This window comes from Bubalus bubalis, chromosome 7 (assembly GCF_019923935.1).
Source record: "Bubalus bubalis isolate 160015118507 breed Murrah chromosome 7, NDDB_SH_1, whole genome shotgun sequence".
In the NCBI taxonomy this organism is placed as follows: domain Eukaryota; kingdom Metazoa; phylum Chordata; class Mammalia; order Artiodactyla; family Bovidae; genus Bubalus; species Bubalus bubalis.
The window spans coordinates 100610840-100682928 of record NC_059163.1 but is presented as its reverse complement, the minus strand read 5'-3'; the positions used below and the strand labels follow the sequence as shown (position 1 = coordinate 100682928).

The following is a 72089-nucleotide window of genomic DNA, read 5'->3' as shown; positions in this document are numbered from 1 at the left end:
GTGGACTATTTCATTCAACAACAGCAGACTACATTTTCTTCTCACTATCACATGGGACATTCACTGAGATAAACTACCTTCTGGGCCATAAAACACATCTTAATAAGTTTAAAAGAGTAAAAATCTTGCAAAGTATTGTCTCTGACCGCAGTGGAATTAAAGATAGCTAGAAAATCTACAAATACATGAGATTAAACCATACACTTCTAAATAACACATGGGTCAAAGAACTCTTAAGAGGAATTAAAAAATATTTTGAACTTAATGAAAGTGAAAACACAACTTAAAATTTGTGGAATGTAATGAAAGCAGTGCTTATGGGAAAATGTATGACATTGAATGCAGGTACTGGAAAAGAAAAAAGATCTAAAATTAATCATTTAACCTTCTATTTTAGGAAAGTAAAAAGATCACTTTAAATCCAAAGTAAGCAGAAGAAAAGAAATAGTAAAATTTAGAGTAGAGGGGAGTTCCCTGGCAGTCCAGTGGTTACAACTCAGTACTTTTCACTGCCATGATTCCAGGTTCAATCCCTGGTTGAAGAACTAAGATCCTGCAAGCTGCATGGCACAGTCAAAACATTAAATTTATAAAAAGAATGAAAGGGAGGCACACAAATTACCAATTTCAGAAACGAAAAAGGGACATCATGATAAATCTCCATGGACATGCAAAAGATAATAAATAATACTATGAATAACTCTATGCCCACAAATTTTATAACCTAGATTAAATGCGCAATTCCTTGAAAGGCAATCTGTCCAAAACTCGCACAAGAAGAAATAGAACATTTGGATAGGCCTATATCTTAAATCAAATCAATAATTAATAACCTTCCCAAACAGCACCAGGATCAGAGGGGTTCACTGGTGAATTCTACCAACTATTTAAAAAAGAAAGTATACCAATTGTCTATAGTCTTTTCCAGAGAGGGACACACACAAAGGAAGATAGATACTTACTAATTCATTCTGTGAAGCCGACATTACCTTAATACCCAAACCAAACATAGTCATTACAAGAAAAGAAAACTAGAGACCAATATCTCTCATGAACCTACATGTAAAAATCCTTAGCAAAATATTATCATATTGAATCCAGTAATTAATAAAAAACTTAAATGGCACAACCAACTGGGATTTATGTCAGGTACGCAGCTTTGTTCAACATTTGAAAATCAACTAATGTAATTCATTTCATTAACAGTTCAGTTCAGTCACTCAGTCGTGTCCGACTCTGCGACCCTATGAACTGCAGCACGCCAGCCCTCCCTGTCCATCACCAACTCCCGGAGTTTACCCAAACTCATGTCCATTGAGTCGGTAATGCCATCCAACCATCTCATCCTCTGTCATCCCCTTCTCCTCCCGCCCTCAATCTTTCCCAGCATCAGGGTCTTTTCAAATGAGTCAGCTCTTTGCATCAGGTGGCCAAAGTATTGGAGTTTCAGCTTCAACATCAGACCTTCCAGTGAACACCCAGGACTGATTTCCTTTAGGATGGACTGGCTGGATCTCCTTGCAGTCCAAGGGACTCTCAGGAGTCTTCTCCAACACCACAGTTCAAAAGCATCAATTCTTTGGCACTCAGCTTTCTTCACAGTCCAACTCGCACATTCATACATGCCTACTGGAAAAACTGTAGCCTTGACTAGATGGACCTTTGTTGACAAAGTAATGTCTCCACTTTTTAATAGGCTGTCTGCTGCTAAGTCACTTCAGTCATGTCCGACTCTGTGCGACCCCATAGATGGCAGCCCACCAGGCTTCCCCATCCCTGGGATTCTCCAGGCAAGAACACTGGAGTAGGTTGCCATTTCCTTCTCCAATGCATGAAAATGAAAAGTGAAAGTGAAGTTGCTCAGTCGTGTCCGACTCTTAGCGACCCCATGGACTGCAGCCTACCAGGCTCCTCCGTCCATGGATTTTCCAGGCAAGAGTACTGGAGTGGGGTGCCATTGCCTTCTCCGTAATAGGCTGTCTAGGGTGGTCATAACTTTCCTTCCAAGGAGTAAGCATCTTTTAATTTCATGGCTGCAAGTCACCATCTGCAGTAATTTTGGAGCCCCCAAAAATAGTCAGCCACTGTTTCCCCATCTGTTTGCCATGAAGTGATGGGACTGGATGCCATGATCTTAGTTTCCTGAATGTTGAGTTTTAAGCCAACTTTTTCACTCTCCTCTTTCACTTTCATCAAGAGGCTCTTTAGTTCTTCACTTTCCGCCATAAGGGTGGTGTTATCTGCATATCTGAGGTTATTGATATTTCTCCCAGCAATCTCGATTCCAGCTTGTGCTTCTTCCAGTCCAGCGTTTCTCATGATGCACTCTGCATATAAGTTAAATGAGCAGGGTGACAATATACAGCCTTGATGTACTCCTTTTCCTATTTGGAAACAGTCTGTTGTTCCATGTCCAGCTCTAACTGTTGCTTCCTGACCTGCATACAGGTTTCTCAAGAGGCAGGTCAGGTGGTCTGGTATTCCCATCTCTTGAAGAATTTTCCACAGTTTATTGTGATCCACAGTCATTAACAGGCTAAAGAAGAAAACTCCTGTGATCATAGTAATAGATGCAGAAAAGCATTTGACAAAATCCAACACCTATTCATGATGACAACTCTAGGAGTAGAGGGGAACATTCTCAACTTGATAAAGAATATCTACAACAAATCTACAGCTAACAACATACTTAATGATGAGAAAGTAGAAGCTTTCCTAATAAAATCAGGCACCAGGCAAGGATATCCTTTCTGACCACTCCTTCTCAATATTACACTGGAAATCCTAGTTAATGCAGTAAGCCAAGACAATAAAAGATACAGTGATTGGCAAGGAAGAAATAAAGTGGTCTTTGTTCACAGATGATATGACTGTATAGAAAATCTGTTGTTCTTTTTCAGTCACTAGGTTGTATCGGACTCTTCGTGACCTAATTTGTAAGAATTCTCAAAAAACTTGTGGAACTAACTAATGACTATAGCAAAGTTGAAGGATATAGGTGGTACACAAGAGTCCATTGCTTTCGTATATACCAGACTTTCCTATATACCAGCAATGAACAAGTGGAATTGGAGATTAAAAACAACACAATTTACATTAGTATGGGGAAAATGAAATACTTGGGTTTAAGTTTAGTAGGGTATGTATAAGATCTGTAAAGAAAAACTGCAAAAATCTGAAGGAGCAAGAATGAAATAATGGAGAGATATTTATTCCATGATCACAGATAGGAAGACTTGGTACTGTCAAGAAGCCATTTCTCCCTCTCTTGATTTATAGATTCAACACAATTCCAATAAAAATCTCAGCAAGTTATTATTTTTTTAATTAATTTTAATTGGAGGCTAATTACTTTACAGTATTGTGGTGGGTTTTGCCATACATTGACATGAATCAGCCATGGGTATATATGTGTCCCCCTGTCCCAAACCCCCCTCACACTTCCCTCCCCATCCCATCCCTCTGAGTTGTCCCAGTGCAACAGCTTTGAGTGCCCTGTTTCATGTATCGAACTTGGACTGGTCATCTCTTTCACATATGATAATATACATGTTTCAGTGCTATTCTCTCAAATCACTCTACCCTCGCCTTCTCCATCAGAGTCCAAAAGTTTGTTCTTTACATCTGTGTCTCTTTTCCTGTCTTGCATATAGGGTCATTGTTACCATCTTTCTAAATTCCATATATGTGCGTTAATATACTGTTTTGGTGTTTTTCTTTCTGACTTCACTCTGTACAATAGGCTCCAGTTTCATCCATCTCATTAGAACTGACTCAAATGCATTCTTTTTTATAGCTGAATAATATTTCATTGTATATATGTACAACTTTCTTATCCATTTGTCTGCTGATAGACATCTAGGTTGGTTCCATGTTGTAGCTACTGTAAACAGTGCTGCAACGAACATTTAGGTACACCTATCTCTCTCAGTCTGGTTTCCTCAGTGTGTATGCCCAGCAGTGGGATTGCTGGGTCTTATGGCAGTTCTATTTCCAGTTTTTTAAGGAATCTCCACACTGTTTTCCATAGTGGCTGTACTAGTTTGCATTCCCACCAACAGCGTAAGAGGGTTCCCTTTGCTCCACACCCTCTGCAGCTTTTCTTGTTTGTATACTTTTTGATGGCAGCCATTCTGAACCAGCGTACCTCATTGTGGTTTTGATTTGCATTTCTCTGATAATAAGTGATGCTGAGCATTTTTTCATGTGTTTGTATGTCTTCTTTGGAGAACTGTCTGTTTAATTCTTTGGCCCATTTTTTGATTGGGTCATTTACTTTTCTGGTATTGAGCTGCATGAGCTGCTTGTATATTTTGGAGATTAATTCTTTGTCAGTTGTTTCATTTGCTATTATTTTCTCCCATTCTAAAGGCTGTCTTTTCACCTTGCTTATAGTTTCCATCATTTTTCAAAGTCTTTTAAGTTTAATTAGGTCCCATTTGTTTATTTTTGCTTTTATTTCCATTACTCTAGGAGGTGGGTCATAGGGATCTTGCTGTGAGTTATGTCAGAGGTGTTTTGCCTATGTTTTCCTCCAGGAATTGTATAGTTTCTGGTCTTACATTTAGAAATTTAATTCATTTTGAGTTGTGTGTGTGTGTGTGGTGTTAGAAAGTGTCAGCAGTTATTTTTGTGCTCTTGACAAACTGACTCTAAAGTTTATATGAAGAGGCAAAAGACCCAGAATAGTCAACTCAGTATTGAAGGAAAAGAGGAAAGTTGGAGGACTGACACTACCCAACCTCAAGATCTACTATAAAGCGGTAATAATCAAGACAGTGTGGTTATTGGCAAAAGAATAGACAAATAGATCAGTGGAACAGAATAGAGAGCCCAGACACAGACCCACATAAATACAGTCAATGATCTTTGACAACATATCTAAGAAAATGCAATGGAGAAAATGTAGTCTTTTTGGTAAAATGTAGTCTTTTGGTAAAAAAAAATGGTAACTGGAACAACTGGCCATTCACATGCCAAAAAATAAAAAAAAATGAAACTAGAAGCAAACTTCACAAAAATTAAAACCTGTAATGGATCATAGACCTGAATGTAAAATGCAAAACTATAAAAACCCTAGAAGATAACATAGGAGAAAATCTAGATGACCTTGGTTATTGTGATTACTTTTAAAATACAAAGGCATGATCTATAAAAAGAACAATTAATAAGCTGGACATCATTAATATAAAAAAATTCTGCTCTCTGAAGTACACTGTCAAGAGAATAGGACAAGCTACAGACAGATAATATTGGCAAGGCGTATCTGATAAAGGACCATTTCCCAAAATATACAAAGAACTCTTAATAAGAAAACTAAAAACTCAACTGAAAAATGGGCAAAGATCTGAACAAATTGGTCATTAAAGTCACACCATGTTGCAACTAAGCATATAAAAAGGTATTCAACATCATATGTCATTTGGGAATTGTAAATTAAAACAATAAGATACTGCTGCTGCTGCTGCTGCTGCTGCGTCACTTCAGTCGTGTCCGACTCTGTGCGACCCCACAGATGGCAGCCCACCAGGCTCCCCCGTCCCTGGGATTCTCCAGGCAAGAACACTGGAGTGGGTTGCCATTTCCTTCTCCAATGCATGAAAGTGAAAAGTGAAAGTGAAGTCGCTCAGTTGTAAGATACTACTACTCACTTATTAGAATGGCCAAAATCCAAAATCACCAAATGCAACAGGAATTCTCATTCATTGTTGGTAGGACTGTGTAGTGGTACAGCCACTTTGGAAGACAGTTTGTTGATTTCCTGTAAAACTAAATATTTTCTTACTATACTATCCAGCAATCCTGTTCCTTGATATTTACCCAAAGGTTGAAAACTAATGCCCACAAAGATTTATAACAGCTTTACTCATAGTTGCCAAAACTTGGAAGCAACCAAGATGTTCTTCAGCAGGTGAATGGATAAATTGTGGCTCATCTAGACAATGTAGTATTCAGTTCAGTTCAGTTGCTCAGTCGTGTCCAACTCTTTGCAACCCCATGGACTGCAGCATGCCAGGCATCCCTGTCCATCACCAACTCCCAGAGTTTACTCAAACTCATGTCCATTGACTTGGTGATGCCATCCAACCATCCCATCCTCTGTTGTCCCCTTCCCTTCCTGCCTTCAATCATTCCCAGCATCAGGGTCTTTTCCAATGAGTCAGTTCTTCACATCAGGTGGCCAAAGTATTGGAGTTTCAGCTTCAGCATCAGCGCTTCCAATGAATATTCAGGAATGATTTCCTTTAGGATGGACTGGTTGGATCTCCTTGCAGTCCAAAGGACTCTTGAGTCTTCTCCAACACCACAGTTAAAAAGCATCAATTCTTTGGCACTCACCTTTCTTCATAGTCCAACTCTCACATCCATACATGACTACTAGAAAAACCATAGCCTTGACTAGATGGACCTTTGTCAGCAAAGTAATGTCTCTGCTTTTTAATATGCTGTCTAGGTTGGTCATAACTTTTCTTCCAAGGAACAAGTGTCTTTTAATTTCATGGCTGCAGTCATCATCTGCAGTGATTTTGGAGCCCCCCAAAATAAATTTTCCACTGTTTCCCCATCTATTTGCCATGAAGTGATGGGACCAGATGCCATGATCTTCGTTTTCTGAATGTTGAGCTTTAAGCCAACTTTTTCACTCTCCTCTTTCACTTTCATCAAGAGGCTCTTTAGTTCTTCTTCACTTTCTGCCATAAGGGTGGTGTCATCTGCATATCTGAGGTTATTGATATTTCTTCTGGCAATCTTGATTCCAGCTTGTGCTTCTTCCAGCCCAGCGTTTCTCATGATGCACTCTGCATATAAGTTAAGTGAGCAGGGTGTCAATGTACAGCCTTGACGTACTCCTTTTCCTATTTTGTTGGGAGCTGCGTTAGGCATCACTGACAAAATGGAGGCACAACCCCCAGCCCCCTCTCCTCATTCCGCAGGCACAGACCCGGGATTAAGGAGTTAGGCCTTGTAATTCTTACTTGTCTTTTCCTCTCCTCGGCTGAGTTGACTGAAAAGGAATATTAAGGTGCTTATTGTTCTTGAGAGGAGCAGGAGAAGGCACAAAGCCTTCTGCAGGTGTGCTCAGAAAATAATTCATAAAGTTAATCATTGACATTTGTTCAAGGACTTTTATAAAAGAGTGTTCCAGGATGAGCACATAGGCCGTAGCTTGAGGCCATGGGAGGGATTGCTATCTGAAGCCTATTTGTGAGGAGAATGTTTATGGCAAAGGAGTTTACTGAATTTAGGGCTTAGAAATAATTAAAACAGTTAGAAGTTAAAAATTTAAGGAATGTTGTAAAGTTAGCATATTTTACTACAGCTTATAGAAGTTAGAAATTTTTAGAGATACTAGGAGTTCATCAAGGCTGTATATTGTCACCCTGTTTATTTAACTTATATGCAGAGTACATCATGAGAAACACTGGACTGGAAGAAACACAAACTGGAATCAAGATTGCTGGGAGAAATATCAATAACCTCAGATATGCAGATGACACCACCCTTATGGCAGAAAGTGAAGAAGACCTAAAGAGCCTCTTGATGAAAGTGAAAGAGGAGAGTGAAAAAGTTGGCTTAAAGCTCAACATTCAGAAAATGAAGATCATGGCATCCGGTCCCACCACTTCATGGGAAATAGATGGGGAAACAGTGGAAACAGTGTCAGACTTTATTTTTCTGGGCTCCAAAATAACTGCAGATGGTGACTGCAGCCATGAAAGTAAAAGACGCTTACTCCTTGGAAGGACAGTTATGACCAACCTAGATAGCATATTCAAAAGCAGAGACATTACTTTGCCAACAAAGGTTCGTCTAGTCAAGGCTATGGTTTTTCCTGTGGTCATGTATGGATGTGAGAGTTGGACTGTGAAGAAGGCTGAGTGCTGAAGAATTGTTGCTTTTGAACTGTGGTGTTGGAGAAGACTCTTAGGAGTCCCTTGGACTGCAAGGAGATCCAACCAGTCCATTCTGAAGGAGATCAGCCCTGGGATTTCTTTGAAAGGAATGATGCTAAAGCTGAAACTCCAGTACTTTGGCCACCTCATGCGAAGAGTTGACTCATTGGAAAAGACTCTGATGCTGAGAGGGATTGGGGGCAGCAGGAGAAGGGGATGACAGAGGATGAGATGGCTGGATGGCATCACCGACTTGATGGACAAGAATCTGAGTGAACTCCGGCAGTTGGTGATGGACAGGGAGGCCTGGCGTGCCGCGATTTATGGGGTTGCAAAGAGTCGGACACGACTGAGTGACTGAACTGAACTGAACTGAACTGAAGCAGGCCTATAAAAAGAATTTTATTGATGAAAATGCAGAAAGGGATAAAAATGCTTTTTAATAACAGTAAAATAAAGAGGCTATTGTTTTCCTTCTTCTATTTTTATTTTACTTTTTGGCCATAGTGTGTGGCCTGCAGGATCTTAATTCCCTGACCGGGGATAGAACTTGTGTCGCCCTGCAGCGGATGCATGGAGTCTTAACTACTGGACCACCAAGAAAGTCTCTCCTTTTTAATTATTAAATGCCTAATATACTTACAAATTCTTTCTAAAAAGACCTTGAAACTTCAGAGAATAAAAATGGTCTATCTTGGGTTTAAGTGATAGAATAAGTGCATTCTGGTTTAATAGCATTCCAGAGAGGAAATATTTAGGGCTTTTACACAGTTCAATATTTGTCAACAATGGAGATGACTGATGAAAGAATATACAAATATAACCTGCATTTAATGGTATATTATTCAGAATAGGTGTTTCTCAGACTGCGTATGGAATATTGAGTTTAAGAATACTTAGCAATATGTAATCAGGAATAAAGAGGATGTGGTAAGGGAGAAAGAGGTGTGTTAGGTGGCTGCAGCAAGCAGAGGGACTGAATTTTGTGATGCTCTAGAGAACAGAACTAGGGAGGCAAACTTTAGTTTTAGCCATAAAGAAAAATTTGACCTCTTTGCAAAGCACCTAAAGAATATTAAAAATGGCCTTGCTCTCAAAAAGCTGTGGTCCAGTGATAATTTTGAAGAATCAGATTAAGTAAGGTACATGAAAGTACTTTTAAAAATGTCAGCTGTGATATATGTGAAAGTTGCTGTTGTCTCCCTGAATTCTTTTTCTCAAAGGAAGTGTGTGAAAGTGTTAGTTGCTCAGTTGTGTCTGACTCTGTGACCCCATGGACTGTAGCCTGCCAGGCTCCTCTGTCCATAGAATTCTCCAGGCAATATACTAGAGTGGGTTGCCATTTCCTACTCCAGGGAATCTTCCCAACCCAGGGATTGAACCCCGGTTTCCCACATTGCAGGCAGATTCTTTACCATCTAAGCCACCAGGGAAGCCCATTTTCTCAAAGCAAATAGATGGGAAAATATTAAAGAAACAAACACCAGAGGGCATTGTGGTAGCATTTAGAAAACAATGACAGTCCAAGACATCTGAAGACAGTTAATATATCTTAAGAAATCATTTTTTTTCCTTCTAAGAAGAAGTGATGGTATTGCTTTTATTCAGGTATTATTCACCCTGTTAACTGGCATTCTTAAAGATTTCTAATTATTGCAGGTCACAATATCCTTAAAAAAACACACCTGTGTATCTTACTATGTTAGAGAATACAAACCTTTACCTGGTGGATTTTTCATTTCATATTTTTCTTTTGGAGGGGTCAAGTTCCATTTCAGTTTTGTTTCAGTGGCTTTGTGCCCTAGAAATACTATAACTTGTATTGCCCCTGGTATTTCAAAAAGTAACATTTTAGGGAATTTTCTGGTGGTTGGTCCAATGATTAGGACTTGGAGCTCCCACTGCTGGTTAGATCCCACAAGCCAAGAGGCACAGCCAAAAAAAAAAAAAAAAACAACAAAAAACCAGTAACATTTTGGAGAGGGATGAATTGAGAGTTTGGGGCTAGCAGATGCAAACTACTATATGTAGAATGGATAAACAACAAGGTCCTATTGTATAGCACAGGGAAATATATTCAATATCCTATAATAAACCATAATGAAAAAGAAAAAAAATTTTTAAAGTAACATTTAAAAAGTAACAGATGACTATTAGAGCCCTCAAGAAAACCATACAGTTGTCAGTAGTTTGCAGATTATTTTTTATGTCTCTAAAGTGCAGGTTTTAAATGGAAGTTTTCTGCATATTAGCAAATGAATTGTTGTTACATGATTTTTATTGTTTCTGGAATATTCTGTAAAAACTCAGCATTATTTCTTACTTTAAGAGAGAGCTATTTGGGTAACTTAGACATTAGATGTACATTTGGGAGAATTATACTATTTAAATTCACTAGGAATTTCCGTTGGGGACCTGGATGAGAAAAAAGTCCTTTGCTGCTAAAGGAATGATAATGGTTAAGCCTTAAACCCCATACGTACCACCCTGAGTTTTCACTGATTTCATAAATATTCCCAGCATCTTTGTTAAGAATAATGAGACTTTTTTTGTTTTTCAAATCAAAAGAAGCAGATGTGGAAAAATAGAAGACTGGTAGAGGCAGGGATGGTGAGCATGAGTGTTTGGAGAGAGAGAGGGAAACTACTGCTTTACAGCTTAGTTAATTGTTATTAACCTAGTTATTAATTTTACTAATTAACTTTATTAGTTAATAGTTTTAATTAATTAATATTACTAATTAAAAATAATATTCCTAATGGCTATTCTAAGTTATTAGAGTTAGATTTGCGTTTCTCTATAGAGGAAAAAAAGAGGGGTATAAAAATGTTTTAGAAAAATTTCATTCAAAAGGTCTAATACAAACTATTCGGAGACTTGTTGAAGGAGGAAACAGACAGAACAGGTCCATCTTGAAAGCAGGACTCCATCTTGGGCTGGGCTGTAGACTTTGAGCTATATGCCCAGTATCTATGGAAACGACATACCAACTGGAAAACCAGACCACCCACCCCCGCCCCGCCCCGCACCCATAGAAGAGCCCCAGGGCTCGTACCTAGACTCTCCATCGCCTGAAAGAATACCCTAATTATCTGTGTAACCAAATAGAATCATAAATTCTATTATGCTTATTGGGGTATGACCACAGGCCTATTGATCATTGTTCACTGTTAACTACCTCGGCTTACAGCTACAGCTAAGTCACTTCAGTCGTGTCCGACTCTGTGCGACCCCATAGACAGCAGCCCACCAGGCTCCCCCATCCCTGGGATTCTCCAGGCAAGAACACTGGAGTGGGTTGCCATTTCCTTCTCCAATGCATGAAAGTGAAAAGTGAAAGTGAAGTCGCTCAGTCGTGTCCGACTCTTAGCGACCCCATGGACTGCAGCCTACCAGGCTCTTCCGCCCATGGGATTTTCCAGGCAAGAGTACTGGAGTGGGGTGCCATAAGGTATCTGAATCATGGGTTAACTTTGATTGTATCTTTCTTTTCATTTGTTCAGACTAGTTTCAGGGAATTTGGGGAGGCAGGTTTGGGCACGCACACTTAGGGTATGTAAGATTTTCACAAAGACTGGTCGGGGTCCTTGGCTAAGAGGAGACTCTGCCTTGGGCCTGCCGGTGTAATAAACTGCACTCCACTATCTGCATTGTCCATCTGAGTGAGTTTGTTTCCTGGAAAGCATGGCTACAACATTGTGAGGATAAATTTTGGTTTCAGGCAAAATGTAGCCATTGAGCATTTCTAATAGAAGGGTGGATTCAAGGATTGTTCTACCTTTAAGGAGTTTACCAACATAGACTTGAAAATAACAATGGAAGAAGCTGCATGTGGTAAGATTTCACTGAAGACATTAAGAGCCAAAGGAGATCAGGGAATAAATACAGCTTTGTGGCTGCCAAGATCTGAGAGGAGGTGGGCCTCAAGCTACACCTAGGAAGGACTGAGGAGGCCAAGGAGAGGAGGGTGGGGCATGAGGAGAAAGAACAGAACTAGCGTAGGGAATAGCATGAGAGAGGCCAGCCACACATGGGGTGCGTCCTATCCCCCACATTGCCAACAAAGGGAGCCTTTACCGATGATTAACTGGCTGCTATTTCTAATGAGAGAGAATTTAAATAAACAGAAATATAAGTTTCTACTTTGAGATATTCCTACCTTCCTAGCCAAAGCTTCAGAGAAGTTTATCTTCTTTCAGAGTTCAGTGTGTGGTAAACGTTAAAACAAACAAACATACAAAAAAACCCCCAAACTGGTAGATTTCAGAAATTATCCTAAACTGAGAAATAGTCTTTGTTACTCTGATCTGAATTATTATCTATCTTAAACTGTCCATTGTAAAATCTGTTAGTATAACAGTTTGAAAACTCTCATTTTGCTTTTCATATTAATCTTATTGTCTATTATGTCTTGCAACTATTAATAGCTCTATTTACATTTATAATAAGTACATTGTTCTTTGTCATTTCTAGTTGAATATAGAAAATAGATTAATATAAATTATTAATAGATTATTTAGTACAAATTTAGTAAATAGATGTTCACATTGTACATTGTGATAATTCTTAAATAAAAAAGGGGTCTTATTTAATAAAAATGGAAATTAGAGAGTATAAATATATTTTCTTAAAAAAAATATATATATACACTCATTTATATAGTTTCTGATATCCCACTACTTGTGATTATAGTTCGCAGTGGTGAAGTGGAGCTAAGAGAAATTAACAGGTATTAAAATTATTTAGCAGCTAATTAAGGAAGAGTATGACTGAGCGACTTCACTTTCACTTTTCACTTTCATGCATTGGAGAAGGAAATGGCAACCCACTCCAGTGTTCTTGCCTGGAGAATCCCAGGGATGGGGGAGCCTGGTGGGCTGCTGTCTATGGGGTCGCACAGAGTTGGACATGACTGAAGTGACTTAGCAGCAACAGCAGCAGCAGCAGCAGCTTGTTACTTATTTTAAAGATATCTATATCTTATTGTAGTCTACATATCCATAATGATTTTTTTCAGGTAAAAAGATTTTTATTATGGAAAAATTAAAACATATACAACAGTAGAGAGAGAAGTATAATGAAACCCCATATATTTATCACCCCACCTAAAAAATTATAAACATATAGACAATCTAGTTTTATTTATGACCCCTTCATTCTCCACTTCCAGCTCTCCAGAACTAGTTTTAAACAATACCCAAACCTCATATGACTCTCTTCATAAACATATCAACTATCAAGGTTATTTAACATAGGAAATATTGATATATTTTATAGATACAAATGCTATAATCTTTATAGCTATTTAATATTGGGCGTTAACTGTAAATATTTGTTTAAACTCATGGCTATCATTATTCATCATATCACGTAATGGATTAACCATACAGGTTCAGATTTAGTCAGCTAGTATTCCAAATTGTTCCTGGTGTTGTCAAAAGAGCAGGACTGTCCGAATGCTGTTAATAATAATAAAACAACAATCAGTATAATTTTCATGGTAAATTTCACCAAAATCCACAATTAATTTTTTTTGTTTGTTTCAAGATTCGGTTTAATATTTCTGTATAGATACCTACTTTGCTAAGCCTAATTTCTTTTATCTTGTCACCCACTTCCATTCATGACATTACTAATATTTCATATGGTGTTAGTAATCTGGGGAAAAATTGGAGACCCTCACTTGACTCTGGGCAGCGTTCTTGTTGCCCACTGGTGTTATAGAGAAGGGGGTAACTGTTCTTGGCTCTCCTGTAGCTTAGAGAAAATTGGGCATCAAAAAAACGAGTGGTTGATGCGTTGGAATGCTGCTTTCAGAGAATTCAAAGATTTCTACTCCTTCAATACATAGAATCTTCTCCTGGACCTTACTGTTGGAGCTGTGAAATCCCTGGCATCAGCAGGTTGCCAGCATATGTACTGTTTTCACCCAGGACCTGGAGCTACACCTTCCGATGGAAGGAGAACTTCTGTGGTCTTTCCACCCCATAAGTCAGGGTCATTGCACCTTATGAGGCCAACTGGTTCCCTCCACTACCTTGCTACTATCAGTTGGTATGGCAGAGGGTCTAACCTCAATTGTACTTCCTGTTCCTGTATGGTATCAGCATACCTGGATGTATCAGCATCCTTGGGGAGGCCCATCCTCTGCCTTCTCTTTTGCCACCTTTCTAGCTGTGTGGGCAGTCAACTGGTTTTCTTGGTGAGCCAGGGGGAAGCAGGAGACCTCATTCAGGTGGTCTGCCCCTCGGCCTCCATTCTACCACTGATATCAGGCCTACATGGTATAGTGTGGGAGTCTTGCCCAGGTATTGGTAAAGTAGTGCAACATTTTCCGTTTTGCTGCTACTTAGCAGTCCTTGTGGATATATGCCATGACTGAGAAAGAGTGCTGGAGGAGCAATGAATGCCAGTAAGGCTCTAAAGTGAAAGTGAAATTTGCTCAGTCATGTGACTCTTTTTCAACCCCATGGACTGTAGCCTGCCAGGCTCCTCTGTCCATGGAATTCTCCAGGCCACAATACTGGAGTGGATAACTGATCTCTTCTCCAGGGGATCTTCCCAACCCAGGGATCAAACCCAGGTCTCCCACACTGCAGGCGGATTCTTTACCATCTGAGTCACTAGAAAAGCCCAGTAAGGCCCTAAATCCTAATCTAACTCCTAATGTGATGAATACTACTTACAGGGTTATTGAAATTGTACAAGATATTGTGGGGCTTACACACTAAGTTACTCTTTGTAGCTTAAAGAATAATGCTTATTTTTCCTTTTCTTTTTTTCCTCTAGAAAATCTTCATTTTGCAATAGGTAGGAAGTAAAGCAACTTTATATTTGTATGGATTAGTTTCAGGTTAGCTCCTAACCACTGTTAGGATCCCAGAAAAAGACTGAGTGAAGTCAAGATACTAGGAAAAGTGTGGACAGGGAGAGACCCTGTAAAAAGGAAGGGAGGAGAGCCCAGAAAGAGCAGGGAGTGGGAAGGGACTCATGAGAAGGAGCAGAATGCAGATAGTCATAAACCGAACTCAAGGATCCCTGTGGGAGGGTGGCTCAGACAGAGCCCACACATTCCACCCCTGTGCTTTTGTCATTCACTGGACTTCTGCTCATGGGTTTCTTTTGCAGAAAGAGCTCTGCAACTTTAAAATAGAGGTCTAAAAGTAAGGGCTATGACAGATAGTTATGGTCATTGTCAGTGCCCACAGATAATTAGAAACATTTGGAAAAAGAACTACCTCTACCTAACTCTTAAAACACCACCATGTGTGCAACGTTACAACTCCATTGTAGGCATGATTTTCTGGCAGAGTCTACTGCCTCCTAGAAGAGCAGAGGCCTTTGCCCACCTGTAGAACTTGTCTGACCTTGACATCTCTCTCATTGGGCTTGCCATTACTCTTTATACAGAAGATGTCTTATGTGGCCAATTCAGTATAGCTCAGGGGTGTCCAGGTCTCTGCCTTTGACATAGTTTGGTGTATTTCTTGTAGTATTCTGGATTCAGATCTTCATCCATAGGCTCCTTCTGTGAGTGTTTTACAGGACTGGACAGCTGTATGTCCAACGTGAAGGCCTCAGGGTAGAGGTATATACACTTTCACCCACTTGATATGGAATGATATGCTTGGTAACTGAACTGTAGGGAACTCGGCCATCCAGGTGCTCAAGCTGCTCTGTGATCTTGGGAATTTCTTGTTGCCTCATTTCAGTCAGATAAGCACAGCTTGTGTAGACTTTTTACTTTTCCTCCATCAGCTGAGTTTTTGGAGGGGAGTCAAACCTCTCATAGTCTTGATCATACCACTGCTTGTAGATATAGGTCTCCCTATCATCCTCTGCCATCAGGGCATCAGAATCCATGCCCTCTCCAAGGCCTAGTTTTCTGACAGAACTTTCTAGGCCTTTACTTTGCTGTGAATGTGTGAAAAGCTACATGTCCTCACATTTGGCTACTAGGAACAGCTCCAAGAAGTCTGATGTGATATCATCCAGGTACTGTCTGCATTGAATGTACTTCAGAGGGTGGGGCTTGGAGGACACCACTGTTTTAGTTTGAGCTGTTTTTTCTTTTTCTCAGTTGGGTCTTTGGATGTAGTTTTGCATCTCTTCTCCTCTCTGCTGGCACTTTAATCTTGGACTTCCAGTTTCCAGAACTTTTCACCCTGATCTTTGTAATGAGAAACTTGTGATTTTACTCTTTCAGGTTATTTTTCTTCAGGTCTCTGGCAGCCAGAATCTTTGGGTTGTCTTCTGTGTTTCTTTCCATCTTTCTTATCTCCTTTATCCATTTCAGCCTGAACTTCTGGTTCTGTGTGGCTCCTCCTTAGATTTCTGTTTAGGTATTGGTTCTTTGCTTGACTTCTAAATCTCTTCATCTCTTTGTTCTTCCACTTCCAAGTATGTTTATGGGTTTTACTCTTTCTGGTTCTTCTGCAGCGAGTGGTCTAGCAACTGGTTCTCTGGATGTGACTTTATGTCTTTTTTCCTCTTGGTTCTTTTCTTCTTCATTGACAAAATTGTCCAGTTTTGGTCTTTCAATTTCTTCCTCAGGTCTCCTTGTGAAATGAGATGTGATGGTGGCCTGCCTGCTAGTTTGCCTTATAATCCTGGGTGGGCCTAAACTTTGTTCCTCATCAGACTTGCTTTTTCTAGGTATACAAAGTTTAGAAACAAGTTTGGGGGACTCGTTTCCTCTGCTGTTCTCATTCTGCAGTCTTTACCACTTGTTTTCTAGACATACATTCACTTTCCAACTGAAAGCCTGAGCTCTGTTCTCCAAGGATAGATCTTTATATAAAAAGGATTTGATTTTACCCAAGTAGCCCTCCACTGATAATTCTTCTTTATGTAATTTACATAGTCACATAACTGCTTCTTTATTTCTATTTGCAGAAATTCATGCAAGAGATTCAGTTTTTTCTTCACACATTCCTTTTCTGTTAAGCTATCTGAAAACACAGGGAGTCTGCTCTCAAACTGCAAAGAAAATCATCTTCACCTCATTCAGCAGGGGTGATTTCCTTTTTTTTAATTGAAGTTCCTTTTGATATGTTGCAGTGAACACACCTGGAAATTAGGAAGTTCATGTAGTAGAGATATTTTCTCAGGTTTCTTCCCCAGGAAATATCCTGGGTCTTCACACTGTGGACCTATTTTCTTCTTTTCAACATTTATTCTCTGCTTCAGACTCCTGTCATTTAACTGTATGGTTTTCCCCTGCCTCTTTTGTGATATATTTTCTTTTTGTTACCTTTTTGCATTTTCTCTATTCAGCACTGTTCCTGGTGTTTTGTCCTTTGCTCCCGTTGACCAATGCTGTGGTTATTTTAACCAAAATCATTGATCCTAGACTTGCTCCCCAGTTACTAGGGATCCCATAATTGGGACACTTTTATAAATCAGTTCTTAGGGTCTATGCCAAGAGAGGACAATATAGCTGAAATGGTAGACTTGAATTACTTACAGGATACCCATGACAAATCTAGAAAATGAGAGAGTTGGGACATCCTTGAAGTATTGGACATCTGCCCCCAACTGCTCACATTTTCATGGTTTTCATTTGAATCTGATAATGAAGGGCCTGGAGTGGGCCTTCTATGTCAATTGCAGACCACAATGATTCCAGATCTAGGGCAATAATGTACCAAATGAACCTGACATTATAATCTAGAAATCACTCTCTCTCCAGAGTAGCCCCAACTGAGTTAAAAATTGTTTATGAAGGGGAAAATGTATGTCAGTTTATACCATCACTCTATTTTGGAGCAGTGTATGGAAATCAACTCTGAATATTCATTGGAAGGACTGATGCTGAAGCTGAAGCTCCAATACTTTGGCCACATGATGTGAAGAGCTGACTCATTGGAAAAGACCCTGATGCTGGGAAAGACTGAGGGCAGTAAGAGAAGTGAGTGACAGAGGATGAGATGGTTAGATGGTGTCACTGACTCAGTGGACACAACCTTGAGCAAAGAGAGAGTGAGTTAGTGAAAGAGAGAGAAGATAGCGAGAGACAGTGAAAGACTGTCTGGGAGATAGTGAAAGACAAGGGAAGCCTAGTGTGGTGCACTCCATGGAATCACAAAGAATCAGACATGACTTAATATACTCCATGTATATTATGGAGATAGAGTAGGAATATTTTCTCTTTTCCAGATGACCACTTTTTAATCTTTTAAGGGTTTTGAGTACTTCTGATAATGTGGAAAGTGTCAGAAAAGACAAACTGGTTAGTTTTCAACATCAAATGAAAATAGAATCATTGTAAAGATTTTTCAGACTGCTCATTCTTCTGGTAATTTACCTTTTTCCTTGGTACATTAGATCAAATGCCTCATTGACTTTGTCAAAAGGTAGGGTATGGGTCACCAATGCATCCAAATCCAATTTCTTATTCTTGTAGTCAGCAGCCAGCTTTGGAACAGAAGTGACACCTTTCCAACCTGTAATTGCCCAAAATGTCAAATAAACACATGGGTCTTGACATGAAGGGATAGTTTAACCAGTGTTTGTCAAATGAATGAAATTTTTAGGTCAGATATGGGTTGTTTTAAATAGATTACCCCCCTGCCATCTTTATTTATTTATTTATTTTTGTATTTTTAATCTATTAAATTTTTTCTTCAAGAGAAAAATTCAAGATTATTTTCTATTTTTAGATAAGGAATTATCTCAGTTTGATCCAAGTCTACCTTTCGTTCCCCTATGTTGGTCTATTTTAATGTAAATTGAATTTCAATTTGCAAATTACAGTTATCCTTCTATAAAAATTCTCTTTACTTTCAAGTAACCAACAGAATAAATAGCTTTCATATAGTCTTCAGATATGTTCTAGGCACTCAATATTTTAAAAAAATAATTTTTCTTTCAGTAACCTTCATTATGATAATTTGAGTGCTACTATGAAGAAAAAAGAAAACAAAAACTGACCACCAAAGCTTGTTCCAGTTAGAGTACGGCCCATTAGTAGCTCCATTGCAGACACATTCAAGCCATTGTCACCAACGTTTACTCCAATGATAGTGCATACTCCCCAGCCTACTGTTACACTGTCCAGGGCAGCTCTCTGGAAGGTCAAACAAAAAAAGATTAGCTGAGTGGGTAGAAAAGTAGAACATGAACTGCAATGTGGGTGTGTTCAGTGCTTCAGGGAAAATTTACACAATTCTGCATTATGACCTTATGCTCATAATATAGATTGAGACTTGAGGCACTTATGTTCTGTTTCAGATAGCACATCCAATAAAATTCTGAACATCATCAAAAATGATATTTAAATGAAACGAAACATATTTTACTCTGTTTAATACCACAGTTATGCTGAACCTATAGTGTATTTCATCGTATGTCAAGAAAAATACACATGCATGAAGTTAAGGAAAGATCTATAGATGATATTGTAAACTCGAATCAATAAGTTTTTGACCATCTACAATGGAATATGCAAAGATATTTGCAATTCCAGAGGCTTAGGATAAAATTAAGTCATGAAGAGAGAGTGAATAAGTAAATATAAAGCATATACTGTAAACTTAATAGATCTCAATGTAGGATAAATGAAAAGAAATGCTATTTAAAACAGAAGACAAAACAGTTAAATAGAAAATGATAGTGGCTGCTGCTCATCAAACATTTCATCTGCTTCCCTATAGTTTTTAGCTCTCCTGCGGTTACATAGAGTCACGTGACTAGTTCTGGGCTACAGGCCAGAGTGATGTGTGCAATTTCCTGGCCAAAATGGAAAAGCCAGTGGGCAACCTGCCAGCTATCCCTTCTGCTCTAACAACCCAGAGAAACTTGTGTTAAGATTGTAAAGCCATGAATTAGAACTTCCTTCATTGCTAAGTCATTTCATGGAAAACAGGGACCCAGACGATTTGCACTGATCTTTGCATGAGAGAAGAAAAAATATTGTTATCTTAACCCACTGCAGGTTTGGAGTTAATATGAAATGCCAAGATTGAAACATAAATAAGTTTAAGAAAAATATAAACTTGTGGATGGCCATTCCACAGAGAAGCCCTGTGGTATAGTCATACATTTAAAAATCTTTTGAGACTAATGTTATAGAAGAAAAGTATAATTTACCCCATATCCTTTGCCATGAGTGCTCAGTCACTTCAGTCATGTCTGGCTCTCTGCGACCCCATGGACCATGGCCCGCCAGGCTCCTCTGTCCATGGGGTTCTCCAGGCAAGAATACTGGAGTGGGTTGCCATTTCCTTCTCCAGTGATAAAGTATGAAGTGAGTGAAGTGAGTAAAGTGAAGTCGCTCAGTCATGTCTGACTCTGTGACCCCATGGATTGTAGCCTACCAGGCTCCTCTGTCCATGGGATTTCCCAGGCAAGAGTACTGGAGTGGGGTGCCATTTTCTTCTCCTTTGCCATAGTATGTAGTCAACTTGATTCTCACTTGTCAAGGTGACTTTTACTTCTACAGAAGTTCCACTAGAAATACTGTTCCTTTTCATCACTGATCACTATATGAAAGAAGCAGTCTGAAGGATGGTATATTTGCTCCCTCTTCTCTCGTTGTCTCTGTCTTACTAGGGATGGAAAATGACCTAGAACTTTTAGAATGTGTTTTGAAATCTTTATTTGAATATGTGTTTATTTATAGTTTTGAAAATTTCTAACATTTCTAAATAGCAACTCTTTTACTTTCTACACTTCTTGTATGGCAGAAGCATTTTTGTTTAATGCATATTGTACAGAAGAACCCACAAAGAGAGGAAAACAACACAGGCACTGCTTATTACCTTAAGGGAGCTGCTTAGATTATTCCCATTTTGGGTTTGGCTGTGCCATGTGGCTTAGGGATCTTAGTTTGCTGGCCAGGGATTAAACCTGTGCCCTCTGCAGTGAAAGTGTGGAGTCTTAACCACAGGACTGCCAAAGAACCCTCCTCTATATTTTTAAATTTAATATCTTTCCTATTGCCCTTTTCTCCATTTCTGAGCTTTTCTCCAAGCAGGGAATTGACCTCCATAAATATGACTTAGTTAAATGGGTATTATATGCAAATACAGGGTTTTATTTAGTAGCCTCTGATAACTTTTGGCAAGAATTATTTTTAATTCTCAAAATCTTATAAAATTGTCCATTACTGTAAATTTCTAATTGTTTTGTTGGGTTTCTTAGGCTGCTTTAGAGCATTAGAAATCATCAGAATCAAGTTCATACCCATTACTGGAATGTCTTCAACAATCTAGAAATTTAGCTTTCCTTTCCCTTGTTGGAAGGGTAGGCAGCTTAATTTTTGTGGTTAAATAAACCCATCTCTTTTTATTTGGATTCTCCAGTGTGATTCTGCTCCATAATTTAAAATACATTTCTTGGTGTAATAAATAAGATAATAATGGAACCTGAAAGATTTAGATCAGTGGTTCTCAGTTTGACAAACTTGTAAAAAATATTAGTACCTTGGTCCCCAGTGCATGAGAATATCCTAGACATGGGTCTATTCGTTGACACTGAAAAACAACTCCCCAGATACTTCTAAAGTTTTGAGAATCTCTGTACTAGAAAAATAAGGTTAAATAGGCTGAATTTCAGTGTTTGTGAAACATGTGAGCCGTGGGAAATGGAGGAATGGATGTAGCGCATTGCAGTCCTCAGGTTCCAAGGACAATTTAAATAGTAGGGCCTGAAGCTTTGGATGCAGAGGAGCAGTGCAGGACAAGGAGCCCTCCCTGCATGAATTTCAGTAATAGCATTTATTGAGTCCTTCCCAGGTGGTGCAGTGGTAATGAATCTGTCTGCCAATGCAGAAGACACGGGTCGGGAAGATCTCCTAGATGAGGTAATGGCAACCCACTCCAGTATTCTTGCCTAGGAAATCCCATGGACAGAGGAGCATGGTGGGCTAGTCTGTGGGGTCATAAAGGGTCAGACAGGACTGAGCAACTGAGCAACTGAGCACATACGTGCATACGCTTATTAATGGCCAGATCCTCTCTTAAGCAGTCACACTATTTGCAGTGAAACCGTTCTGAGAGGCAAGACCCAGGAAGGGCAGCCTATTGCTTTCAGCAGCTCTTCCCAGTTTCCATTCTCTCCTGGGGAAGACATGTCAGGTGAGAACCGAGGAGAAGAATCAGCAAAGCCTGTTCCTGGGAGACTGAAGTACAGAATTGCATTCTTTATAGCCTCCCAGTGCCCAGTTGTGGAGAATGCAAATGGCACCCCACTCCAGTACTCTTGCCTGGAAAATCCCATGGACGGAGGAGCCTGGTAGGCTGCAGTCCATGGGGTCGAGAAGAGTCAGACACGCTTGAGTGACTTCACTTTCACTTTTCACTTTCATGCATTGGAGAAGGAAATGGCAACATGCTCCAATGTTCTTGCCTGGAGAATCCTAGGGAAGGCGGAGCCTGGTGGGCTGCAGTCTACAGGGTCACACAGAGTCGGACACGACTGAAGTGACTTAGCAGCAGCAGCAGCAGCAGCAGCAGCAGTGCCCAGTTGTGTCTGCCTCTTTGCGACCCCTGGTGTTTGGATGGCAAAGAATCTGCCTGCAGTGTGGAGACCCAGGTTCAATCCCTGGGTTGGGAAGATCCCCTGGAGAAGGGAAAGGTGACCCACTACAGTGTTCTTGCCTGAAATTCCATGGACAGAGGATCCTGGTGGGCTACAGTCCATGGGGTCATAAAGAGTCAAACACGACTGAGTGACTAACATACACACACATTTTGCAACCCTGTTGGCTGTAGCCCACCAGGCTCCTCTGTTCATGGAATTTCCCGGGCAAGAATACTGGAGTGGGTTGCCATTTCCTTCTCTAGGGATTCAACCCTCACCTCTTGTGTCTCCTGCATTGGTAGATGGGTTCTTTACTGCTAGTGCCACCTGGAAAGCCTTTCCTTAGAGGAGAGTTTTAGGAGCCAGGCTGAGTGAAGGTATAAATAAAAAGGAATAGTGTCATAACTATTAATACTTCACAGTTCTCACTAATGAAAGAAAAGTTCTCACTAATGAAAGAAAAGTTCTCACTAATTTCTCCATAGGCAGAAAATTTAATTGATGACTTCTCTAGTCATCTTGTTAAAAAAACAAAACAAACCCTTCCTAATGGTGTCTTTGAGCAAATATGCATTAGGCGAGTATTTGCTGGAGACTAAGGCTGCACACTCTGGAGGCTAACTAATCCCTGCATTGCCAGTTGGCTCTTTATCCCATCTTTTGGAGCAGAACATACAGGACTAGAGGTGTGGATCTGCAATCATGCAGTTGCTCAGGACCCTGCACTTAGAAGGGCCCTCCTTTCCTGTCCTGAGAGGAGAAGAAATCTGAATGAATCAAAATTGTAGTGTTTAGGAAAAAAGGATTTAAATTTAATTTTGCAGCTTGTTGATTTTTTAATGAAAATTTCACACATAATTTGGACCTAATTCTGCAGACCATTTATTTAGATCTGATGGACAGAACTGGCTTGTTTGCAGGTTGCTAACCTCTCCTGGCTGTACTTTATTGTGAGAGTGGATACCTTTGGCTGTTAGGAGGGACAGCAGTCACCCTCTCTATTCCCTCTTCTAGGACTACCTTTTCTTTTTCCCTTACTTCTCATAGGACAATTCTTTTATAAAGTTTTAATTTGTAAGTTTTCTCTTAATGTTTTTGCTGAATTTCATGTGAAAGAATAAACAAATGTTAATAACACATTAATATTAAGTAGTAATTAGCAATATAACAAATAAAAATTAATTACATGTATGTAATGTATAATGGCATCTAATATATTAATAAGTATTTCTTCTATAAAGTTAACTTGCTGCTGCTGCTGCTAAGTCGCTTCAGTCGTGTCTGACTCTGTGTGACCCCAGAGACAGCAGCCCACCAGGTTCCTCCATCCCTGGGATTCTCCAGGCAAGAACACTGGAGTGGGTGCCATTTCCTTCTCCAACGCATGAAAGTGAAAAGGAAAAGTGAAGTCCCTTGGTCGTGTCCGACTCCTAGCGACCCCATGGATTGCAGCCTACCAGGCTCCTCCATCCATGGGATTTTCCAGGCAAGAGTACTGGAGTGGGGTGCCACTGCCTTCTCTGAAAGTTATATATACATAAATATTAATATTAAATATAAACATATTAATATATTTTCAATGTCAATTATGTCATCCTCTAGCCTGCCTGAATGGGTTTTTCCGGCCACATGTGATTGTTCAGAGCCTCCCAACTGTGAGAGGCAGGAGATGTTCTAAACTGCCTAAACACAGATTCCTTTGAGTAGTTAAAAGATTGATTAGAAATTGTATTGGTGAAGGGTTTTTCACTTGTTGGGCCAATGTTTGCTGCTAAGTCTCCATACTCCTTACCTACTGTGTCCTTGGCAGTGTATTGATTGATATAATGGGTGTATAGAAATGTAAAATGCAGCTTTGTCCAATGCTTTTTGGAAGGCTGGCGCCTGACTTTGGAATAATCACCTTTAGAGAAAGATAAGTTTCTTAAATGTTAACAGGCCTCCTGGCCAGAAGATGATGTCAATCACCTGAACTTTTGCATATGATAAGGAAGAAAGCCTGGCTTGCTGCATGGCTCTACCCCTTCCCCCATTATCCTCTATGCATACCTTTAGGTATAAAAACTACTTTGGAAAATAAAGTGCGGGCCTTGTTCACTGAAACTTGGTCTCCCCATGTCACTCTCTCTCCCAAATTCCAGCTGAGTGTCCATCTGGAGCGCGGATGTCCTCTGCGACCATTTATTTGCCTGGGCTTCTAAGACCCACTCGAGAAGGTGTCTAAGGTGGGGCACCTTCCGCTATTCGAGAGGGCGCCTGCGGCCTCCGTGGTCAGAGCTAACCTGGTGTCACAGGTTATATTGATTTTCCGCGTAAACCAAGCCACTCAGCTTCTTTTCTCCACTGAATTTTCCTACTGAGCTATCCTTATTTCAGCTTCTTTTCTCCACTGAATTTTCCTACTGAGCTATCCTTATTTCAGCCGCTTTCTCCACTGAATTTCCTCACTGAGCTATCCTCATTCTATTACTCTTTAAATCTTTGATAAATATTTATAAATAAATAAGTCACCGACGCCGTCCCCGCTTCGAATACCCTGGATCAGCCGGGGCTGGACCCCGGCAAATAAGCAATATTTATTATATCTTATTATAAAAAAAATACATACCATGATTTTAGCTCCTCCTACACACTCAAAGGCAAAGTCCACACCTCCATTGGTCATTTCAACAATGACCTCTTGAATGGGTTTGTCTAGGACTTTAGGATTGAGGCAGTCAGTGGCTCCAAGGGCTTTGGCTTTTGTAAACTTCTCACTATTGATGTCAACAACTATGATTCGGGAAGCTCCTGATGCTTTACAACCCATTACAGCAGAGAGACCGACACCTCCTAGGCCAAAGATGGCACAGGTAGAACCAGGTGTGACCTGCAGGCAAGAACATTATAAATTAACTTTTCAAGCAGCTGGTCCCATTTTTGAAAAAGGGACAGAGTGAAGTGGGAGCAATAAAAGGGACAGAGTTAAGTGGGGGCTGCTGCTACTGCTGCTGCTAAGTCGCTTCAGTTGTGTCTGACTCTGTGCGACCCCATAGACAGCAGCCCACCAGGCTCCCCCGTCCCTGGGATTCTCCAGGCAAGAACACTGGAGTGGGTTGCCATTTCCTTCTCCAATGCATGAAAGTGAAAAGTGAAAGGGAAGTTGCTCAGTTGTGTCCGACTCTTAGCGACCCCATGGATTGCAGCCTACCAGGCTCCTCCATCCATGGGATTTTCCAGGCAAGAGTACTGGAGTGGGGTGCCATTGCCTTCTCCTAAGTGAGGGAAGGAACAGATATATAAAAGCCTGTCTGTTGTAAAGCTAAATGATATAGCTAAATGGGGGAAATTTGCCAATGTGAAAATGTATGAATCACTGGCTAAATTTGAAGAAACATTTGAAGGCTATTAGAATTAGAATTATCAGCTCATAATTCTACAAACCCAAGTAAAAATCGTTCTCTTGTCTTCCTTTTCCCTTTAGTGTTATGAGAACAAAAACTGAAGCCCACATATTTTAAAGGGCTTATTGGTTTCTTTTTAAAATAGATCTTCCCTGGTGGCTCAGACGGTAAAGCGTCTGCCTACAATGTGGGAGACCTGGGTTCAATCCCTGGGTCGGGAGTATCTCCTGGAGAAGGAAATGGCAACCTATTCCACTACTCTTGCCTGGAAAATCCATGGATGGAGGAGCCTGGTAGGCTGCAGTCAATGGGGTCGCTAAGAGTTGGACACGACTGAGCGACTTCCCTTTCACTTTTCACTTTCATGGATTGGAGAAGGAAATGGCAACCCACTCCAGTGTTCTTGCCTGGAGAATCCCAGGGACGGGGGAGCCTGGTGGGCTGCCATCTATGGGGTCACACAGAGCTGGCCATGACTGAACTTAGCAGCAGCAGCAGCAGCAGACATGCATACACTGGCTTTTGCCACTCAGGGAAAAAGAATATATATATTTTGCAAATATTCAGAATACTGTCCTATACATACTATGTAATCTTTACTATGATACTGTAGTATGAGTGTAGTATATTTCCAAATGTATTTCTCCAGAGACTATTATAAAGTTTGCCAGTAAGTCTAATTGGAAGTAGACATGCATTTTTCTCATTGAAGCAATGTTGTACACAGTTGTGGTGCATAGCTTACAACAGTGCATAAACTGAAAACACTACCAATTGTGTGATACAACTGGACATTTTGTGTAAAAGTGTCTTTAATTGCAGTTCGGGGTGGGGGGGTCATTATAAAGTATTGTTTGTTTTTTTATTTGTGTTAGTCACTTAGTCATGTCCGACTCTATACAACCCCATCGACTGTAGCCCACCAGGCTTCTCTATCCACGGGATTCTCCAGGCAAGAATCCTGGAGTGGATTGCCATGCCCTCCTCCCAGGGATCTTCCCGACCCAGGGACTGAAGCCCAGTCTCCTGCATTGCAGGTGAACTCTTTACCATGTGAGCCACAAGGGAAGGTTATAAGGTATAACCCCACTTAAAAATAGAGCTTTAAATAGTGTATGATTATCTATCTACAGACAACACTCTTAGGACATTTTTATGCTTTCAAAGATCTCTATGAAATGTAATTAATTTGGCAATAAAGGATGCAATCAGATTGATAAGAACAAGGAGTTCTGGTGATGCTGGGGGAATGGTCCTTAATAATTAATCAGAGTTATTGTATCACTTTTCTTCTCAGAGGTAAATTAAAAATTATTAAAGCTCTTGCCTTTTGTCTAGATTACTGACAATTCACTTCTTTTTACTTGCTCCTATCAAATTTATTTCTCTTTTTTGAGTATCTCATGAGGCGGATTAGCTGTTCTTCAGCATCGGGAAGAACAGATTCTGGGAATTTAGGTAAGCTTTGACTAGATTTAAAAGAAAATTGTGGCTGAATCTCAAGGGTTAATATCCCTGAAGAAAGACTACCGTGGTAGAAGGTGATAGTCAACATGGGGTCCAGAAAAGGGCAGGGTGAAAAGGCAGCTGTGGTGGGGGTGCTGGTGATGGTAGCAAAGAACAGTAGTTCTTCCCTATGTCTCCAGTGTTTCTAGAGGAAAATATGCCTTGACTGCCAGGGTCACATCAGCTCTTAACTCCTCCCAACTAACAATACCCTTCCTGTAGGAGCCTTCAGATTATAGTTTGACTTTTCATATAGTCTTAAATTTTTGCCAATGAATAAATAAATGAATGAATTTTTAGAAAGAGATAATATACCGAGAGCCAAGAAGAGCATCCCTATCTGCTTGACTGATATAATTCTCAACAAAAAGTTGTATCTTGATATTTTGGCTACTAGATCAGCCTTTTATTTTGGTTCAGCTGACTTCATTTTCTTGACACTGAACAACTCTATGTAATCTTATATAAAAAAAATAGTTGGATTGCAAAGCTGAGGACCAAGCCTCACCAAGATGTTTTAGGGGTTACATATGAACCTGGCTTTATTCATTCACTTGCTGAAAACTTTCCAAGCTCATACTATGTGCCAGGCACAAGGCTAGGCCCCAGAGCCATCACAATGAACAAGAGAGAATTCTTGTCCTTATGGAACAAATCATCTAATAAGAAGGAGAAATAAGTGGGAAATATCTCCGTAGTGTGATAAGAAGGAAGAAAGGGATAAATACAGATACTTTAGGGAAACTGTGAGGGATGCCCAATGCATGCCTGGGAGGATGGAGTAGGTTTCCAATGGGAAGTGACAAATAAATGGAGTCAGACAGAAGAAGTGGGGGAGCTTTCCAGGCAGAGTTGGTGGGAGCCAGGTGTGAAGAAAAGTCTAGACGCCACATTTAGAACCCAGAGACTGGGGGTCAGGCCCAGGGGAACAGCAGGCAATGAAAGGAAATAGAAAGAATGACTAGCATATTGAAAAAAAAGGGGAATAATTAAAGTGGAATGAAATCTCCGGATTTTGTTGTTTAGGAAGACCATGCTGGTTGCATTTTGCAGTTTAGAGTTAAGGGATAAACATTGATGTCAAGGAGGTTCAAATAAGGAGGTCACCAGTAGTCTTGCTTGGGAAATCGCATGGACAGAGGAGCCTTGTGGGCTACAATCCACGGGGTTGCAAAGAGTTGGACACAACTTAGCAACTGAGCATGCAAAATCCCGCAGAAGTGGTAAAGCAGGGTTGAAATCTACATGTGCCTGACTCTGGCAGCTCTGTGCTTTCTCTCAGCCTCCTGAAGCTCAGAATGAGGCCCTTGAAATAGGCAGAGTGAGCACTAGTGGATGGATGGAGAGAGGGAGAGAGGGTAACTAAGGACAGGAAGACAAGAAAGATGGATAGTGTGTTCAGATCTGCCCATGGGGGTGCACTTGGAGGCAAGGGGGTGGGTTCACCTATCTGGGGTGCTGCATGAGGACAGCGAGGGCGGCCTGGGGACCAGCTTCTCAGGTGGCACCAGAGGGAGGAGGAGGTGGGAGTGGATGGAAGGGGAGCCTTTGCTTGCAGGCAGGCAGTACAAATTAAAAAAAAAAAAGAAAAAAAAGGAGGTTGTTTGAAGCATCCAAGTGATAGTGACATCTCTCTAGTCTGTCAGTTGAAGAGCTTTGTAAAAGCTTCTAAATTCTAACATGGAATTTCAGGGACACATCTTGCCACCATCAGGGCTGCCATCTGAGATCCTCCCTTGAAGCCACAAAGGGGCAAAGTGAGATGTAGAGATGAATTACTACATTTGAGAGAGAGGAAATGGCAACCCACTCCAGTATTCTTGCCTGGAGAATCCCATGGACAGAGGAGCCTGGCTACAGTCCACGGGGTCGGACACGACTGAGCGACTTCACTTTCTTTCACTTTCACTTTCTAACCTGCTGCATCAGGGAGAAACTAGGTGGCTATATGGGTGTAGTTTCTGTTGTCTCTTGACCGGATCTGCTGTCCCAGGACAAGGGACATATTTAGAGGACATGTTTAAGCAGACTGTACTTAAATCAGGGATAGTCAATAATCTAACATACTAGTAAACGAAAGGAAATTAACATGAACTGGACGCCAGCTATATGCTAGCCTCTGGGCCAGATGTCTTACATATGCAATATGATTTAATTATCCCACAACTATTTGTAATAGATATTACAGTAGAGAGAGAGAGGAGTGGAGAGGTTAAATACCTTGCCTAGAATCACAATGGTAATAAATGACAGAGCCAGTTTTTGAAGATAAATCTGGCTGCTTTATCACGCTGCCTCCCAGTAACATCTATCTTACACAGCCTGGTGATTAGCCATGTTACCTTGGCATTGTTGATGACAGCTCCATAGCCAGTTGAAAATGCACATCCAAGCAGACAAACTCTCTCTAAATTGGCATCGTCCTCTAGTTTGGCAAGGTTGACATCTGAGACCACAGTGTAGTGACTGAAGGTACTGGTCCCCATGAAACGGTAAATTGGTTTTCCTTTGCAGGTAAACCTGCTAGTTCCATCTTCCATTAATTTTTGATCACCCATAGGATTTTTAAAATGCCTAGGGAAAAAAAGATACAAAAAAGGGAAAGTTGATGGACAACTGATTACTTTCCTGAAAAAAAGTACCTACCTGCTCTCTCCCCACTTTGGACTATTTTCAAGTAAATCTCACACATTACTGTTTCATCTGTAAATATTTCAGTATGTGTCGCTAAAAGATTCTTTTAATTCTACAGATTTCATTTGGTTGGTATGTCTCTTATGTCTCTTGATTTATAGGTTCTCACCCTACCCCTTGTTTGTTCCCCTGCAGTTTTTTTTTGTTGTTGTTGAATAAATAGTTATTTGTCCTACAGAATTTTCTTCACTCTAGATTTTTCTGATTATGTTCCTGTAATCTGGTTTAGCATAATTTCTCCATCGCTGTATTTCCCCTAAACTAGTATTTTTGATTTAAATGCTTGATCTGATTCAAATTTTATGTTTTTGTAGGAATATTGCTAAAATAGTGTATGTAGTGTATGCCTCACCTGGAGGCATGTAATAGCTTATCTCTTTGTGATGCTGGAAAGAGCTGATGGTCATTGCCAAAATCTGTTATTTCATCAGAGGTTTGCAAGAGGGTCTATTCATTTTTTGAATATCTGCAACAACCCTGTGAAGTAGGTATTATTGTCTCCTTTTTATAGATGAGTAAATTGAGGCACAGTATGGGGAGAAGAGCCTGGAGGACTATGGTCCATTGAGTTGCAAAGAGTCCGACATGGCTGTAGCAACTGAGCACGCATGCGTGCATAGATATGAGTAGTAAAATTTTAGCTTCTGAAATAATTAGTTTCAATTAGCACTAAAGATAAATATTTCATTTCTATAGTCTAAGAAAAAATAAGGCAATTAAGATTTTTGACTCCGGATCCAGACTGCCTAGATTCAAAATCTAGCTCCAATCCATGTGGCCTTGGAATAAATTACTGTGATGCATTGCATTTCTCTCTCATCCTCTGTAGAAGTGAGAGGGTAACAGGTAGGTAAAGAACAGATGGGATGCCATCAGGTATACCCCTGGTGCATCTTCACCCCGCCTTGGTGGTAGAACCGGGAGGTATGAGTATGGTGCCTGCGTCAGTAAGGGACAGACTAAGTCAGACCAGGGAAGGAAAGCTTCAGTGGAAAGTCTGTCTACACCCGCGTCTAGAGCAGGGAGGGACGCCTCCAGTAGAAAGATGGTGCTGGTCACTTTTTTTCTCTCTTACAGATGGGAACAAACAATTCCAGCCTCACTCCTTTGACCTGTATCCTGAAAAACTGGGATAGATTTGATCCTTAGAGCTTAAAGATGGTATGCCTGATATTCCTATGTGATACTGCATGGCCACGGTATCCATTGGAGGAAGGCAAATGGTGGCCAGTTGGATATAATTATCTTAATTATAATACTATTTTACAATTAGACCAGTTCTGTAGAAAACAAAGGAAATGGGTAGAAGTAGCATATGTGTTGACCTTTTTCTCTGCAAGACATGCCAGACTTATGTCCTAAGGGTATAGATTTGGGTATGAAACCTTCAGCTCCCTCCTGTCCTCCTACTTTGCCCCCGTACCCGGGGCTCCAAACTGAAAGTCAGGCCCCCCACCCCGCCCAGAAGGGTTGCCTCAGTAAAAACCCAAACTGAGATTCAAACTGCCCAAGAAGAGGTCCAAACAACCCCTGTCTCATTATGACCTCAGACTATGCTGGTTTCAAAGAAACTCAGTTGAAGTAAGAGAAGCTCAGACAGCTGTAAGGCGAGTGCAGAGAAAAAGAGTGAGCTGGGCAGTCAGGCAAGAAAAAGGAAATTTATTAGAGGGAAAAGAGAGAGTGACTGGCTCTTAAGGAGAACCAGTGTTCTCCCTTTCTGACAAAGTCCTTCTTATACCCCACCAATGAAAAATTCTCTGAAAAGATGGTCACATAGCCAGAGGTCTGGAATCTGGTGGTCTTGCAGTTTTGAGAAGATAAGTGCCAGCGAGATAACAGGATGCCATTTTGGCAATTTGGTCAGTCTCACAGATCACTGTGATTTTATTCTTCATTTGCAAGGTCGACATAATGAGCCATCTTATCAATGAGACCCCATGTGGGCCCTATCATTCCAGCCTTTTTGATTTAAGATAAGGGCCAAAGGTCAATCTTCCGTAACTGCTTCCTGCAGGACAGGGGCATCATGGGGGTAAGATAAGACATTGTGGGGGTAAGATAAGAAAAGGCTGGAATGCGGGTCAAGGGGATTTGTGTGGGGTCGAAGTTTTTGATAATCTGAGTGAGTTAGAAGTAGCTCGTGGATAGTTCAGTTGGTGAAGGCTTGTAAGTGGTCCTGCCACTGTTAGAGTTACCCTGGGATCTGTAGAGGTGATGAGAGTTGGGGCCTGGGGCCCTGGGCACCTTCAGTCTTCAGTGGCAAATCTGAGGAAGCTGGGCAGAGCTGGGTTGGAGGACTCCTGCTCGCAACCTGGAGGGGAATGTCCGGATCCCTGGAGGTGGATTTGGGCAGCTGACCTTCCAATGTCCCATTATGCCACAGCTGGGACATGGACCTGGAGGGGGCCTTGGCTTTAGGCATGAGCAGATCCAATGGCCTTCTTTGCCACAGTTGAAGCAGGGTCCAGGTGGCTTCCTTCCTTTGTTGGTTGATGGCGGCTTGGCGCCACATAGGGCAAGGGATAAAAGGTGGCATTTGGTCTGATCTCTTTGGGCCTTCTCTAGCTTTGCCTATTCTTCCCAGTTATTGAAAATCTTAGAGGCTAAATTTAAAAGGTCTCGTTGAGGGGTTTGAGGGCCTTCTGCCTTTTTTAGTTTCTTTTGGATATCTGGGGATGACTGGGAGATAAAATGGGTGTTAAGGACAATGGTGCCCTCTGCTGAAGTGGGGTCTAATTTTGTATATTTTTGTAGTGCTTCTGTTAACCTGGCTAGAAATTGTGCTGGGTTTTCATCTAGCCCTTGAGGTATTTCCTGGAGCTTATCAAAGTTGATAGCTTTATGCCCTGTCTTTTGAAGGCCCACAATGAGACAAGCAACCATGTGATTACGGGCTGCTTGTCCAGGTCTCCCTGCCTGATAATCCCAGTTGGGATCTTCTCGGGGGACAGCTGTTGCCCCTACAGGCTTAGTGTCATCTGTCCTGTGTATCTCATCAGCATGCGCCTGAGAGGCTTGCCATACTCATTCCTTCTCTTCTGGGAGAAGAGTGGAGGAAAGTATGATGTAAATATCATGCCAGGTTAAGTCATAAGACTGGGTAAGACACCTAAATTCTTTAAGATAATTATCCAGGTATGAGGAGAAGGAGCCAAGATGCTTTTCAGTCTGAGACAAATCGTGAGGGAGAATGGGACATGAACCCTATCAATGCCTTCTACTCCAGCTACTTCCCCTGAAGGGAGGAGTGGGTCAGGGGAAAGAGCGGGGTCCTGTGGTGAAGTTTCCTGTTTTAAAGTTGTTCAGGACTGGCTATGGGGAAGAGATCTAGGTGGTCTGGGTAAAGCCTTGGGACCCTCAGGGTAGAGGGTGGGGCTGAGATCTCAGAGCTTATTACAGGCAAAGGCTGGGGAGGGGAATTGGGAGCTGCCTTCAGAAAGAGGGAGGGAGAAGGAGATGTAAGGTGGAGGCTGTGGAACTGGATCAGGAGTGGCTGCAAGGGGATTGGGAATGATAGTGGGTAGGCTGTGGTTGGAAGGGTCTAAGGAAGAAGAAGAAAAGTCTGATCAGGAATTGGGAGACATTGTTTTAGGAGGATGTGACCCAGAATAGGCTAAGAGTATTTGAGAAGTAGAACAGGATTCACAGAGAGAGCGTTGAGAGTAGAGAGTGAAGAAAGCCTGAACATAAGAGATTTCTAACCACTTGCCGTTGTGGCAGCAGATGTTATCAAGGTCCATAGGGTATTATAATTGAGAGTTCTGTTTTCTGGCCATTGGAGCCTGTTATCAAGTCTGTATTGTGCCAGCCAATGTTAGAATAGTAAATAAGCCTTTTTGGTCTTATGTCCCCTTGGAAGCCCAAGGCTTTTAGGTTTTGGAGAAGGCATCTTAGAGGAGTAGATTTTGAGGGCTAGGATTGAGAATTTCCCATTATGGATGAATAGGGAGGTTAGACAAGGGCAAGTGCGAGGAGAAAGGTCTGAGAGAAAAGGCATCCCCATTCTCAGGACTTTCTCAGAGAGTAATAATAGTCTGCTTTGTAACGGGAGTCCCCTATTTCAAAGTCAGATGGGGCACAAGGCCGAGGGCCCTAGGGCCATGGAGATCCTCCTGCCTAGCGCTAGGACTTGGAAAAGAGGCTAGAGAGAGAGGATCCGAGGGAATGGGATTTCACTCACCCTTGTAACCGATGGATGAAATGTGGGCTGGTGTGTGGATGTCGCTCCAGCAAGGCAAGTGGAGAGTCCCATCCCGGAGCTCATCTCAGTTTCTTGGCAAGGTCCAAGGGAGGGGACCACCGGAGGTGGCCTCGTGAGAGGAGCCCACCCAGTTGCGGTGGATCTTCCCTCCCGGGTTTTCTGACAATGAGACCCCCATGTGTGATAGGGCCCACATGAGGTCTCATTGATAAGATGGCTTCTTATGTCGACCTCACAAACAAAGAATAAATCACAGTGATCTGTGAGACTGATCAAATTGCCCAAATGGCATTTGGTTATCTCACGGGCACCTAAGTTCTCAAAGCTGCAAGACCACCAGATTCCAGACCTCTGGCTGTGTGACCATCCCTTCAGAGAACTTTTCACTGGTGGGCTATAAGAAGGACTACGTCAGAAAGGGAGAATGCTGGTTCTCCTTAAGAGCCAGTCACCCTCTCTTTTCCCTCTAATAAATTTTCTTTTTCTTGCCTGACTGCCCGGCTCAGTCTCTTTTTCTCTGCACTCGCCTTACAATGTGGGAACTGCTGCTGCTGCTAAGTCAACTTCAGTCATGTCCGACTCTGTGCGACCCCATAAATGGCAGCCCACCAGGCTCCCCTGTCCCTGGGATTCTCCAGGCAAGAACACTGGAGTGGGTTGCCATTTCCTTCTCTAATACAATGTGGGCCTTATCAACAGCAAAAGCTAAGGGTGACATATAGGATGAGATGGAAGACAGGAGACAAAGAGATAAAGAAAAGTAGGTTTCTCCAATCTATCCCTGGAATCATATGCGCAGAGCAGCCAGAGGGGCTGAGGAACAGCCACACAAGCTGTTGCGTCTTCATGAAGCACCCACTGGGAGAAATAATCAGTCTATGAGAGTTAATAAGCCCTTTCCTTATCAAGAAATACAAAGAATCAAGGAGGATCTAGGAGACTGTTTAGAGTACCCAGAAAAATGTATTAGCGCTTTTAAGGGTGTTACTCTGCTTTATGACCTTACTTGGAAGAGGGTGATGTATGTCTTGAGACAAACACTAACTCCTGCCTCAAAAACTCGAGTTTTGGGGAAAGCGGTTGCTTATGGAGATGAATGGCTTGGTAATGAATCAGTAGGGAAGATGGAGGACAAGATAGCTGCTCTCCCCACTGAGAATCAGGCGGTCCCAACTATAGAATGAGATTGGGACTGTAACACAGCTAAAGGAAGATGGGATCAGAGTCATTTTGTCAGATGTATTTTTGGGCTCAGGCAAACACGTGACTTTAAAATAAGTCTTTAAACTGTGCCAAACTGGCAAACAGAAAACAGAACAGGAAGAGAAGGAAGCTCCTGGTGAATTCCTAGATAGACTGAGGGAAGCCCTTTGCAGATTCACGGAGACTGATCCCGAAAATGAAGAGGGAAGAGTGATCTTAAAAGATAGATTTTTCACTCAATCGGCTCCAGATATCTGCTGTAAAACAGGTATATGGGCCAAATCAGTCTTTAGATAATCTGTTGCAGCAGGCTCAGACAGTCTATTATGGCAGGGAATGTGAGGAAAAGAAAGGCAGAGAATGACAAAAGAACGGGCGGAAACCCTTATAATGGCTGTCCGAACCATTCTTAAACAGCCTGAGAAAAATTCCCAGAAGGACCCAGGTGAAAAGGGATAGGCTTGCTATTACCGTGGAAAGGAGGGCCACCTCAAACAGGATTGCCCTCAGGCATCTAAGTTGCCCTGGCTCCATGTCTGGTCTGCAAGGGACCACACTGGAGGAGAGACTGCCCCCAGAGGCATAGGTTTCAGGGGTCAAACTCTCAAGACAATCAGGACTGAAAGTGCCCAGGGGTCCCCATACAAGCTCCTGTCCTAATTATATCTGAGGAACTCTGAGTATTAATAACTGTGGGGGTGCCAATCCATCGATTTCCTTTTGGACACTGGGGCAACTTACTCTGTGCTTACTGAAGCCTCTGGCCCACTTTCTCCCAGATCTGCTTCCATAATGGGACTGTCTGGACAAGCCAAATGTTATTATTTCAGTATGCATTTGGGACTCTGCTATTTTCACATGAGTTTCTGATCGTGCCAGAGTCTCCCTCACCCATTTTGGGGAGGGATATACTGAGTAAAGTCCATGCCTCTGTTTTTGTGAATATAGAGCCCTCCCTTTCTCTCCCTTTAATTGAACAAAATGTAAATCCTACATTGTTGGCTGATGGAAAGTCTGTGGTTCGAGCACAAAACACTATCCCTGTAGTTGTCAAGCTCAAATACCCACATTTATTTTCACATAAAAAGCAGTATCTGAGGTTAAGGGAGAGTTAAAACCCATTATTGAGAATTTAAAGGAGCTGGGGCTATTAATTCCCTGTAACAATCCGTTGCAACACTCCTGTTCTGGGTATAAAGAAGTCAAATGATAAATGGAGACTAGTTCAAGATTTACAAACAATAAATGAGGCTGTAGTTCCTTTACACCCCATGGTGCCTAATCCTTATACTCTGTTGTCTGAAATTCCTGAACGAGTCAAATATTTTTCAGTCATTGATTTGAAGTTTGCTTTCTGAGTTAAACTTATATTAAATCATCCTCTACCTATGACTTTGAGACAATTGAGAGGATTTTTTGGAATCGTAGGGTACTGCTGCATTTGGATTCCCAGTTATGGGGAACTTGCCTGGCCTTTGTATAAACTTATAACTGAAACTCAACAAGCCCAAACTGACAAGCTGCTTTGGTCTCCAGATACTCAAAGGCTTTTAAGGCTCTTCAGACTGCTCTCCTGCAAGCTCCAGCTTGAAGTTTGCCCACAGGGTCAGAAATTAATTTGTCACTGAAATAAAAGGTATGGCCTTGGAATTTTTGACACAACCCCAAAGGCCTCACCAGCAGCCTATAGGAGTGTATTCTTAAACTCTAAGGTTAATATTTGGATGACAGTTGGCTTCTTAAATATCAGTCATTGTTGTTAGAAGGACCAATAACTAACCTTAAAGTTTGTGGAAACTTAAATCCTGCCACTTTCCTTCCTGAAAAGGAAAATGAAACACCTGATCATGATTGTTCCCAATTTCTAACTTTATGCAGCTCGGGAAGATCTGATGGATACCCCATTAGACAATCCTGACATGGAAATATTTACAGATGGTAGTTCTTTTGTTCGGGATGGGAAGCATAAAGCAGGTTATGCCATGGTAATGGCTGAACAGGTTTTAGAAGCAAAATCTCTCCCAGGGAATGAGTGCTCAGCTAGTGGAGATTGTGGTTCTGGCTCTCGAGTTAAGCAAAGGGCAGCAAGTAAATATCTACATTGATTCTAAGTATGCTTATTTGACTTTACATGCTCATGCTGCAAATTGGAAAGAAAGACAATTTAAAATAGCAACAGGAGAACCTATTAAGCACATTTCAGAGAGACTGAGAGACTTTTAACTGCTATATATTGTCCTAAAGAAGTAGCTGTTATGCATTGTAAAGGACACAGCAGGGACAGGAGTAAAGGGTAATCAGCTGGCTGTCAAGTCAGAAAGGTGGCACTTAAGGAAACCCCTTCACGACAGAGGCCTTTGATCTGAACAGGTCCTGTGGATAAGGAAAACCACAATATACTGAGGAAGAATTAGAAAGATATGAGAAAAGAGGAGCAAAGTTTACTGAGAAAGGATGGTTACAGTCTGAGGATGGATGATCAGTAATTCCTGAAAATGCTCAATGGAAAAGTTTTCCTAAAGCCTTGGAATTAACTAATTATGTAACTCAGCTCTCAGCTTTTCAACAGTCATTAAAGGAATTCTGGGAGGTAACTCCTGACCCAGCCTCTGAGTCAAAAAAGCTTCTGTTTGAGCCAAGAACAGAGGTCCTGATAAAAGCATTGGGATCTGGGGGCCAATCCATCTCTCTGGGAAGGCCCTTACTAGGTTATTCTTTCTTCTCCCACAGCTGTCAAAGTGCCAGGAATTGATTCGTGGGTGTACCACACTTGAGTTAAGAAGTAACACCCTGACCAGAACTAAGTGATGTCATTTTATGCCTTTACTTTCTATGCTCTTACTTTGTACTTTTCAGTACATAATCTGAAAAGTACAGTACAATATTCAGTACACTACAGTACAATTATTCAGTACAATAACCTGATAATCTATGTGAGCCTTCTTCTGCTGACTCCAAAATTCCTGAGTCTGCTGTTTGATCCTCAAGATAATGCCTTCCTGTCCTGGGCTCACTCCTACACTGCATTCCGCAATCGATGTAACTTCTGGGCCTGTGGAGTGCTCCCCTCTTCATCAGTGGACAGCTTCCCATGATGGGAGTCCTTCCACTTCAGGAAAAGGACTTTCTGCAAATCTGTGACTACCTTCGATGACAACAATTATATGTGATGCCTCATTAATCTGATGACATCTAACAATCCTAAAATCAACAGGTGCAACACTTTGTACCTTAACTATGGACATAATGTGACTTTTTGCTTATTGTTCTGTTTTTGCTGTTTGCTCCCTGCATCTGTAACTGTGTAGCTGGATTTCTTTCTAGTTTCATGAAGGTTTTTAAGTTACAAATGGTTGCTCAAGCTCCTGTTGACTGCGGCAGCTTCCTCCAGCTACTACTTGGGGCCCCTGGATCAGAGACCCTCAATATGAAGGTTAGGAGAATATGTTGCCTCACCAATTTAGGGACAATGCCTCTTACCAGCTTGGAAGCAGTTATGGAATGAGAATGACTCCCCTTTCCCTAGGCAACATAATTCTCCTAAAAGAAAAGGCGGGAATGAGAGGATAAAAGGCAGGAAGGCTAGGGGTCTCCAAACAGAGGAAATGGGCTGTAAGAGTCAGACATTTTTTATCTCTCTCTTAAGCGGCAGAAGGAAACAACTACAAGTGTTAGATTTTTTTTCCCTTCTCTATACAAACTTAAAAGTTTTCTCTTAAAATTCTGTGTTGCCATGACAACACCTGGCTCCACCTGAACTTAACTTTTCTCAAACCTTGAGCAAACCAATGCATTTTTCTTATGGAAATGTTTCTCTTAAGCTACGTTAATGAACTATGTATTTACCCTAGAGTCTGTCTTCACGTAGGTTCCACCTAAGACTCAGAACCTAATATGTTTTACTCATACAATTGTTCTCCTAATCTATGTTAATGAAACCATATATTTGCCTGGAAACCTGCCTTTCTTCAAGATTCACAGCAATCGTTTTATGGCCTGGGATGACTCACCTTGTGCCAATGTTATCTCAAAATGCATGTTGTGGTTGAGAGGCCTGGTACCACTCTGAGTTTTGAGACATTTCCTTTCTCTAATTAGCAGCCTGCTAGAAACTATATAATATCCCCTTAAAGACTAGCGGGGGGTTGGGGGAGGCACTCTGTCTGCCCTCTTCTGATATCTATGACAGAAGCTTTCTCTCTTTTATACTTTAATAAAACTTTATTACACAAAAGCTCTGAGTGATCAAGCCTTGTCACTGGCCCCAGACTGAATTCCTCTCCTCTGGAGGCCAATAATCCCAGTCTTTCATGGCTCAGCAACAACCTTGAGTAGCTATTATTTTCAATTTGGCACTTATCATTTTCTTTACTATATTCACATAAACCATAAACAATACAGTATATGGTATTGTTATTGTATATGGCTAAATATATGTCATAAACTTGCTTCTTTCCCTTACCATTATATGTGTGAGATTATTCTGGGTTGAAACATTTAGAGCAAGTTTAGCCATTCTCACTTTTATGTGGTAATTCCATTGTGTTACTACACAGTGATTGTTAATATGTTCTCCTATTGATAGACATTTGCCCTATTTTCAATTTCTTGTTATTACAGTGTGGCAGTGATCATACTAGTACATGTCCATTTGTGTGATTTTGCAATGGCCTCTTATACACACCAAGAATTGGTGGGTACAGAATATGAACATTTTCAACTCCATTTAGGTATGCCAATGGTACTGCTCAAAATATTTGTACCAGCTATCTTACTAATAGCTTATAGAGCTTACTTGAGTTTTCCACAAAAATTTGTGCGTGGACTTAGACAGAACTTGCATTTTCCACACTGAGGTGCGTAGAGTGGAATTACTTTGTCACCTAGAAAAAAAAGGCCAAGTGTTGGATGATGCACGGTTGTTACTTATAAATAGTTTTCACCAGGCGAATTGGTGGAAAACACTATTCTTTATTGTATATATCTTATATTCAGTAGGAAGTATAGGTAGCTACAATACTTTGTTAACCTACAAGATTGCTGATTCTCCCAAGTACTGCATATGTTATCTTTTTTTTTTTTTCCTTCTTCTTCTTTTCTCTGCTGGACAGTCAAGCAACACATCTGTATTGATACCTTCAAGTGCAGAATCCAGTCTGACACTTTGTTGTCCTTGCAACACTCTGCATCATGACTATTATTTACTATGTCATGCCTATTATTTATTACATTTGTAAACACCTTAATTATAGGAGATGTGGGCAATAGGCTTGATATGGAGAGTAAATTATATATCATCTCCATGTTTCACCATAGATCACTCAAATTCTACATTTTTCTACTTTTTATTCAATTTGAATTTAACAAAGACTTCTAACCTCTGATGACTAAATTCCAATAATGATAATTAACATTTGTTCAACCTTTAGTATGTGTCAGTCACCATTCTAACTGCTTGCATATATTATCTCTTTAATTCTCAGAATAACTCTTTGAGATGGGTACTATTATTATCCCCATTTTAGAAAATGGAAATCTAAATTGAGTCACAGAAAAGTGACTTAGCTGACTAAGGTTACACAGCCAGTAAGTGGCAGAGCTGTGCCTTAATTGGCTGGACTTCTTTGAAGATTCCAAATTTTGAAGAGCAATTTGCTTCTATAATCTTGTTTGGAATAGAAATGTGATGAGACATTAAAGCCCTCGGCTTGTCACAGTTCTCGGGTCTTGGACAGACCGTGTTATAGCTCTTAGACAAATTAGCGTTACAGCTCTGCGTTACAGCTCTATTTTATTTAGAAAATAGCAGGAAAATCCGTCCTCAAGGCGTGAGGGCATGCCGACCCAAAGATGCGAAGAGAAGAGTGCCCTAGCGTGCAGGAGAGAGAGAGACCCCCGGCCCTTTGGCTCCTCTTTTTATGTCTTTTCCTCTCCCCTGGGCCTGCCCTGTGTAAGTTGGGCTAGCCAGGGGTGCTGTTTGTTCTACCTGAGGTCCTCACTGTGGTCCTCGGACCTTCCTTTGTTCTATTTTCGCGGGCTTGTCCCTTCCTTGTCTTTTAGCCACCGCCATTCTGGACTCCTGTTTCCTATTCTAACTACCCAACAGAAAGATACTAATATACCTCTCAATTTGGAACATCTTCATTAAAGGAAGAAAGAAGGATATGGTTCATCCTAGATAAGTGACAATTGCATAGCTCATATTCCAGTATTTGGTGGATCTCTTACAACATGTAAAGTAAATAATTTCGGCTATTGGCATGCTTTATATATATTTATCTTACAAGTTCCCAAGAAAACATTTCAGCTAACATTGACATATGCATAATATTTCCCACTTAAGCCACCTAAGGGTCTTCATTCTTTATATATTAAAATAGTTCTGTTTTGTTTAGAGGAGGTTGCTGTAAATTGTCATCTGTGCCCCCATGGAGGCTTCAGTGTAAGCTCACTTTGTAGCTTTGCTTCGTAGGACAACTTCTCAGTGCTGGATGTAAATAAACTGACTGTGTTTTCCAGATTTCATTAGACAGTTCTGACTGCAGATATTCTGCCTCATTGCTAGATTGTGATAGATTGTGTGTCTTAGTTTCACTTTGGAAAAGATGGTCCCCTTATGTAAGTAGAGATCAATTACAGCATGCAAAGGCAAGACTGTAGCAGAAATTATCCCTGAAATACCCTGACGTTTCCATTTAGTTGGAATCAGAAATTAAAATACCTGGTTTGAAGTTGGTCACTCCTGGCCCAATACTTTCCACAATTCCTGCAGCCTCATGGCCAAGAATCACTGGGAAAAACGCCCCCTCAAATTGAGGATGGAGAATATGGGCATCAGAATGGCACAGGGCAGTGGCAATTATCTGCAAAGCAATCATAGACTTGAGTCGTGTTTCTGTAATTATATCAATAGGGTTGTTAGGATAATTTTAGGCCAATGACACCTTGAAACTTAACAACACTCATTGAGGTCAATAAAAGAACTGCATTTTGAAAAATAAAAAGAACAATTAAAAATATATTAGGATATATTCTTTCCTCTTAATGCATCTTTGTTTTCTTCCTTTCACTGTCCCTGAAAAATCACAGAGAATTGGCAGTCACTGTCTCTAGGAGGGGAGAAATCAAAGGTAATAAAAGTCTATTAGAGGGAGTGCAGGGAACACAGGCTTCCAGGGCTTGTTCAGATTTTATTGAAACTAAATGAAATACAATTGAGGTAATAAACTTTTATAGTTAAAAGAGCTGTATCAAATAAAGGATTATCTTAATTAATTAGAAAGTATCCCTGCATTATTCTTCAAGATTCTGTTCATGAGGATATCTCATTAAGTCTCAGGCAAAATCTCTTACTGGGTGATCCTGAGGAAAAATATAAGCCAGGTCAACTGTAGGGAAAATAGAGAAATTGACCCACCTTGTCACCTATGATGCCTCTCTGCTCAGTACCGTCTTTTCTCCCTGCTTTCTTGCTTCTGTTCCCTCCTGTGAGCACCCAAGACCCTTAGCACTTCAGATCTTTTCTTATTTTGAACCAAACTCTCAATATTCCTTTTAAAACATCTGTCAATAACTGGCAACTGGAAAAAAAAAAAGAAAACCTACCTAATTCTAATCTAATGTAAATTCCTGTGTCTGATTCTTATAATTCATCCCTCCTGGGAATAAATACCTGTTTTTGATGTGAACCTAAAAACGTAATTCCCCACAGTGGGAAACTCCTGAGACACTCAGTCAAACCACATAGGTCTGACCTGACCAAAGCCAAGTCAGAATTTGTTGTCTTGTTTATCCTGCCCTGGGAAACTCCATACTCACCTGGATTCGAACTTCATGATCCTTGGGGGGAGCTACCTCAACCTCTTCAATGCTGAGGGGCTTGTTTGCTTCCCAGGCGATAGCTGCTTTGCATTTAATAATCTGAGAAAGAGGGAGAAAGGAGGAAAGTGTGAGGGGGAAAGAACAGAAGGGAGGAAGAAAGAGAGAAAGAAAAATATCGTGGAAAAAAGTGAAAGAACATGTTGATACCATTATTTTATGAAAGAGAGTTTTGGGGTTTGTGGCTGGATGTTATACATAGTTATTGTAAAGACAAGGGACCTTAATTGACAATAGGAAGTCAAAGTCTACATTATAGTCATTGCACTTTTAATTTTTGAAAAGAATAGGTGTTTTAAAATTTACCTTAATGTAAGGCCTTGATTTTTTTCCCTCTCCAGAACAGAGAGGATAAATTTATAGGATTTGGAGAGAGTAGATGACCAATATGTATTTTATGATTGAGCGATTGATTTATCAGCTCTGCATCACCTGAATCCTTATTGCTAGAGCGAATGTGTTTTACAACTTTGCTACTCAAAATGTGAACCTCCTTGACACTAGCAGTTATTAACATCACCTGGAAATTTGCTAGAGCTATAAGCCCTGTCCAAAATCCACTGAATCAAAACCTGCTTTTGAACAAGATCCCCATGTGATTTATATGCACAAAAAAGTTTAAGAGATGAGGCTTACATAATTATTAAATTTATCAGTGGAATGTACATTAAAGATTTTGTCCCTTTGAAACCTGGATAAAAATATATGAAAAGAAATTAAGCATTAAAGATTCTATAATCTATAATTTTAGCCCCTTAAAATTTTATTTTTAATTTTAAATATAAGTAATATTGAAGGAAAGTAGAAAGAAATAAACCTATACTTCATTCTAATGCTACTATGTTTACTCTTGGTATGATATTCCTAGTCTTTGTTCACATGAACATGTATTTTTGATACTTGTTATGCAATTTGAACTGTATTTTAAATATCATTAGTCTTATTATAAATGAAACATAGAAATGCAAATAAGAAAAAAGGAAACAAAACCCATCTGTAATTTTGTCTTCTACTTTATGATTTTGAGGTAGATCCTTTGAGCTTTTTCACTTGGGACAAAATTGTATGTAATATTTTATAATCTTTTTTCTACTTATTAATATACAATGAATATTTTTCCATATTCTTTTCTAAAATTTTAACAAATACAAATTTTATGATTATGGCACAGGTACTGAAATCTCTCTTTTTTGGGCTGCTATAAATAGTATTTAATTGAACACCCTTGTAGTAAGCATTTTGGCAAATTCAATTATTTTCTAGAGTAAATTCCTAGCATGGAGGTCACTCATATCCTTTTGATCATCTTTATTTTTTTTCAGATTTATTAAAATATGATTGATATACAGCCCTGTTTAAGTTCAAGGGGTATATAGGATAATGATCTGACATACATATATGATGAAATGATTACTAGAGTGGGATTAGTGAACATCCATCATCTCATATAGACATAAAATTAAAGAAAGAAAAAAAAATTTCCTGTGATAACTCTTAGGATTTACCTTCTTAACAACTTTTAAGTATAACATACAGCAGTGTTGATTATATTTACCATGTTGTACATTATATCTCTACTACTTATTTGTCTTATAACTGGAGGTTTGGAAGTTTGTACCTTTTGACTAACTTCATGCAATTCTTCCTCTCCATCCCCCCCAACCCCCGCGCCCCCCGCCCCCACCCTGCTTCTGGTAACCACAAACCCGACCTCTTTTTCTATTTGTTTTTGAAGTATAATTGGTCTCTGCTTTTTTAATATGCTGTCTAGATTGGTCATAGCTTTTCTTCCAAGGAGCAAGCATCTTTTAATTCCTTGGCTGCAGTCGCCATCTGCAGTAATTTTGGAGCCTAAGAAAATAAAGTCTCTCACTGTTTCCAGTGTTTCCCCATCTATTTGCCATGAAATGATGGGATCGGATGCCATGATCTTAGTTTTCTGAATGTTGAGTTTTAAAATCATTGGAAGGAATGATGCTGAAGCTGAAACTCCAATACTTTGGCCACCTGATGCGCGGAACTGACTCATTAGAAAAGACCTTGATGCTGGGAAAGATTGAAGGTGGGAGGAGTAGGGGATGACAGAGGTTGAGATGGTTGGATGGCATCACCAACTCGATGGACATGAGTTTGAGTAAGCTCTGGGAGTTGGTGATGGACAGGGAAGCCTGGCTTGCTGCGGTCCACGGAGTCACAAATAGTCGGACACGACTGAGCTACAGAACTGAACTGAATGTTCATTTTGTGTGTGTGTATGTGTGTGTTGGTGTGTATATACCACATCTTCTTTATCCATACATCTCTTGATTGGGGACTTAGCTTCTTTTTCTGGCTGGCCATGTGGCATGCAGAATCTTAGTTCCCTGACCAGGAATTGAACCTGTGCCCCTGCAGTGGAAGTGCAGAGTCCTAACCACTGGACCTCCAGGAATTCCCTGGGACTTAGCTTTTGATCAGCTTTCAATTGCTGCTTTCTGAGAGCAATATCCAAGGAAACTTCTTTTAGCAGATGTATAAAGAGACATGCACACACACAAAATCCCAAAAGAATTGATCAAAGAAATGATATATTTGCTTACTTTTCCCTTGGTGCCCATTTTCTTTGGGAAATTTGCCTTGGAAGTTTCTCTCTGATTTAAGAAGCTCTTCTACTTCTATCCAGGGCGCTCCATGTCCTGTAATGAACTGACTTTGAATAAATACCATTTCAGCTCTTGTGTTCTCCAATCATTTTCTCTCCTTTTTGTTTGCTGTAATCTGAAACTTTGCCCGTCTCTTCATGTCATCATTTGTGCTATCTTGTTTCAGCTGCAAACCCTCATTTCTTCCAAATGTTACTGGGAGACTTTTGTTTACTTGTTTTTTCTTCCTTTATTGCAAAATATAAGATAACATAGAAAAGGTCATTAAACTTATTGGATAAGTCAACAGATAATTATAAAGGTCATTAAAGCTATTAGATAAGTTATCATATAATTATAAAATTAACAAACATCTCCAGTGCCTCAGAATCCCTCCTATATCCATCCTTCTCTTTCACAATGCTGGTAATAATTTTCTTGCATTTCTTTTATGATTTATGCTTCTCTATACAATATAGTTTAGTTTTACAGATTAGAAGTTATATGAATAGAGTCATAGGGCATGTGTTCTTTCATGGCTCTTTTCCCTCTCAACTATTTTTGTGAGATTTAGCCACATTACCTGTAGCTATACTTTATTTTAATTATTGTAGAGTATTCCATTATATGAATACTGTAGAGTATTCCATTATATGAATTGACCACAATTTTTTCATCCATTTTCTGTTTTATAGTGAATCAGGATTGCTTAAAAATTCCTTTCATGTATTCTTGTGTTTGTGCTTGAGTTTCCTTAGGGAAAGTTCAGGGCTTTTATGCAACCAACATACCCTATTAAGGTGAAGCCAACTGTTAAAATATTGAAATACTTTTCATCCTGTTGGTAAAAAGCCATAGTATTCTACTATCTTCTCCAGAGAGATAGTAGAACTATCTTTATATTAGTTAAAACTTTAACTAATATTTTATTATTGACTAAGTTTTTCTATTACAATGTTTAGAAGTATGATTTATACTCTTCGTTTCTACTTTCTCACTACTCATGGTTTCACTTCTCTACTTGTCTGGTTTCCATCTCTATATTTTAATTGAAAATTCTTTGGAAAATTGTCAGTGGCCTCATTTTTTAAAAAGTGACCTTTAAAAATTTCTTTCTAGTGTTTCTTATTTTATTTTTATGACTTCTTTCTCTTTAATCCAAACTTCTGCCAGGAGTTTCTGTTTGCTCCTAGATGTTTCTGTTTTTTTAGATGTTTCTATTTTAATAGTGTTCACGGAATAATTTCATCTTCTTTCTTGACTCCAGGCTCCTTTCTCTAGCTTGCCTGTTTTGGCACTAGCATCTCCAATCTTCTGAAACCCCGCTTGACCTTGCTTTCTGCATTGTTTACAAGCTTTGTGTATTCTACCTCTCGTATGCCTTTCATTTCCTTTTTTCTGTTTTTATTATTACATGTAGACAAGATAGATAAGAGTAATCTTACTTATTGCTTATGTCATCACAATAGCCTTTTTTTAAAAACTGATTTTCCTATGCAGAGCTGCCTCTGCCAGTCTGTGTTTCAAAATGTTGTTAGATGAGTATTCTCTCTTTTTTTTTTTGGCTGTGTACCTAGGGTTCTTTATTCTCCACAGAGTGATACGTGCTAAGGTGGGTTGGGCTTGGGCCGATGTCCCCATATGTACAGAACTGAATAAAGTGGGTCTCTGAGAAGAAGTCTGATTTGCCTTGATGTGGAGGGGAGCTAGGGAGGATGGAGATGAATGTGACAACCAGGATGTGTTCAGTCCTGTGCTGGTTCTGGCCTGGAATGTAGGGAGTTATGGCAGCTCCCAGGGTGGTCACTACCAGGTAGGGGTGGCCTGCCAGGCTTGGAGGGCCTTTTGTACCACATCTTCCCACTGGGCATCTGATATCTCATGAACCCAGGCAGGAACCCCTGGTGCAGGCAGGCTTATGTCAGCCATTGTCCTTTTCACCAGGTCTACATGTTCTGGGTCCGTGGGAATAGAGCTGTGGTTGTTCAATGTTGTATCTCCCTGCTCATCTTCATCCTCACTTTCTAGTGGTGGGTCTGGCAGGCAAATGAAGCCCCAGGGCCTGGGTCCGATCTTGAATATCAGCAACTACATCTCCATCCCCCACTGGTGCCAGTTCCACCTCCTCTTGAATATCAGCAACTACATCTCCATCCCCCACTGGTGCCAGTTCCACCTCCTCTTGTTCAGGATCTTGGTTCAGAGGCTGGTAGAAGTAGCCAGCTGGTCCTGCCCCTGTTTCCTCTTGTTCTTCCTCTGGTTCCTCACTGCTGCAATCCTCAGTGCCTTCCGTGGGGTCCTGATGTGGCCCCAGTTCCTCAGTCTGATTGGGGAAGATACGTTCAGGACCCACGGTGTCTCCCCCTAGAACTACTGCTGCCATCGGGCAGGGGCCGCTCAGAGCCCACGACCCAACCCTAGATGAGTATTTTCAACAATTTTTACTATATCATTCTCTTCGTCTAAATCCATCAAGAACTCTCTAATCCCTACTGAATTCTCATTCTGGCATTCAAGGCCATTTATCCACAACCCAGTCTGTGTTTCAGAACTTATCTTCCAGCTTTCCTCCAATGTACTGTGTGCCTGCCTTCCTGCCTCCATGATTTTATCTAAACTGGTTCCCCTGATTAGAACACCTACTGCTGCCAGTTCTGCCTACTAAACTAACATATTCTTTGTTTTTAAAGATTTATTTATTTTTGCTCATACTGGGTCTTCCTTGCTGTGTGCCAGCTTTCTCTAGTTGTGGTGGAGTGGGGGAGCTGCTCTTTAGTTGCAGTTGCGTGCTTCTCATTGTGGTGACTTCTCTTGTGAAGCATGTGCTCTAGGGCACCTGGGCTCAGTAGTTGTGGCACATGCCCTTAGTTGCCCCACAGTATGTGGGGCAAGTATGGCATGATCCCTTTCCAGACCAGGGATCATTGAACCAGTGTCCTCTGCATTGGTAGGTGGATTCTTAACCTCTGGACCACCAGGGAAGCCCTGAACTTATTCAGGACCTTAAGAACATATTCTTAAGGTTCATTTTCTGATACCTATCTTGCCATTTCTAGCTCTTCTATTCAGGATGATCTTTTTCCTCTTTGAATCTCTACAGCATTCATTGTGTTTCTGTCCCCTTACTGCTCACACATAGATAGCTACATGAAGCAAAACGACTCTGTCTCCAGCCTCCAGTGTCCTTAACCATAATGATTGTATTTACTTACATTTTACACCCTTCAGAGAGTACTTCAGAGTCCTGAAAGATACTAGGTACTTAATAAGTGCTGGGCAAATTGAGTATTTACCTTGGAAACCCAATATGCTTTAACATATTTTCTGAATGTTAGGTATTTACCTTCTTTCTGCCTTTCTTTTTGTGCTGCACTTTGATGAACTTCTTTGAAGATGGGGACTGTCTTTTATATTCTTTCATAAAGAACCTGCTAATAAGTGTTTTGAGTGGAAACTGGATAAAAGATTTCAAATGGTAGAACCCTGGGATTTTGAATGTGAAGGTGTCTTCCAATTCTAAAATTAATATTGTAGATTCTTTCCATGAGGATGGCCTTACCTTTTCTAACAGTTGATTTTCAGACTTGTGTTGTTCTCAAAATTTCCAATGTTATATATGTTTAAAAGTATAATCTCTCACCCATTGAATTAATATATACATTATTTTAATAGTAATTCATTAATCTCAGTATAAACACCCAAACAACATATTTGGGATCCATAATGGTTCAAATTGAATTTGTTCTGTTTCTGCACAAACTAGCTCTTGCTTTTTAATGCACATTTCCTCTATTTCCTATATATAATTATGCTTCTTTGATTTTAGTTTTTTTTTTTGCAAGTTAAAATATCTGATATCAGTTCTTTCAGTTCCTCAGTCATGTCCAACTCTTTGTGACCCCATGGACCACAGCATGCCAGGCCTTCCTGTCCATCACCAACTCCTGGAGTTTACCCAAACTCATGTTCATTGAGTCGGTGATGCCATCCAGCCATCTCAACCTCTGTCGTCCCCTTCTCCTCCCACCTTCAATCTTTCCCAGCATCAGGGTATTTTCAAATGAGTCAGCTTTTCACATCAGGTGGCCAAAGTGCTGGAGTTTCAACTTCAGCATCAGCCCTACCAATGCACACCCAGGACTGATCTCCTTTAGGATGGACTGGTTGGATCTCCTTGCAGTCCAAGAGACTCTCAAGAGTCTTTTCCAACACCACAGTTCAAAAGCATCAATTCTTCAGTGCTCAGCTTTCTTCACAGTCCAACTCTCACATCCATATATGACTCCTGGAAAAACCATAGCCTTGACTAGATGGACCTTTGTTGGCAACGTAATGTCTCTGTTTCTTCCTATGCTGTCTACGTTGGTCATAACTTTCCTTCCAAGGAGTAAGCATCTTTTAATTTCATGGCTGCCATAACCATCTGCAGTGATTTTGGATCCCCCAGAAATAAAGTCAGCCACTGTTTCCACTGTTTCCCCATCTATTTCCCATGAAGTGATGGGACCAGATGCCGTGATCTTAGTTTTCTGGATGTTGAGCTTTAAGCCCCTTTTCACTCTCCTCTTTCACTTTGATCAAGAGGCTCTTTAGTTTCTCTTCACTTTCTGCCATTAAGGGTGGTGTCATCTGCGTATCTGAGGTTATTGATATTTCTCCCGGCAATCTTGATTCCAGCTTCTGCTTCTTCCAGACCATCGTTTCTCATGATGTACTGTGCATATAAGTTAAATAAGCAGGGTGACAATATACAGCCTTGACGTACTCCTTTTCCTATTTGGAACCAGTGTGTTGTTCCATGTCCAGTTCTAACTGTTGCTTTCTGACCTGCATACAGATTTCTCAAGAGGCAGGTCAGGTGGTCTGGTATTTCCATCTCTTTCAGATTTTCCACAGTTTATTGTGATCCACACAAAGGCTTTGGCATAGTCAATAAAGCAGAAATAGATGTTTTTCTGGAACTCTCTTGCTTTTTCGATGATCCAGCGGATGTTGGCAATTTGATCTCTGGTTTCTCTGTCTTTTCTGAAACCAGCTTGAACATCTGGAAGTTCACGGTTCACATATTGCTGAAGCCTGGCTTGAAGAATTTTGAGCATTACTTTACTAGCATGTGAAATGAGTGAAATTGTGCAGTAGTTTGAGCATTCTTGGCATTGCCTTTCTTTGGGATTGGAATGAAAACTGACCTTTTCCAATCCTGTGGCCACTGCTGAGTTTTCCAAATTTGCTGGCATATTGAGTGCAGCATTTTCACAGCATCATCTTTTAGGATTTGAAATAGCTCAACTGGAATTCCATTACCTCCACTAGCTTTGTTCATAGTGATGCTTCCTAAGGCCCACTTGACTTCACATTCCAGGATGTCTGGCTCTAGGTGAGTGATCACACGATCATGATTACCTGGGTCATGAAGATCTTTTTTGTATAGTTCTTCTGTGTATTCTTGCCACCTCTTCTTAATATCTTCTGCTTCTGTTAGGTCTACCATTTCTGTCCTTTATTGAGCCCATCTTTGCATGAAATGTTCCCTTGGTATCTCTAATTTTCTTGAAGAGATCTCTAGTCTTTCCCATTCTATTGTTTTCCTCTATTTCTTTGCATTGATCGCAAAGGAAGGCTTTCTTATCTCTCCTTGCTATTCTTTGGCACTCTGCATTGAAATAGATAACTAATGAGAACATACTGTATAGCATAGGGAACTCTACTCAACACTCTGTGGTAACCTAAATGGGAAGAAAATCCAAAAAAGAGTGTATATGTGTGTGTGTGTGTGTGTGTGTGTGTGTGTGTGTATCTGATTCACTTTGCTGTACGGCAGAAAATAACATTGTGAAACAACTATACTTCAATAAAAATTAATTAATAAAAAATTTGCCTCTAATCCAACAGCTAATGTTTTCAGAAATCACCAATCACAACTGTAATAGAATGTGCATGACAGATGGGATATAAGCTTGCCTTCCATTATTAAACTGACTGTGTAGTCAAAAATGTCTATAAGAAAATAAAATTATGCTTCTATATCTCAGTGGAGTTCAAATTATGAAATTCATGTTGTGCTTCATGTCAGCTTTCCTGTTAACACATTAATTTCAAAAATTATTGGCTGCACTTAATATCAACTCCTGACTTTTAATACAGAAAGCCTAAACACTAAAAAAAAAATGTAGGCTGTAATTTCTTAACATTTCCCTCATTTGTCCTTCTAGTCACATAACTACCATTGTAGTTTATTTCTTCAGTATTTCTTCTTTGTTTGTAAAAAATGAGATAAATTCATTTAGCATAAAACTCAGCATTTTGACCATTTTAAAGTATGCAGCTTAGTGATTGTTAAGTATATTTACAATATTATGCAGCCATCATGAATACTAATTCCAGAATTTTCATCACCCCCAAAAGAAACCCTATACTTAGTAGTTTATTTATCCCTTTGCCTATCCTTATGGCAACCACTAATCCACTTTCTGCCTTTGTAAATTTTCCTATCCTGGAAACTTTATTTAAATGGAATCTTACAGTGTATGGCCTTTTGTATTTTCACTTATCATAATGTTTTCAAGTTTCATTCATATTGTAACATGCATCAGTATGTCCTTTTTTATTGCCAAGTAATATTATATTGTATGGATATATCACTATTTATTTATATTTTTTCAGTTGATGAATATATTTTTTCCCTTATTGGCTGTTACAAATAAATATTCTGCTAAAATATTCATGTACGTTTTTTCATGTAGAAAACATATCTTTTCAATTCTTTTGAGTATATAGCTAGGAATGAAATTGCTAAGTTAACTCTGTGTGTAACTTTTGAGCAACTGCCAAAGTTTTCATCATGGTTGCATCATTTAACTTTTCCACTAGCAATGTATGAGGCTTCCTGTTTCTCTACTCTTCATCAACACTTGCTTTTTTTTTTTTTATTTCATTGTAGCCATCCTAGCAGGTGTAAAATAGTATTCCTCACTGTTTCTTGAGTGGTATTTCTCTCACAACTTCTTCATTGACCTCCTGGTCTCTTACTTCTTCAGAATAGATTTCCCAAGGGACATTAAAATTATTTAATTTCCTATTCAAAAATCTAAATGGTTGCATAATATCTATCAAATTAGATATGAATTTGCTATCCTGTAACTCAAGGATTTTTAACCTACTAATATGTATGGAGCTACACTTTGGGAGCTAATGCATTAGTTTTCAACAAAGCTGAAAAGTTCAGCTATCACCTGACTATCTCTTGCTGCTGCTGCTAAGTTGCGTCAGTCGTGTCCGACTCTGTGCGACCCCAGAGACGGCAACCCACCAGGCTCCCCCGTCCCTGGGATTCTCCAGGCAAGAACACTGGAGTGGGTTGCCATTTCCATCTCCAATGCATGAAAGTGAAAAGTGAAAGTGAAGTCACTCAGTTGTATCCAACTCTTAGCGACCCCATGGACTTCAGCCTACCAGGCTCCTCCATCCATGGGATTTTCCAGGCAAGAGTACTGGAGTGGGGTGTCTTTTTACCTGCCTTTGTTAATTTTGTTTCCTGTACCTCCACTTCTGTAGGTGAAATTACTACTTTTCCTTCAAGGCTTATCTCAGAAATCATCTTCCAAATGAAGCCTCTTCTTCCATTCTTTCCCTTCTTTTGAACATCCAGGGCAATTGGTATGTTTTTTACATCATCTATCCTATTCTGCCTTATAATCTGAAACACTGAGTTCTTTCCTTGACCTTCCTCCTTAGTACAAAGACTTACTCATCTTGTGTCCCTGCAGTGCCTTACACATATAAAATATTTAATAATGATCAACTAATTTGAAATTTTTCAATGGTTTAACAGATATTAGATGAACTTTTTGAGGTACAGAGGGCTGAAGGGTACTGAAATGTAGCAGGACCCTATGCTCCTTCTTCCTCATGTCCTCTGCCAGCCTTTTGTCTGTGGAAAAACTTTCAGTTCAGTTCAGTCACTCAGTCGTGTCCGACTCTTTGTGACCCCACGAATCGCAGCACGCCAGGCCTCCCTGTCCATCACCAACTCCCGGTGTTCACTCAGACTCATGTCCATCGAGTCAGTGATGCCATCCAGCCATCTCATCCTCTGTCATCACCTTCTCCTCCTGCCCCCAATCCCTCCCAGCATCAGAGTCTTTTCCAATGAGTCAACTCTTCGCATGAGGTGGCCAAAGTACTGGAGTTTCAGCTTCAGCATCATTCCTTCCAAAGAAATCCCAGGGCTGATCTTCAGAATGGACTGATTGGATCTCCTTGCAGTCCAAGGGACTCTCAAGAGTCTTCTCCAACACCATGGTTTAAAAGCATCAATTCTTCGGTGCTCAGCCTTCTTCACAGTCCAACTCTCACATCCATACATGACCACAGGAAAACCATAGCCTTGACTAGATGGACCTTTGTTGGCAAAGATGTCCTTTTCATTATAGGGGACTGGAATGCAAAAGTAGAAAGTCAAGAAACACCTGGAGTAACAGGCAAATTTGACCATGGAATATGGAATGAAGCAGGGCAAAGACTGATAGAGTTTTGCCAAGAAAATGCACTGGTCATAACAAACAGCCTCTTCCAAAAACACAAGAGAAGACTCTATACATGGACATCACTAGATGGTCAACACCGAAATCAGATTGATTATATTCTTTGCAGCCAAAGATGGAGAAGCTCTATACAGTCAGCAAAAACAAGACCAGGCGTTGACTGTGGCTCAGACCATGAACTCCTTATTGCCAAATTCAGACTGAAATTGAAGAAAGTAGAAAAAACACTAGACCATTCAGGTATGACCTAAATCAAATCCCTTATGATTATACAGTGGAAGTGAGAACTAGATTTAAGGGCCTAGATCTGATAGATAGAGTGCCTGATGAACTATGGACTGAGGTTCATGACATTGTACAGGAGACAGGGATCAAGACCATTCCCATAGAAAAGAAATGCAAAAAAGCAAAATGGCTGTCTGGGGAGGTCTTACAAATAGCTGTGAAAAGAAGAGAAGCAAAAAGTAAAGGAGAAAAGGAAAGATATAAATATCTGAATGCAGAGTTCCAAAGAATAGCAAGAAGAGATAAGAAAGCCTTCTTCAGCGATCAATGCAAAGAAATAGAGGAAAACAACAGAATGGGAAAGACTGGGGATCTCTTCAAGAAAATCAGATACCAAAGGAACATTTCATGCAAAGATGAGTTCGATAAAGGACAGAAATGGTATAGACCTAACAGAAGCAGAAGATATTAAGAAGAGATGGCAAGAATACACAGAAGAACTGTACAAAAAAGATCTTCATGACCCAGATAATCATGATTGTGTGATCACTCACCTAGAGCCAGACATCCTGGAATGTGAAGTCAAGCGGGCCTTAGAAAGCATCACTATGAACAAAGCTAGTGGAGGTGATGGAATTCCAGTTGAGCTATTCCAAATCCTGAAAATGATGCTGTGAAAGTGCTGCACTCAATATGCCAGCAAATTTGGAAAACTCAGCAGTGGCCACAGGACTGGAAAAGGTCAGTTTTCATTCCAATCCCAAAGAAAGGCTATGTCAAAGAATGCTCAGACTACTGCACAATTGCACTCATCTCACACGCTAATAAAGTAATGCTCAAAATTCTCCAAGCCAGGCTTCAGCAATATGTGAACCGTGAACTTCCTGATGTTCAAGCTGGTTTTAGAAAAGGCAGAGGAACCAGAGATCACATTGCCACCATCTGCTGGATCATCGAAAAAGCAAGAGAGTTCCAGAAAAATATCTACTTCTGCTTTATTGACTATGCCAAAGCCTTTGAGTGTGTGGATCACAATAAACTGTGGATAATTCTGAAAGAGATGGGAATATCAGACCACCTGATCTGCCTCTTGAGAAATTTGTATGCAGGTCAGGAAGCAACAGTTAGAACTGGACATGGAACAACAGACTGGTTCCGAATAGGAAAAGGAGTTCGTCAAGGCTGTATATTGTCACCCTGTTTATTTAACTTATATGCGCTGGATTGGAAGAAACACAAGCTGGAATCAAGATTGCCAGGAGAAATATCAATAACCTCAGATATGCAGATGACACCATCCTTATGGCAGAAAGTGAAGAGGAACTCAAAAGCCTCTTGATGAAAGTGAAAGTGGAGAGTGAAAAAGTGGGCTTAAAGCTCAACATTCAGAAAACGAAGATCATGGCATCCGGTCCCACCACTTCATGGGAAATAGATGGGGAAACAGTGGAAACAGTGTCAGACTTTATTTTTCTGGGCTCCAAAATCACTGCAGATGGTGACTGCAGCCATAAAATTAAAAGACGCTTACTCCTTGGAAGGAAAGTTATGACCAACCTAGACAGCATATTCAAAAGCAGAGACATTACTTTGCCAACAAAGGTCCGTCTAGTCAAGGCTATGGTTTTTCCTGTGGTCATGTATGGATGTGAGAGTTGGACTGTGAGGAAGGCTGAGCGCCGAAGAATTGATGCTTCTGAACTGTGGTGTTGGAGAAGACTCTTGAGAGTCCCTTGGACTGCAGGGAGATCCAACCAGTCCATTCTACAGGAGATCAGCCCTGGGATTTCTTTGGAAGAAATGATGCTAAAGCTGAAACTCCAGTACTTTGGCCACCTCATGCGAAGAGTTGACTCATTGGAAAAGACTCTGATGCTGGGAGGGATTGGGGGCAGGAGGAGAAGGGGACGACAGAGGATGAGATGGCTGGATGGCATCACTGACTCGATGGACGTGAGTTTGAGTGAGCTCTGGGAGTTGGTGATGGACAGGGAGGCCTGGCGTGCTGCGATTCATGGGGTTGCAAAGAGTCGGACACGACTGAGCGACTGATCTGATCTGATCTGATCTAGGTTGGTCATAACTTTCCTTCCAAGGAGTAAGCATCTTTGAATTTAATCAGAAGTGAGAAAAAGCGGAAGCAAAGAAAAACAACCTGACAAGACTAATCATGAAAATTTTGCACCTTGGTTTATGTCCTTGGATATGTTCCAGAGTCTCTTGGTTTATAGTCTATGGAAAGTTGGATAGAATTTTTACCCTGCTGTTGTGTGAAAATTGTATAAATCTTAAATTATGTTGTATTGGTTCATGGTATACACTATCCTTCTACTTTTCTGTGTATTCATTCTATTAATTTTTGAGAGTTTTGTACTGAAATGCCAACTAAAAATCTTAATTTAAAAAAAAGGGGAGGGGGGGACAAGATGGCAGAGGAGAAGGTGGACGTGGAGTACATTTCTCTCCATGGATACATCAAGAATACACCTTCAGACACACAAGTGCATGCAGAACACTAGCTTAGCGTAGACAGGAGTACCTGACCAGTGGAAAAGAATATATAGAACCATGAAAAACTCAGTAGGACCAAGGAACTAGGGGGAGAAACAGGAGTGTTAGTAGGACTGGACCTGCCCTCAGCAGGTGGGGGACCTGAAGCAGGGGTTCAATCCCCACACTGGGGCAACTGTCTGAGTCAGAGGAGAAACATTTAAGGCTGAGAGTGAAACAGCTGACCTGTGGCAGCCTAAATGGAATGAGAATCAGACAGTCCTTGCCACAGCCATACATACCCCAAACAGGAATCCTGGTTCCCTGGAAGGTTCAGTGGCTGGAAGCTGGAGTTTAGGGATTGTGGAGCAATCCCAGAGTGAGGGCTGCTGTTGACTGCAGAGAGGCAGATTGAGGGGATGTGAGGGAGGAGATCGTGGTGGGAAATGCTGGTGGAGGAAAGCCAGGCAGCCATGGAAGCAAGGCAGTACTGCTGAGTCTACACGCAGAGGGTGGAGCCATCACCATAGCCTCTCCCTGCCCACACGCCAGCATTGGCAGGTGAACAGTAGAAAGGCTGGCCCATCAAACACGTGATGCACTGAACTACGGAGTAGGACCCCACCCAGGGTGCCCCTTTATGTGCCTGATACACCGACCAACAGAGAAGGACCCCAGGCAAGGGAGCCCTCTAAGTACCTGAACGGGCAGAGCTATGGAGAAAGACTGGCCAAAGAGGCCTTCTGTTTGTCAGCTACAGTTCAGTTCAGTTCAGTCGCTCAGTCGTGTCCGACTCTTTGCAACCCCATGAACTGCAGTACGCCAGGCCTCCCTGTCCATCATGAACTCCTGGAGTTCACTCAAACTCACATCCATCAAGTCGGTGATGCCATCCAGCCATCTCATCCTCTGTCGTCCCCTTCTCCTCCTGCCCCCAATCCCTCCCAGCATCAGAGTCTTTTCCAATGAGTCAACTCTTCGCATGAGGTGGCCAAAGTACTGGAGTTTCAGCTTTAGCATCATTCCTTCCAAAGAAATCCCAGAGCTGATCTCCTTCAGAATGGACTGGTTGGATCTCCTTGCAGTCCAAGGGACTCTCAAGACTCTTCTCCAACACCACAGTTCAAAAGCATCAATTCTTTGGCGCTCAGCTTTCTTCACAGTCCAACTCTCACATCCACACATGACCACTGGAAAAACCATAGCCTTGACAAGATGGACCTTTGTTGGCAAAGTAATGTCTCTGCTTTTGAATATGCTATCTAGGTTGATCATAACTTTCCTTCTAAGGAGTAAGCGTCTTTTAATTTCATGGCTGCAATCACAATCTTCAGTGAGCGACAAGAGGCTTGAAAAAAGACTCTGATAGGGCCATAACTCCTGCACCTGAGGCAGTCCATGTCCCTGCACACTTGGCGCCGCCAGGGTCCCTGCAAGCCAAGCATCTGTGCCACCCTCATGCTCAATTCTCACTGGGGCAGAGCTGCCACAGGCAAAAAAAGTCTTGCATCTGTGTGTGCAGGGTCGCTCCAGTCATGTTGGACTCTTGTGACCCTGTAGACTGTGTGGTCTGGCAGCCTTCTCTATCAGGGAGAGGGTTTCTCCAGGTAAGAATGCTGGCGCGTATTGGCCAATACTTGTTGCTGTACCCTTCTAGAGCACTATGTTTCCTGTTGCCCTAGCTGTCAACTCCACTGAGTACCTGGTGCTGCCAGAACCCCTGCGACCCAAGCAGCTGCACCACCTCCACGCCTGGCCCTCACAGGGGCAAACCCAAATCCTCCAGGGCAGCCTCAGGAGCAAACCGCAGTGGATTACTCACATATAGAGGTGGAAATAAAGCCACAATTGAAAACCAGGGGCAGTGTGGCTAAGGAAGAAGACCCAAAACCTTCCCACCAGCTGTACAAGCTGCAGATTAAATCCACATGATCAACTAGGCAGACTCTGTGTCTATGGAATATATAAAAGGACATTGAGAACGCCCACAAAAGAAAACACACTAGTTCTGATAGCTGTGGACATTGGAGGCAAGAATACACAGGAGTAGGACCAGATTAGAATCTGAGCTGCCCCCACAGCAGGTCCAGAGATCAGCACAGCGTTGGAGGGCATCCTAGGGAGGTGAGGTGTCCTGTGACTCCCAGCGAGGGAAAGGACTCTGACAGCAGTGACTCAAGAAAAACACTTATTATTCTTATGTTTTGACTTGTTCTACAGATTCTTTTGGATTTTTTTTCTTTTTTTCCCCATTTTTTCCCTCCCCTCTATTGTAGTTGTCAATTTTATTGGCTCTATGGAATCCAATTAAGCTTTTTTTTTTTCCTCAGTCACATTTTTTATTGTTATAAACCTCTGCCTCTATGTTGGGATTTTGCAGTTCTGTGGAGTTTCTCTCTCTCTCTCTTTTTTTTCTTTTCTCTTTTTCTAATTTTAATTTTAAAAAATTGATTATTATTTTTTCTACATTTATTCCTTTGTTTGCTTTTCCTACTGTTCTTTCCCCTTGCAGTTAATCTTTAATGTATATAAATATTCTTTATCTATCTCTATTTAACTTTTCATATCTATTCTTTCCTTCTTTTCTTTCTCTCCTTTCCTCTCAACATATTTGTTAGTTTTATTTTCATTGCTTTATTCCCCAGTTGGCACCTTGCTTTAATTTTGTTTTCTAGTTCATGCTTTAGTTAGTTTTGCTCTGGTATATATAATTTTTGGTTTCCTTCTGGGTCAATCTATTGTACTTTATTTTTGTTGGACTGTTTTGATTTTGCTTATGGGTGTATATATATGTGTGTGTGTATATTCACTCACACTTTTTTTGTTGTTATAAACCTCTGCCTCTACATTGGGCTTTTGCAATTCTGTGAAGTTTTCTTTTTTCCCTTATTTCTTTCTTCTTCCATTTTTTTCTTTTCTCTTTTTTATAATTTTAATTTTTAATCCTTTTAAACCTGCTATTTTTTCTACATTTATTCCTTTGTTTGCCTCTCCTACTGTTCTTTTCCCCTTGCAGTTAACCTTGTAGTTAATCTTCATCTCCCTCTGTTTAACTTTGCTTATCTATTCTTTCTTTCTTTCCTTTCCTCTCAACATATTTGTTAGTTTTGTTCTCATTGCTTTATTCCCCCTTGGCACCTTGCTTTAGTTTTGTTTTCTAGTTTGTACTTTAGTTAGTTTTGTTCTTAACTGGTGAATATAATTTTTGATTTCCTTTGTTCATTGGGTCAGTCTACTATACTTTATTTTTGTTGGAGTTTTTACTTTGCTCATGGGTGCGTATATATATATGTATATTCCATTATTTTAATTATTATTGCATTATTTTGTAACTGCCATTTGTCTGGGGTTCATCTTTGGTTTCTCATTTTTGGATATTTAGTTTAATATCACTTAATGCCATAACAAACCACTTGTGGAATCTTTGTTCCTGACCAGAGATCAAGCCCTGAGTCTTTGGAGTGGGAGCACTGACTCAAAGACCCTGGACTACCAGAGAACTAACCCTGCTGCTGCTGCTGCATGGTTGACTCTGTGCGACCCCATAGACGGCAGCCCAGCAGGCTCCCGCATCCCCTAAGGTGTATCAAATAGTGAGAACTCACACAAAGGAAACCTCTTGAATACAAGACCCAATATCACCCAACCACCAGTAGCACCCTGTGTAGGAAGTCTCATCTACACAACAAACAAAACAAAAATACAAACCCAATCATCAGTAGACAGGCATACCACCTCACTCAGCCTTGCCCATCAGAGGCAAAACAAACAAACAAACAAAAACTCAGCACAAATTTCACCCTATATGAAGCTTACACAAACCACTGGACCAACCTTAGGAGGGTAGAAATCAAAAGGAAGAAAGAATTCAACCTTCTTCAAGGAAAGAATTCAACTTTCCTTGAAGCCCGGGAAAAGGAGACCTCAAACACAATAAGTTAAAAAAAATAATGAAAAGGCAGAGAAATAATACAAAATGAAGGAATAAACTAGAAACACAGAAGTCCAAGTAAATGAAGAGGAAATAGGCAAACTACCTGAAAAAGAATTCAGAATAATGATAGTAAAGATGATAAAAAACCTGGAAAATAAAATGGAGAAAATGCAAGAATCAGTTAATAAAGACCTAGAAGAATGAAAGAATAAACATACAGAGACAAACAACACAATTACTGAAAAAAAAATATTCTAGAAGGAGTCAATAACAGAATATCTGAAGCAGAAGGCGAATCAGTGAGCTGGAAGATAAAGTGGTAGAAATAGCTTCTGAAGAGCAGAATAAAGTAAAAAGAATGAAGAGAATGGAGGATAGTCTCAGAGACCTCTGGGACAATATAAAACACACAAACATTCTTATTATAGGTGTCCCAGAAGAAGTGAAAAAGAAAGGGTATGAGAAAATTTTTGAAGATGTTATAGTTGAAAATTTCCCCAAGATGGAAAAGGAAATAGTTAATCAAGTCCAAGAGTCACATACAGGATAAATCCAAGGAGAAACATGCCAAGACAAACAGTAACCACATTAACAAAGACTAAACACAATGAAAATATTAAACGAAGCCAGAGAGAAGCAACAAGTAACATACAAGGGAAATCCCATATGCTTAACAGCTGATCTTTCAGCAGAAACTCTACAGGCCAGAAGGGAATGGCAGGATATATTTAAAGTACTGAAAGGGAAAAATCTACAACCAAGATTACCGTACCTGGCAAGGATCTCATTCAAAATTGATGGAGAAATCAAAAGCTTTTCAGACAAGCAAAAGTTAAAAGAATTCAGTACCACAAAACCAGCTTTACAACAAATGTTAAAGGGAGTTATATAGTCAAGAAATACAAGAGAAAAAAAAATCTACAAAATCAACCCCAAACAATTAAGAAAATGGCAATAGGAATATATATATATCAATAATTACTTTAAATGTAAATGGATTAAATGCTCTAACCAAAAGACGCAGACTGGCTGAATGGATACAAAAACAAGACCCATATATATGCTGTCTACAAGAAACCCACTTCAGACCTAAAGATGCATATAGACTGAAAGTGAGAGTGTGGAAATATATATTCCATGCAAATGGGAAGCAAAAGAAAGCAGGAGTAGCAATCTTCATATCAGACAAAATAGACCTTAAAATAAAGAAGATTACAAGAGATAAGGAAGGACACTACATAATGATCAAGGGGTCAATCCAAGAGGAAGACATAAAAATTGTAAATATCTATGCACCCAACATAGGAGCGCCTCAATACATAAGACAAACACTAACAGACATAAAAGGAGAAGTTGACAATAACACAATAGTAGTAGGAGATTTTAACCAATGGGCAGATCATCAAAACAGAAAATTAATAAGGAAATACAAGTCTTAAATGATACATTAGATGAGATGGATCTCATTGATATCTTCAGGACATTCCATCTAAATGCAGAAGAATACACCTTCTTCTCAAGTGTACATGGAATATTCTCCAGATAGACCACATCCTGGGTCACAAATCAAACCTTAGTAAATTTAAAAAAATTGAAATCAAATCAAGCATCTCCTCTGACCACAATGCTATGAGACTAAATATCAATTACAAGAAGAAAACTAAGAAACACAGACACATGGAGATTAAACAACACGTTTCTAAATAACCAACAGGTTACTGAAGAAATCAAAAGGGAAATCAAAAAATTTCTAGAAACAAATGACAATGAAAACACGACAACTCAAAACCTATGGGATGCAGCAAAAGCATTTCTAAGAGTGAAGATTATAGCAATACAATCCTACCTCGAGAAATAAGAAAACCATCAAATAGACAACCGAGCTTTACACCGAAAACAACTGGAAAAAGAACAACAGAAAAACCCCAAAATTAGTATAAGGAAAGAAATGAAGATCTGAGCAGAAATAAATGAAAAAGAAATGAAAGAGCCAATAGTAAAGATTAATAAAACTAAAAGCTGGTTCTTTGAGAAGATAAACAAAATGGACAAACCTTTAGCCAGACTCAACAAGGAAAAAAGGGAGAAGAATCAAATCAACAATATTAGAAATGAAAAAGGAGCGGTCACAGCAGACAATGGAGAAATACAAAGGATTATAAGAGACTATTATGAAAAACTATATGGCAATAAAATAGATAACCTGGAAGAAATGGACAGATTCTTAGAAAAGTTCAATCTTCCAAGACTGAACCAGGAAGAAACAGAAATTATGAACAAGCACTGAAATTGAAGCTGTGATAAAAAATTTCCCCAAAAACAAAAGCCCAGGACCAGATGGCTTCATAGGAGAATTCTATCATTTAGAGAAGAGCTAATGCCTATCCTTCTAAAACTCTTTCAAAAAATTGCAGAGGAAGGAACACTTCCAAAATCATTCTACGAGGCCACCATCACCCTGATATCAAAACTAGACAAAGACAACACACAAAAAGAAAACTACAGGCCAATACCACTGATGAATATAGATGCAAAAATTCTCAACAAAATTTTAGCAAACATAATTCAGCAACACATCAAAAAGCTCATACACCATGATCAAGCTGCGTTTATTCCAGGGATGCAAGGATTCTTCAATATACACAAATCAATAATTGTGATACACCATATTAACAAATTGAAAGATAAAAATCATATGATACTCTCAATAGATGCAGAAAAAGCCTTTGACAAAATTCAGCACCCACTTATGATTTAAACTCTTCAAAAATGAGCATAGAAGGAACCTACCTCAACATAGTGAAGACCATATATGATAGCCTATGGCAAACATTATTCTCAATGGTGAAAAGCTGAAAGCATTCCCCCTAAGAGCAGGAACAAGACAAGGGTGTCCACTTTCACCACTCTTATTCAAAATAGTTCTGGAAGTCCTAGCTACAGCATTCAGAGAAGAAAAACAAATAAAAGGAATCCAGATGGGAAAAGAAGTAAAGCTCTCACTGTTTGCAGATGACATGATACCTTACACAGAAAACCCTAAAGATAGTATCAGAAAATTACCAGAGCTAATCAGTGAATTTAGCAAAGTTGCAGTATACAAAATCAATACACAGAAATCACTTGTAGTTCTATATACTAACAATGAAAAATCAGAAAGATAAAGTAAGGAATCAATCCCCTTCAACATTGCAACAAAAAGAATTAAATATCTAGGAATAAATTTACCTAAGGAGACAAAAGAACTGTACCTGGAAAATTATAAGACACCAATGAAAGAAATCAAAGGTGACATAAACAAATAGATATACCATGTTCCTGGGTAGGAAGAATCAATATTGTGAAAATCGCTATACTACCAAACACAGTCTACAGATTCAATGTGATTCCTATCAAATTACCAATGGCATTTTTCACAGAACCAGAACAAAAAATTCATATGGAAACACAAAGACCCTGAATAGCCAAAGCAGTCTTGAGAAAGAAGAATGGAGGTGGAGGAATCAACCTTCCTGACTTCAATTATACTACAAAGCTACAGTCATCAAGACAGTATGGTATTGGCACAAAAACAGAAATACAGACCTATGGAACAAGACAGAAAGCCCAGAAATAAACCAATGCACCTATGGGAACCTTATTTTTGACAAAGGAGGCAAGAATATACAATGGGGCAAAAATAGCCTCTTCAATAAATGGTGCTGGGAAAACTGGACAGCTACATGTACAAGAATGAAATTAGAACACTTCCTAACACCATACACAGAGATAAACTCAAAATGCATTAAAGACCTAAATGTAAGACCAGAAACTATAAAACTCTTAGAGGAAAACATAGGCGGAACATTCAATGACATAAATCAAAGCAAGATCCTCTATGACCCATCTCCTCAGTTCAGTTTAGTTCAGTCGTGTCTGACTCTTTGCAACCCCATGAATCCAGCATGCCAGGCCTCCCTGTCCATCACCAACTCCTGGAGTTCACTCAAACTCATGTCCATCGAGTCAGTGATGCCATCCAGCCATCTCATCCTCTGTCGTCCCCTTCTCCTCCTGCCCCCAATCCCTCCCAGCATCAGAGTCTTTTCCAATGAGTCAACTCTTGGCATGAGGTGGCCAAAGTATTGGAGTTTCAGCTTCAGCATCAGTCCTTCTAATGAACACCCAGGACTGATCTCCTTTAGGATGGACTGGTTGGATCTCCTTGCAGTCCAAGGGACACTCAAGAGTCTTCTCCAACACCACAGTTCAAAAGCATCAACCACAGTTCAAAAGCATCAATTCTTCGGCGCTGAGCTCTCTTCACAGTCCAACTCTCACATCCATACATTACCACTGGAAAAACCATAGCCTTGACTAGACGGACCTTTGTTGGTAAAGTAACATCTCTACTTTTCAATATACTATTTAGGTTGGTCATAACTTTCCTTCCAAGGAGTAAGCATCTTTTAATTTCATGGCTGCAATCACCATCTGCAGTGGTTTTGGAGCCCCCCAAAATAAAGTCTGACACTGTTTCCACTGTTTCCTCGTCTATTTCCCATGAAGTGATGGGACCAGATGCCATGATCTTAGTTTTCTGAATGTTGAGCTTTAAGCCAACTTTTTCACTCTCCTCTTTCACTTTTATCAAGAGGCTTTTTAGTTCCTCTTCACTTTCTGCCATAAGGGTGGTGTCATCTGCATATCTGAGGTTATTGATATTTCTCCCAGCAATCTTAAAGAAAGGAAAAGCCAAAGAATGCTCAAACTACTACACAATTGCACTCATCTCACACACTAGTAAATGCTGAAAATTCTCCAAGCCAGGCTTCAGCAATACGTGAACTGTGAACTTCCAGATGTTCAAGCTGGTTTTAGAAAAGGCAGAGGAACCAGAGATCAAATTGCCAACATCCGCTGGATCATCAAAAAAGCAAGAGAGTTCCATAAAAACATCTATTTCTGCTTTACTGACTATGCCAAATCCTTTGACTGTGTGGATCACAATAAACTATGGAAAATTCTGAAAGAGATGGGAATACCAGACCACCTGACTTGCCTCTTGAGAAACCTATATGCAGGTCAGGAAGCAACAGTTAGAACTGGACATGGAACAAGAGACTGGTTCCAAATAGGAAAAGGAGTTCGTTGAGGCTGTATATTGTCACCCCGCTTATTTAACTTCTATGCAGAGTACATCATGAGAAACGCTGGGCTGAATGAAACACAAGCTGGAATCAAGATTGCCGGGAGAAATATCAATAACCTCAGACCCACCTCCTAGAGTAATGGAAATAAAAACAAAAGTAAACAAGTGGGACCTGATTAAACTTAAAAGCTTTTGCACAGCAAAGGGAACTATAAGCAAGGGAAAAGAAAACCCTCAGAATGGGAGAAGATAATAGCAAATGAATCTACTGACAAAGGATTAATTTCCAAAATATACAAGCATGTCATACAACTCAATACCAGAAAAACAAACAACCCCAATCAAAAAGTGGGGAAAAGACCTAAACAGACATTTCTCCAAAGAAGACATACGGATGGCTAACAAACACATGAAGAGATGCTCAACATTGCTCATTATTAGAGAAATGAAAATGAAAAGGACAATGAGATATCACCTCCTACTGGTCAGAATGACCATCATCAAAGTCTGTAAACAGTAAATACTGGAGAAGGTGTCGAGAAAAGGGAACACTCTTACACTTTTGATGAGAATGTAAATTGGCACAGCCACTATGAAAGATGGTATTGAGATTCCTTAAAAAACTAGGAGTAAAACCACCATATGACCCAGCAATCCTACTACCTAGGCATATACATTGAGGAAACCAAAATTGAAAAAGGCACATGTATCCCATTGTTCCTTGCAGCACTATTTACAATAGCTAAAACATGGAAGCAACCTAGATGTCCATCAACAGATGAATGGATAAAGAAGTCATGGTACATATACACAATGGAATATTACTCAGCCATAAAAAGGAACACATTTGAGTCAGTTCTAATGAGGTGGATGAATCTAGAACCTATTATACAGAGTGAAGTGAGTCAGAAAGAGAAAGAGAAATATCATATTCTAACACATATATACAGAATCTAGAAAAATGGTACTGAAGAATTTATTTACAGGGCAACAATGGAGAAATAGAGAATAGATTTATGGACATGGGGAGAGGGGAAGAGAGGGTGAGATGTATGGAAAGAGTAACATGGAAACTTACACTACCATATGTAAAATTGATAGCCAATGGGAATTTGCTGTATGGCTCAGGAAACTCAAACAGGGGCTCTGTATCAACCTAGAGGGGTAGGATGGGGATGGAGATGGGAGGGAGGTTGAAAAGGAAGGGGATATATGTATACTTATGGCTGATTCATGTTGAGGTTTGACAAAAAAACAACAACATTCTGTAAAGAATTATCTTTCATTAAAAAATAAATAGATTTTTAAAAAGTTAATAAAGAAATGAAAAAAAAAAAAAGCTTGGGGGGGAAGACTAAATGATAATAGCCGTAATTAACCATAGTTAAGGACCTTTAGTTCCTCTTCAAGGGCTACAGATAATATTTTGAGCCATATCCTGTGAGCTGTCTTACAGATACTGAAATCCCCATCAGGTAGAAGTTAACTACTGTTGACAGACTGTGGCCATGACATAAGCTGTCACAATTCCAAGAACTGGCCTTAAGGAAATGGGAACAAACCAACCTGAAACTGAAGATTAGCTCTACTTAAGACAACCAAGATGACACTGGTCAGACCACTTCTGACCAATTTCAAGATAATTGTTGGAGATCTAGACCCACAAGTATGACCTAAGGCTAAATCTCAAAATCACCTTAAGAAAATTTTATTGTGTACTTTTATGCAGTAAAAATTTTCAATCCTTCCTTTTATGGCATTTTACAAACCAATGTGAAATAAAAGTCTTTCATATATTAAAAGAAAAAGATGAATGTCAGAGCTGACAGTGCTGTTTCTGAATATAACCCCCTCCCTTAATCTATAAAAGCTCTTGCCAACTGATTATCAGTGGCCTGGGGTGGGAAGAGTTGGCCTTTGGACAGGAGTTCCCACCCCTCCCCACCCCGCCACCGGTTGCCAGCATCCAAAATAAAGCAAACTTTCCTTTCCATTAACCTTGCCTGTTTGTTGGCTTTGGAGCAGCAAGCAGCCAGACCTCACTTTTGGTTATAGTGCTATGTATTTGGCTTATTTATTAGGTAAAAGAGAAACACCCTGTCTTCAATCTAATCAGAGAAATAGGACTGACATATTAAACCTACAGAAATATGTATCCATAAATACAATAACTTTAAACCTGGCTTGAAGGGGAGGAATCATACTGATGAATTGGAAAAGTGGTGGGTGAAATAAGACAGATTCCTGGAAATTAACTTGAAACTATAAAGGACAGTATTATTTGGGAGAGCTGGAACACAGTAGAAAAAGTGTGTAGTTTGTTCAGTAAACCTAGTAACTTAAGTTTCAGGTTTAACAAACATCTTGTTTGTTGATTTTAATTATTTTCACCAGTGTTCTTAAGGTCATTTGTTAAGTGGCTTAGAAGTTCAATGACCCATGTTGTTAAGATACTTTTGTTTTTCCATAAGGGTTTTATAGAGCAAACAGGCCTGAGGTCATGGGTCGTGATTTTATAAAGATAGTTTAATTTATGCCAGTGAGAAGATACTAAAGTAGTAATAACCAAATGACAGAGCATTTGCTGGTGGTGAAAGCGGTTTTGAGTGAAATGGTGATTTTGTCTTCCGGCAGTAAATCTGGCTAGCAAGATGCAGGTGTGTGGCTGTCTCTGATTCTCTTCCCAAGAGGAGATTGGAACACTCCTCAGCAGGAGTGGCGGCACTCTCCCAGCCCCAGAGCACTGTTGCTCTGCATTGCTGCAGTTTTTCTCATAATCTTACAGTTGAGACTGTTTAATAAAAAGAAAGATATTTCTAATCTGAGATGGTTTGGGCTAAGACAGAACAGTTACTTTTGGAGGTATTTTTAAAATGCATATTAACTGTTGCATTTTTTTCTTGATTGAGGGGAGGGGTGGTGGTGGGATGGAATAAATGGAAGTCAGTAAAAATTACAGAGAAAATTAGCTATGTATGTATTTTTGGAGATGATTACTCTTACACTTTAAAGAAGTTTATATGATTCATCTTTTTAAAGTATAATTTTGAATACAGATTAATATACTCACATTGCATGAAGTAAACATCTGGCCCATGATAATCCTACTAATTTTAAAGTCCTAAAAAAACAGGATGTTTTTTCATCTAGGGATAAGGTAGTTCTGAGAAAAGAGGCATAAAATTAAACTCATAGGTGGGGCTTCTCTGGTAGTCCAGTGGTTAAGTCTCTGTACTCCCAATACAGAGGGCATAGTCAGGGAACTAAGATCCCGAATGCTGCAGAGTGCAGCCAAGAAAACCCACTAAAACCTGCTAGGTGACTGCACACTGTGATGCCAGTTAGTCCTAATTTATAGTCGGAGATACACAGGGCCTGTCAGAAATGCATTGCTGATCTCGGCAAAGCCCATATCCTTGCTGATCAGTACATACATTTATGAAACGCAAATTAGAATTCACAGTTCAGACAAGTCGGTTGGCTTTTGGGAAATCAAAAGAAAGTTGGGTTATTTTGTTTAGAGTAAGGAGGGCTTAAATTATTCAAGATATTTTGTTCAAAGAAATGATTGAAATCTCTGACTCAAGCTAGCTTCCTAAGATCATTATAACTTTAATTAGATTTCCAGGGGCAGGACTAGCTCTGGAGTTGGTTGATTTAGTGGTTCAGTGATGTCAGTAAGAAACTTCACTTTATTTTTTTTCTCTGCTTTACTGTCACTATGGAATTCATCAAAGGCTCTTTTTCCTTTTGATTACAGTCCTTGATTGGTACTATATGCTTCCTTGTTTGTATGAAATTGAAAGATGGGGAGAGGGAAGACAGAAGGAGAGAGAAGAAACTGATGACTAGATTTGCAGTTCAAGAAAAGAAAAAAAACATCAAGGACTTCCCTGGAGATCCAGTGGCTGAGACTTCACCTGCCTGTGTAAGGGGTGAAGATTTGATCCCTGGCGAAGGAGCTAAGATCTCATGTGCTTTAAGGCCAAAAAAGCCAAAACATAAAACAGAAGCAATATTATAACAAATTCAATAAAAACTTTAAAAATGGTCCACATAAAAAAAAAAAAAAAAGGAAAAAAAGTTATATCACCCAGGATGAGGGGTTCTGGAAAACAAAGAAATAAAGCCAGGTATAACCCAGTTAAACTCATGGGAGATTGTAAACTAATTAGGCCAACTCAAATCACACGCTCATCTCTAGGCAAATAATAATTGCAAGGGAATATATTTAAAAGTGCTGTTTGGCTTAATTACATCATCTGGGAGAAGAATAATATTGGGGAATCAAACAGTATCACAATAAACCTGGATAAATGCTCTTTACTCTCTACTCTAGATATACGTTTACTTAAAGAAAATTAATGGCTCAAAGTCAAAACAATACCTCCTGTGAAGAGACATGGAAAAATATTGACACCTAGTTTTATGATTTCCCTGTTCCATTTGTGTGTGTTTCTTGCATATATCCAGAGAAGGCAATGGCACCCCACTCCAGTACTCTTGCCTGGAAAATCCCATAGGCGGAGGAGCCTGGTAGGCTATAGTCCACGGGGTTGCTAAGAGTTGGACACGACTGAGCGACTTCACTTTCACTTTTCACTTTCCTGCATTGGAGAAGGAAATGGCAACCCACTCCAGTGTTCTAGCCTGGAGAATCCCAGGGACGGGGAGCCTGGTGGGCTGCCATCTATGGGATCGCACAGAGTTGGACACGACTGAAGTGACTTAGCAGCATGCATGTATCAGTCACCACATGCTTCTCTCTGTCAGCCAATAGGTTAAGTATGCTATGTCAGTGTCATTGGTTCAACTCTTATGAGTCAGATTTTCTCCGTTTCAGGATTTTAGATCAAATTGTTAAATTGCTAATGTTTGTGTCGAAGGATTACAAAGAGGATTGTGTGAGGAAGTATTAATGGATCAGTATAAATATATATTATGCCTAATGAGAAAAAAGATGTGTCCATTTTGGTGAATATCACCTTACACAAAAAAAGGACTGCTTGAAATGTACTTTATTTTGTATTGCAAAGGTTATAGAATTACTTGGGATTGTTTGGTTGCAGCATCTCACTTGACCTGGCTTTTGGCCAGAGATTTATTTATAAATATATGGGATGTATCATGGAATTCCAAAGCAGAGTCAAATCAGCCTCAGGCAGGAACTGAAACTAGGCAGTAGACCTCCATGGGAACGTCTCCATTTCTCTTCTTTCTGTGCATCTTCATTCCTCTTGCTGCAGATGGGCCTTCTTTTGATCTCTGTTCGTTTGGTTGAAATTATGATTACTATTTCCCCAGGTCACATATTCCTAAGCCAGACTCTTAGGAAGAGGATGAATCAACACACTTTATTTGGTCTAGATTCTAAATTTCCAGGGAGTTTAATGACCATACCTGGTCCCATCAACAAAGATGACTCCTAGCTTCTCATAAATTTAAGGAAGAGGCAGAATCTATGAAGAGATGAGCTAGATAGATTACCTTATAGGTTTTCCAATCTTTTATGTTCATCTGTGGTAAATTGCTCAGGAAATTGTCATTCCTATAGTTACATGTGGATAGGATTTCCCTATCCATCACAAAATCAATGACTTTTTCTATGTAGGGGTAAAGTACTGGACTAAGAATCAGGAGACCTTGGATCAAGAGCAGAGTCAGCCATTTAATCTTGAGAGTGAATGGTCATCCATGTGCCTAGATTTCATCATCTTAAAAGTGAAAGACTTGAACTAGATCTTGTCTTTTATAAATTCCTTCCAGTTCTAAAGTCGTGAAACTTAAGAAACTATGTTGGAAGAAGAAATGTTTCATTTGGTAGGACCCACAGAGTGAAGTCCCAAATTCTTGGGTTGATAT

General features: G+C 40.1%; 1 protein-coding gene, 1 non-coding gene and 1 pseudogene across 2 annotated transcripts; all 3 read right to left on the bottom strand.

Moving 5' to 3' along the window:
* Nucleotides 1-12902: 12902 nt before the first annotated feature.
* On the bottom strand, nt 12903-46015 carry ADH4 (alcohol dehydrogenase 4 (class II), pi polypeptide). The gene is made up of 9 exons (XM_006059198.4): nt 45863-46015; nt 43224-43325; nt 42127-42268; nt 40201-40288; nt 29650-29881; nt 25027-25287; nt 18828-18963; nt 18202-18340; nt 12903-13354 (listed from the first exon to the last, which is right to left on the bottom strand). The coding sequence occupies exons 1-9, from the start codon at nt 45878-45880 to the stop codon at nt 13330-13332; spliced, it is 1143 nt and encodes a 380-aa protein (XP_006059260.3). The 5' UTR covers nt 45881-46015; the 3' UTR covers nt 12903-13329.
* Nucleotides 45643-45714, bottom strand: TRNAG-UCC. Its single transcript has one exon. It is a non-coding gene; the product is annotated as a tRNA-Gly (tRNA).
* A 1441-nt stretch (nt 46016-47456) lies between the features above and the next one.
* On the bottom strand, nt 47457-48334 carry LOC102411069 (annotated as a pseudogene).
* Nucleotides 48335-72089: the final 23755 nt, after the last annotated feature.

Bases quoted from the DNA above. Each gene is read 5' to 3' on its own strand.
- ADH4 (XM_006059198.4), bottom strand. The intron at 25,288-29,649 runs GTAACATGGCTA...TCTTGCCTGCAG, and splicing joins CTGTCATCAACAATGCCAAG to GTCACACCTGGTTCTACCTG. The intron at 18,964-25,026 runs GTATGTATTTTT...TTGACCTTCCAG, and splicing joins TAGGAGGAGCTAAAATCATG to AGAGCTGCCCTGGACAGTGT.